At 49.7% G+C, this 70,986-nt stretch overlaps 1 protein-coding gene across 2 annotated transcripts; it reads left to right on the top strand.

The window, feature by feature from the left end:
* Positions 1-42,880: 42,880 nt before the first annotated feature.
* Positions 42,881-69,778, top strand: HNF4A (hepatocyte nuclear factor 4 alpha). 2 transcript variants are annotated; one of them, XM_047771048.1, is made up of 10 exons: positions 42,881-43,161; positions 46,914-47,088; positions 47,848-47,942; positions 53,477-53,583; positions 54,286-54,441; positions 56,696-56,783; positions 57,653-57,808; positions 61,319-61,555; positions 65,474-65,626; positions 66,593-69,778. In XM_047771048.1, exons 1-10 carry the CDS (start codon positions 43,047-43,049, stop codon positions 66,733-66,735), a joined length of 1,425 nt encoding a protein of 474 aa, XP_047627004.1. In that variant the 5' UTR covers positions 42,881-43,046; the 3' UTR covers positions 66,736-69,778. The 2 variants fall into 2 exon arrangements, with proteins under 2 accessions (XP_047627004.1, XP_047627005.1); XM_047771049.1 differs by having other exon boundaries at positions 43,039-43,161; positions 65,474-65,596.
* Positions 69,779-70,986: the final 1,208 nt, after the last annotated feature.

Below are 70,986 nucleotides of genomic sequence, written 5' to 3'. Positions count from 1 at the left end.
AGCAATAGGACACTAGTAAAATCACTTATGGGCCATTCATACAATATGTAGCCCCTCAAAAGAACGAGGCAGATACGCTGGTATAGAGCCCTAGAAACCAAGGGGGGGAAAGGAAGTGGCAGGAGAGTGCGTTTAATATGTTTCCATGTATTTCTATGCATTGACATGTGTGTATGTCTTAGTCTGCTTGGGCTGCCATAACAAAATACCATATCTGGGTGGCTTCACCAAGAGAAAAAACTTTCCCCAGTTCTGGAGGCTGGAAGCCTGAGCTCAGGGTGTCAGTATAGTTGGGTTCTGGTGAGGGCTCCCTTCCTTGTTTGTGAACCACCTTGTCACTGTGTCTTCATGTGGCACAGAGAGAGGGAGCTCTCATGACTCTTCTTAGAAGGACACTGATCCTATTGGATCAGGACCCCACCCTTATGACCTAATTTAATCATTCAATTTTAATCACTGCCATAAAGGCCTTATCCTCAAATACAGTCACACTGGGGGTTAGATCTTCAACATACAAATTTTGGGAGGATGCAGTTTAGTCCATAATAGCGCATAGGTACATAATTTCTGGGAATATTAATTATGAATATTAATATTTAAACAAATTAAGAATATTAATATTAAACAAATATTTAAACAAATATTGAAAAGTTCAATATTGAGCGATGTGGAGACTAAGGTAGGAGGAAGGCTTATTTTTCACTATATGCTGTTTTTACAGTTTTCATTTTAAGCACATGAATGTATTACTTGCTTCATTTATAAAACTAAAGCAAACAAAAGCAAGAGGAAAGATCACATCACATGGTTAAAGTTAAAAAGATTGACAACAGCCAATAGTGACAAGGATGTCAAGTAAATAGGAGTTCTCCTACGCTTCGGGCAGGGATGCAAAATGGTAGGACCACTTTGGACAATGGTTTTGGAGGGCTTTTTGTTTTTTATGTTTGCCTTTTTAGGGCCATACCTGCGGCTTATGGAGGTTCCCAGGCTAGGGGTCAAATCAGAGTTGTAGCCACCAGGCTATGCCACAGCCACAGCAATGCCAGATCTGAGCCCACAATGGCAACCTACACCACAGCTCACAGCAATGCTGGATCCTTTACCCACTGAGCGAGGCCAGGGATTGAACCTACATCCTCATGGATACCGGTTTGATTCCTTTCTGCTGAGCCACGCTGGGAAGTTCTAGAGTTTCTTATAAACTAAACGTATACATACCATATCAACCAGCAATTCCTTTCCTAGAGATTTACCCAAGAGAAATGAAAACACAGGTCTATACAAAGACTTCTCCATGAATGTACATAACTGCTTAATTCATAACTGTCCCAAACTGGAGACAACCCCACCATCCATTACCAGGTGAAAGGATGCACAAATTGCAATATAGCCAATTCAGTGGAATACTACTCAGCAAGAAAAAAGGACATGAGCATAAGTGAATCTCACGAATGTGTGGAGTAAAAAAGCCAAACACAAGAGTAAATGCCATCTGATCCTATTTCTAGGACATTCTAGAAGAAACAAATCTAATCTAGAGTGGCAGGAAGCATATCAGCAGTTGTTGGGAGTGGGAGAGGTCAGGGGAGGCGGTGGGATCAATCACAGAGGAGTAAAGGAAACATCTGTGGGTGATGGAAGGTTTCTGTACCTAAGTTAAGGTTATAGTTACATGGGTGTATACATTCCTCGAAACTCATAAAACTAGGCACCTAAAAAAGGATACATTTTATTATATGTAGATTATACCTCAATAAAGTTGATTTTTAAAGTCGAAAGAGGGAGAGGTTGAGTATATGGGAGAACGCACACATGGTCACGTGCAGCTGCTGAATAATGGGAAGAGGCAGGGTGCAGACCCGAGTGGAGGGAAGGAGGTGAGCAGAGTGCAAACACAAGTGAATTTCTGTGGGGAGTTGAGGCTGGTCCAGGTTTAAGGTCCTTCTTCGTCCATGAAGAAGGTCAAGTCCCATCCTTGTTGAGAATGAGATGGAAAAGGTTTGAGGAGAGAAAAGACCTGAAATAGAGGTAGAAAATAGACAAGCAAGGAGAAGAGGAACAGGGCAGAAGCTCCAGGCAGTGTAAAGCCATACGTCGTGAATCTCTGGTGGCCCCAGAGATTCACCTAAATAATTTGGTTTCTCTCACAGTGATCGGCTGCTGGCATGTAGGCATGAAGAAAGCAAGGTACTTAGATGTATCCAGGCTTGGGTTTTTGTCAAGTGGTTAGAAGGAAAGGAACTGAAAGAGAAGCAAGGGAGAAACTAAGATGATGGACCATGGGCTTCAAACGGGACAGGAGAAAAAGACGACAGGAAGGTACAACGGGTAGGGAGGAAATAGAAGAAAGGACCAGAGACAAGCCCAGTGTCCACCAACAGGGGACAAGCCCTTGAGGTGGCTGAGCAAGAACACTGGAAAAAGAGACTGAATAGAGAGGAACAGATCAAGGGGCTATTTCAGAAGTGGAGCAACACAGAGGTAGTTTTTACTATGGAAATGCAATAGTGGACCCCAAACCATGAAGCAAGATGGTGGTAGAGCTGAAGTTTTCTGACTTTTCCGAGTCCCACATTTTACTGCTCCTCATCTGAGTCACCCCAATATGACAAAAGACCTTGAGCTCAGAATCCCAAATCAGGCGGTGAGACCCAACACTGGGGTAAAAGAAATGGGATTATTCCCCAAAAGGCCAGATGGCAGTCTCGTATGCAAGGCTTCTAAGATGCAGGATGGTTCTGCATCCTGAGGCCAGAAGGCAGAGTTCAGCAGTAGACTCCGCTGGGTGATGAAGGAGACCAATAGACCAGTGGAGGGAGCAGGCAGAGTGCCTTTGACCTTCAAGCCTGGAATCAGACCTGTGTTTCTCCATTCCTCGCAGTGCTCACTCTCTGTAATTGTATCTTTGCAATAGTATCTTTGAAGAACATCTTTTTTTTTTTTTGGTCTTTTTGCTATTTCTTGGGCCACTCCTGCGGCATATGGAGGTTCCCAGGCTAGGGGTCTAATCGGAGCTGTAGCCACCGCCCTACGCCAGAGCCACAGCAACGCCAGATCCGAGCCGCGTCTGCAACCTACACCACAGCTCACGGCAATGCCGGATCCTTAACCCACTGAGCAAGGCCAGGGACCGAACCCGCAACCTCATGGTTCCTAGTTGGGTTCGTTAACCACTGCGCCACGACGGGAACTCCTGAAGAACATCTTTAACGTTAACTGATTAATGCCCATCTCCTTTATTCGTCCGCAAGTGTGCAGAGGTAATGTCTACTTTGGTCATGTCTCTATCACTGGAGCCTAGCCTGGTATACAGTAGGTGCTCAATAAATACAGTTAGATGAAAGGAAGAACGTGGGTTGTAATTCTAAGCTGAGAGACTCCAGGCAAACAACTTCTGTGTCTCAATTTCTTCATCCTAAGCTTTAATTTCTTTTCTTTAAGGGCCGCACCTGCGGCATATGGAGGTTCTCAGGCTACTATGGGTTGAATCAGAGCTGCAGGTGCCGGCCTACACCACAGCCACAGCAACCCAGACCCAAGCCATAGCTGTGACCTACACCACAGCTCACGACCAGATCCTTAACCCACTGATCGAGGCCAGGGATGAAACTGCATTCTCACGGATACTAGTCGGGTTCTTAACCTGCTGAGCCACAATGGGAACTCCTCAAGCTTCAATTTAAAAGTGGCAATGCCTGTATGCAACTCCCAGCATCCAGTAGGCGCTCCATAAATACTGCCCCCCAGCTTCCTCCTTTTCCCCTCTGCCCCTCCCTCCTGTCTCATGCCACACCATTGTTTGGAGCCATAAAACCCAACCCATGTTGGACTCTCACCTCTCCATCCCCTCCTGGCCAGTCTTTTCCCTCGAGTTGGGGGTCAGGGGGCTAGTATACCCTACATCTGGCTCCAGGAGCCCCCAACCCCAGAGTGTAGGACTGGGGCCTGAGTGGACCTCTGGTCTGGCCAGGTTGTCATTGCCATGGAGACAGTGACAGTCCCCAGCCGCAGGTTCCCTAAGTGACTGGTTACTCTTTAACGTATCCACCCACCTTGGGTGATTAGAAGAATCAATAAGATAACCAGGCGGTGGCAGCTGGCTGCACTCACTGCCTTCCTGGTGGACTGGCTCCCGCTGCCTTTGCGTGTGGGGCCCCGGCTCCTCCATGCCCCCGGGTCTCCGGCTGGGCGGGCTCGGCCATGGTCAGTGTGAACGTGCCCCTCGGGGCTCCGGTGGAGAGTCCCTATGGTGAGTGGGGTCTGCAACTGGGGCTTGGCGGGAAGACTGGACATGGTGAGACCACCATCAAGTTTGAGAGAATATGGGACGCCCCTCTATGTGTTTCCTAGGGGCCCCCAAGACCATCTAGGGGCATCTCCAGAATGGTAGGAAGCCCAGGGAAGGCATGTGACGGGCTTCACTAAACTCCTAAATGGGGGCACGGAGGATCCGGTTTGGGAAGTGCTAGCAGGGGCCGCCGCCCAGAGTAGGGGCTGGGCTCACTTGCTGGCCCAGGGTGCATCCCAGGGGTCCTTCTGAAAGTCTACAAAAGGTGGGGCTGGAAGCCTCACCCCCACTTCGCTGTGGGGAAGCCCGCAGAGAAGCCTGCTGGGCCTCAGGGGCAGAGCTGGCTCCTGGTCTAGGTGGGATGGGAGCTGAGGGGCGAGGGGGCCGGCCTCTCTCACAGGGCCGTCAGCTGAGGATAATTCCGCAAGGGGAAGCCATACAAAGCAACGCCCAGTGTGGGGCGTTGGAAAATGAGAAGGATCTTTGCTATGTGAAACTTAGATGCTGGGGAAGGAAAGAGTGTGTTACTGATGGGGAAGGGCTGGGGCTCTGCTTCTGGGGTAATTCCCAGGCAGGAAGTAACCCCGACATCCTGCAGTGGAGGATGGGTAAATAAAGCACATGCCTCTTTAGGTAGGAATGCTATCCCATTGTTGAAGGAAAAAACCATGCAGAGCTGTGTGCCGAGAGGGAAGGACCTCCAAGTGCATTCTGTGAAAAAAGGAAGCTGAAGAGTGTATAGCATATTGCATTTCTGATAACAGAACAGATATATGCATATGTATGTACACACATGTTTGTATTTGCATAGAAAATTAGTGGAAGGACATGAAGAGACTGGTCACAGAGTTTTGTTTCTGAGGAGGGAGGTTCAAGAGAATGTGTTTTTTTTTTGTTTTTTTGCATATTTTGGATTTTCAAAACTTAGGTGCATTTTTTAAACGGATTTAAATCACACGCATGCGCAGAGCGTGGCCTCTGGAATCCAGTGTTTCTTGGCTCTTGTTCTGTGACTTTAGAGAAATTACTCATCACTTCCGTGCCTTGCTTGCCTTCTCCCTGAGGTGGACATAGGGTGTCTTAGGTGCTTCTTGCATGACTACAGGAAAGCCGGGTGTAAACCCTCTGTGCCACTCACATTGTTGGAACTCCATAAATATGACTTAATATCATCATTAGCTGAGGACAGATGGCCTCAATGAACCAGGGACCGGTCTCCTGACTAGTCCAGGAAAGCTTCTTTCTCTGACCCATCATCTAGCAGCAGTATGTGATTCCGTGGGAATATCAGAACCAATAACAGCCTGGGGACCTATCCACACACCAGCTGTGTGACCTTGGGCAACTCACTTCCCGTCTTCAAATCTATTTCCTCATCTGTAAAGTGGAGAGAACAACAGGACCTATCTCACAGGGGGCGGTGGTTGGAGGAGATAGCATGGCTAGAGGGCTGGGCATGACTGAGCTGCTACATCCAAGGTTAAAACACAACTGTGAGACCTGGCTGACCCGGTGGCCGGGGGAAGACTCATCTCCCAAAAAGTCAGGCGGGGATGGATGAGTGGATGGATGAGTGGATGGATGGACAGGTGGGTGGGTGATGGATGTTCAGTGCCTATAAATTCATGTAATTCTGAAAACAGTTGTTTCGGATAAAAAACATGATTCACTCCAAGGGTAGAAGAGAAAACTAAAGATTGCTTTGAAAAAAATCACCTGGGAGTTCCCGTGGTGGCGCAGTGGTTAACGAATCCGACTAGGAACCATGAGGTTGCGGGTTCGGTCCCTGCCCTTGCTCAGTGGGTTAAGGGTCCGGCGTTGCCGTGAGCTGTGGTGTAGGTTGCAGATGTGGCTCGGATCTGGCGTTGCTGTGGCTCTGGCGTAGGCCAGTGGCTACAGCTCCGATTGGACCCCTAGCCTGGGAACCTCCATATGCCGCGGGAGCGGCCCAAAGAAATAGCAAAAAAAAAAAAAAAAAAAAGACAAAAAAATGAAAAAAATCACCTGACTTTAAGCTGATATAGTCCACTGGTCCTGACCCTTGGGTAGGCAGAGGAAGGAGCGCTCTCGCGGCCAGATGTGCAGGATGCATCACCAACAACAAAAGAACACTGATATCCTGGGACAGCCTGGCATTGTGTTTGTGTGTGTGTGTGTGTGATACTGGGCAAAAGACCAGGCTTTTTAAATAAACCTGGGTTAGTATTCTGAATCTGCCTTTTTTTCTTTCTTTCTTAAAGCTCTGTGGCTTACTCTTCTCTGAGTCTCATCTGTAAATTAAACTAGGGAAGTCTGCTGGGAGGCTCTGGGAAAGATGCGCTTTCTGATTAGAAAAAAATAATAAGGGCTTTGAGTAAAATCCCTTTTTCTGGGATTTTCAATTGAAATTGGGATAATAAACTATAAAGGTTGCAATTGCAGAGGTACGTTGCTGGGTGAGAAACGCGGTTCATAGCAGAGCCTTAGGAGAGGCGATGGAGGCCAGGGTTGTGGTTAGGATGGCATGAGTTAATACACAAGTGCTTGGAATGGCACCTGACACAGAGTAAGCACAAAAAAAATCGCAACTGCGGTCTCAGGTTTTGCACCCGGTAGGATGGTCTTTAATGAGCTGATCTTTGGTGTGGTGGTAACGGTGAACTCGGCCCTTCCCTGGACTTGCAGGGCATCCATGGCACACTGGACTCTGCTTTGTAGTTCTCATCACTGCTCTGATCAAACTGTCATGTACGTTGTCACGTCTCTCTTCCCCACTAGACTCTAAACTCCATGAGGCCACAGACTTCAATGCCTTGTTCAGCCCTGCATGTCTCACACAGTGACTCACCCAGAATAAGTGCTCAGTGCTCACAGAATAAGTGCACAGAATTCACTGTTGGATGAATGAATTGAGGCAGGTTTTAAGGAAGAGCCCTGGAGTTCCCGTCATGGCACAGAGGAAACGAATTTGACTAGGAACCAGGAGGTTGAGGGTTCGATCCCTGGCCCCGCTCAGTGAGTTAAGGGTCCAGCATTGCCATGAGCGGTGGTGTAGGTCGAAGATGCAGCTTGGATCTGGCGTTGCTGTGGCTCTGGCATAGGCCGGCAGCTATAGCTCCGATTAGACCCCTAGCCTGGGAACCTCCACATGCCGGGGTGAGGCCCTAAAAAGACAAAATAAAAAAGGAAGAAAGAGCCCTATGACACTGGTCAGCCTTGTCAGCCAGGTCCATGCTCTTCCCTTCCCCCTTCTCTGCCATCCTCATTGTGTTGGCTTTTGGTTGTTGATTTGTCCCATTACAGACCCAAGGTGGCTGTCACAGCATCAGGCATCATGTTTGCACTTAAGTGTATGAAGCTGGAATGGGTTTTCCTGGAAGCACTTGATTCTCTAAAAGAAAAATTTCCCAGAAACCTCCCAGCAAGCTTCCTTAATTCAAGAAAAGCTAGGAAGTGTCTAGTGGAAAGAAATGGGAAAGCCAGCACTTTCCCAAGGATGGTCTTTTCTTAGGGTCTGGCACAATGCTGCTGCAAATCAAATTCGGGTTCTCTTCTGAAAGGTTCCTCAACTTTGACACTATTGATATTTTGGCTTGGATAATTCTTTGCAGTAAGGAGATTGTCCTGCACAACGTGGGATGTTGAGCAGCTTTCCTGGCTTCGACTGAATAGATGCTAGTAGCATACCTCCTGTCAGTTGTGCCCACCGAAAAGGTCTCCTGCCATGTCATAAGGAAGCGGGAATAGCTGTTGGGCAGGATCTGCCACCACTGAGTATACTGTGGCTCTTGTGTTGTTGTATTTGCTCTGGGTTCTAGCATTTGGTTCAGCAGCAATGAGATGGTGCCTTTAGCCACTGTGAGGATAAGATGCTATAGTGTGTGTATCTCTGTGCTAACGTAATTCTTGGCTTTGTTATTTTCCTGCCCTTGTTTTGCCTTTAGCAAGCTTCCATTGATTCTTTATTTTGGCCCTTAGGGAATTTGTTACTTGTATAAGCATCTCAAATCTCCTTGAGGGTGAGGTCTATGTTTGTCTGGTTCTTTTTGTTAGACTCTAGGTTACCACAGGGCCTAGTCCCATGTAGAATTTGATGGAAGTTTATTTAATGAATGAATGAATAAGAAGATGGATGGATGGGATGGATGGAGAAATGTGAATGGATATGGTAAGTGGATGAATGAGTAACTGGAAAGATGCCTGCTTTGACGGATGGATGGATGGACGGATGAAAGAGGTGATGTGTGAGTGGATGGATAAAAAGACAGATGTATGGATGGATGGATGGAGATGGGCTGGGCTGGGACAGCAGTACCTGTAAGGGACAGGGGGTGACTTGGCCACTGGTCAACAATCCTCCTTCAGGGCAATATAACTGCTTCTGAGTGTCAGTTAAGCCTGATTTTTCCTGGGGACATAGGCCTAGTTCCTTTGACTAATGGCATCAGCCTCAAGCCAGATTGGAGGCTGTTGTCAGAGGCAGTTTTGTTAAGTGGCTTTCCCACTTAGAGCTGTGCAATGCCGGGCACTTTGCGCAGATCTCTGATCAGTTTCTTCATCTATCAAATGAACTGTTGTGAGGATTCCATGAGCTCAAGAAGGAGAAAAGGTATCATAAACTATAAAGTGCTTTGTCTCCCTAAAGGGCTGATGAGCCCAAAGTTGGGTGAAGCCCCAGATGCTGGTCATCTACGGGACTATGTCACACACCAGGCATGGCTGTTCCCTCTTTCCATTCCCCAAAATACAGTCTCCCTCACCCTCTCCCCACGGTCCACGTCATCTTCTCATCCCACCTCGGCTTGATTTCAGGCCCTATGGTTTAACAGTGTGTAAATCCGGCTGCCTAAGAGAAACTTTCTTCAGCTGACATCTTTGGGGGCTCCACTCCAGACCTGGTGTATCAGAATCTCCTGGGATGATTCCAAGAATCTTTACTTGGTTAAGTTCCTTCAGTGATTGGGGCAGCTGGAGGTCAGAAACCATTGCCTTATTTTTGTCCCATTTTATAAAGGGAGGTTATGGATACCCTGAAGCCTTCTGCATTCATTAATCATTGTTTGCCTGTCCATTTCTTCAACAAGTGACCACTGGGGGCTCATGGCATGCAAGGCATTCTCCTGGGCACTAGGGGATGCAGGAAAATCAAGTACAGCTTCAGGTCTTGGAGAGCATCTGGTCTGGTGGGGTGGTAGACAGACAAAACAGTAACAATCAAAGACAGAATGCCGTGACATGGGTGGATAGGACACTATGGGAGCACAAAGGGACTTTGTGAAGGAGAATGGGTCAGGGACCTCTTGACCCTGGAGGAGTAAACTCATATCTAAGCTGAAACCTGAAGGCTTAGCAGGAGTCAGCCAGGAGTCAGGGTGGAGGGGGGCTGCAGCAGCTGCACAGGTCCAGAGTCTGGCCATAAACTGCACTAACTTTTAACATTTGCAATTAATTCCATCCTTTACTAAATGTACCTCGGAACTTTTCTGATTATTTCATAGATGATTTATCTTGTTCCTAAAAAGATTATGAGATGCTTAAGTGCAGGAACTATGCTTTCCATTTTTTTCTGACTCATATGCCTCTAGCATAAAGGTGGACCTCTGAAGAGAAAAGAAATTTATTTCCATATAAGCTGCTCCTATATAGTGGGCAGGATGCTGGCTACTGTATAGGTTTTCTCTCTTTTAATCTATGCAATAATGCATCAAGCTGGAAAGTATTATTCCCACGTCTTAAACAGGGAAACTGAGATTCAGAATTGTTAAGTAAGTTTCCCTACATCACCCAACAAGGGATTAAGATCTAGTCTGTCTGGCATCAAATCTTCATTCTTTTAGCTACACTGTCAGCTCTTACAAATAGCATCTGAGGCTGTAAAACATGCTGGTGAGCAGCTCAGACTCTGGAATCAGACTGTAGGCTCAAGTTGCCACCTACTGGACATGTGGCTTTGGGTGAATTAATTTTCTGTGTCTCAGTTTCTTCATCTGTCAAATGGGGTGATTAATAATAGCATTTATGTTGTTTTGTTTTTTGCTTTTTAGGCTGCACCTGTGGCATATGGAAGTTACCAGGCTAGGGGCTAAATCAGAGCTACAGCTGCAGGCCTATGCCACAGCCACAGCAACGTGGCATCTGAGCCACGTCAGCCAACTACACCACAGCTCACGGCAATACCAGATCCATAACCCACTGAGCGAGGTCAGGGATTGAACCCACAACGTCAGGGTTACTAGTCTGAGCCACTATGGGAACTCCCAATAGCATCTACTTTGTAGAGTTGTGAGAATTAAATGAGGTTAGTGTCTGTGAAGTGTTGTGTGTCTAGCACTAGAAAGTGCTATGGAAATTTTAAGCACTGCTGTTGTTATTATACCTACTATGTGAGAGAGGCTGAATGCTTCCTATGTGCTAGGTGTTTTTCAGCTATTGTGGAACAAACAGAAATGAATATGTAACTGGTTCCAGGCTCTAACTGCTTGGCTGGACAAAGCTTAGTTCCAAGCCTTCAGATGCCCTCTTGATGCCTGAGGTCTGTTCTTAGAGGCCTGGCTTGTCTGGAGCAAATGGAGGCATGGAAAGAGGGGGACCAGACCTGCCTTGGCCACAGCCCTGAGAAATGGCTCTGGCCCCAGGCAGCTGCTCGTGACCTCAGTCAAGTTCCTCTCCTACTGGCTTCCTGCCTCTTCTTCTGAGAAATAAAGGCCAATGCCTGGCTCGGTGCTCATCCTCAATATTCACTGGAGCCCTAGGAGTCAGGAAAGATGCCTGAGGGTTCACTCTGAGGCCAGTGGTGGGGGGGGTGAGGGGTGATATTCAAACAGACCAGGCTCCTAGCCTCCCCAACCCCACAACTCTGGTTCAACCAGAGAAGTTCCATTTTGACTTTTGATCAAAACGTTTAATGAAAGAACTCCATGGTTCAGAAATGTTTAGAGAACCAGAGAACCAGATTAGTGCGTTTCAAACTGCAATCTTGACCCATGACCAGGTCAAGCAATTTATCAGGTTGTATCAGTTAGGGCGATACTACCTGTTGGAACAAACCAACCAACCTAAAATGTAAGTTAGAACTTGACTTACCTCTGTCCATGGTCACCCAGACACCCCAGAAGCGGCCCTGGCCCAGAGTGATATTTATCGTTTCTATTCACATTCTACTGGTCAGAACTAGTCACGTGGCCTGGGCCAAATGCAAAGGACTCTGGATTACGTGGTCCCGAGAGGGGCAGCTGTTTCCCAGGAATAGTTCTAAACCATGGAAGGAGGAATGAATTTGTTGGTACACAGTTAACTACCTCTGCCACGGGCCATGCTCACACATCCTCAGATATGTATAACATATGTAAGTATACAATGTTTTACACTAAATATTCTAATTAAAAGCACAGAGAAATACAGATAGTGATAAAACAAATATGGCAGAAAGCCACCAGTTGGTGAATCTAGATAAAGGATACTTCGGGAGTTCCTGTCATGGCTCAGTGGTTAACGAATCTGACTAGGAACCATGAGGTTGCGAGTTCAATCCCTGGCCTTGCTCAGTAGGTTAAGGATCTGGCGTTGCCGGGAGCTGTGGTGTAGGCCACAGACACGGCTTGGATCTGGCGTTGTTGTAGCTGTGGTGCAGGCCAGTGGCTACAGCTCTGACTAGACCCCTAGCCTGGGAACGTCCACACGCTGAGGGTGCAGCCCTGGAAAAGACAGAAAGACAAAGAAAAAAAAAAAGATACTTTGGTGCTCACTGGATTATTCTTTGCAGCTTTCGTGGGCTTGAAATTTTTTAAGGTAAAATGTTGGGGGACACAAAATTGTTAAAATTTTCTACCTTATGGATAGAATATAATACATATAGCATATAACTTAAGGGTTTTAAATTATAACTTTATTACAGGAGTTGGCAACCTTTTTCTATGAAAGGCCAGAGAGTAAATATTTTAGGCTTTGCAGGCCAGATGGGATCTGTAGCAATTACTCAGCTCTGCTTTTGTAGCACAAAAGCAGCCACAGACAATAAATATATGAATGTTTCAATAAAACTTTATTTATAAATATGGGCAGTGAGCCAGATTTGGCTCAGGGGGTATAATTTGCTGACTCTTGCATATTGAGAAATACATTGAATATATTTTTTAAAGGCTTTGAAGCACATATTTTTGGTTTTAAGATATATATGATTCCTAGAGTACAATTCAACAGTCCTCACTAGAAATCATAGATCTGCAGGGCCCAAGATATTAGAGACCCCAGATCTGCTAATGTACCCTCACTGTGCTGGGCAAAGTAATTTCAGCACATTTGCTGTTCATGTAATCAACTAATTTCTTTCACTTCTTGCCTTTTCTTTGAATCATAAATCACAAATAGACTAGTAAAATTTTACAAAGACAAGCACTGTTTTTTGTTGCTGTTTTTTTGTTTCTTTTTTGTCTTTTTGCCTTTTCTAGGGCCGCTCCTGCGGCATATGGAGGTTCCCAGGCTAGGGGTTGAATCAGAGCTGTAGCTGCCGGCCTATGCCAGAGCCACAGCAACTTGGGTTCCGAGCCACGTCTTCGACCTACAACGCTGGATCCTTAACCCACTGAGCAAGGCCAGGGATCGAACCCGCAACCTCATGGTTCCTAGTCGGATTCGTTAACCACTGAGCCATGACGGGAACTCCAGACAAGCACGTTTTTACGTGAAGTAAAACAGAATAGAAAACATCCTGGTACATCTCATGTAGTCAGAGTAAATTTTTCATGTGAAAGTTTTGTTCATTCTATATGCTTATGGATGTGTGTGAGGTTGTGATGATACCAACAATTTAGAGATCACGTACTAGGGCTGTACACATATTAACACCTTATCTTCACAATGACCCTGTGAGGTAGGGGGGCTCTTATTTATACGCTTTTATAGATGAGGAAATGGAGGCACAGAGAAATTGAGTCACTCAGTGAAAGTAACAAACGCATTAAGAGGTGATGAAGATTCCAACCCAGGCAGGCTCCGGAGTCTATGTTTTGACTACAACTTTTATTGCCACCGTATATAAAGTATGTGACATGAAATGTATTACTTACTGAGGGTCATGGTCAAAAGGGTTTAAAAGCCACTGGACAGAATGTTCCCAAAGGTTCTTTATAGACCTAAAAATAGATTACTTTTCCTTAAGTATCCCCACAGGGAACAAGGACTGATTTTGGGTAGTCCATGGAAAAACACTTTTAAATCTTATTGAATGTGTTTTACTGCGGGTTAGAAAAAAATTATAACTAGCATATTCAAGCACTAATATAAAATATCCTTAAAAATTAATGTATGTCTTCAAAAGAAAGAAAATTAGCAAGTAAATAATTACAAAAAATTAAGATACAGGTGGTGGGCAAATATGATAAAGATCACAAAGAGGAATGCAAATGCCTGGGGCTCTAGAGTCAAATACTGAACTTGGCATCAGAAGACAGAGATTTGGGTCCTGACATATTCATTCTCCAACTCTGGTTTATTTTATCTCTTATATAGTACTTATGATGGGCCAGGCACTGTTCTAAATACTTCACAAAAATTACTTCCTTTTGGGAGTTCCCGTAGTGGCTCAGTGGTTAATGAACCCGACTGGTAACCATGAGGTTGTGGGTTCTATCCCTGGCCTTGCTCCGTGGGTTAAGGATCCCACCTTGCTGTGGCTGTGGTGTAGGCCAGCAGCTGTAGCTCCAACGGGACCCCTGGCCTGGGAACCTCCATATGCTGTGGGTGGAGCCCTGAAAAGACAAAAGACAAAAGACAAAAAAAATAAAAAGTTAAAAAAATTACTTCCTTTTAAAGCAACAAAAATGTCCACAGACAGAGGGACTGGATAAAGACGTGTGGTGCACATGTTCAACGGAATACTACTCAGCCACAAAAGAGAATGAAATAATGTCATTTGCAGCAACATGGATGGACCTAGAGATTATCATACTAAGTGAAATAAGGCAGTAACAGAAAGACAAATATCATACGATATCACTTATATGTAGAATCTTAACAAATGATACAAATGAACTTACTCACAAAACAAAGTCTACAGACACAGAAAACCACGAGGTTGTGGGTTTGATCCCTGGCCTTGCTCAGTGGGTTAAGGATCCGGCATTGCCGTGAGCTGTGGTGTAGGTCACAGACGCGCCTCGGATTCTGAGTTGCTGTTGCTCTGTCGTAGGCCGGTGGCTACAGCTCCAATTAGACCCCTAGCCTCGGAACTTCCATATGCCTCAGGAGTGGCCCTAGAAAAGGCAAAAAGACTAAAAAACAAAACAAACAAAAAAATTACTTCCTTTAATCCTTACAACTGCCCACTGAGTAGGTGTTGTCATCATATACATTTCTCAGAAGAGGTAACGAAGAGGTTAAATAACCTACACACAGACCCGGGCATTGTATTAGTAAGGACAATACTAGCTGGCATAATAAACAAACTCCAAATGTAAGATAGACGAGTTTATCTCCTTCACAGAGGGACCCTGGCTCCTTCCGTCTTGGCTGGAAGTTGGGTTTTATTTTAACCACCCCACTGTGATAGGTGGCTTTTCCTTTATCGCTTTGGGCTCCAGGTCCTCCTCAGAAAATACTGTGAATAATTCTTGGTCTGATCACCTCTCCAGATCAAGGGAATGGGTACAATGCTTTTCTATAAATGCAACCAATTCCAGTGGATTTCAAGTGACAGCAGCATTGTCATGTTGGCTAACACCTACCTACCTTGTAAGGATACTGTAAAGGTGGAGATACCGCATGGAGAGGCCTTGGTTCATGCACGGACTCCATCAGCTGTGAACGGGGGTAATAATACTGTGGTTAAGCAAATGAAACGATGAATATCAGCTTATCTCCAAATTAGAAAATAGTTCATAGCATCTTTCCTATTAGCAAATTAACCCATTACACCTAAGACTGAAAAAAATCAAGAAGTAGCGGTATAAGCACGCTATTTAGAAATATAGAGGAAAACACTGGGAGGGGGAAAAATGCAGCTACAATAGCTGCTAGTGGTTGCCGCTGAGTAATGGGAATCAGGTTCAGGAAAGAGTGGGTGGGCAACTGCCACTATTTATTATCTGCTTTGTAGAAGTATTTGATTTTTTTCAATTGTGTACTTACATAGCTTCGACAAAAATTTTTTTCCAAAGCTCTTAAAAAGGAAAAGGGAATAACTAAACACCATTTAATTAAATAAACACCGTTTCAACACTCTCAACTGTACTTGAAAATGAGAGTCCTGGGATAGAAAGCAACAGAGAGAAAAGGCAGAGTTATAAGTTAGAGGAGAAGTTCAGGACACAATTGCACTTAAAATCCCTGCCCCAGGGCCTTTGTACTTGCTGTTCCTTCTGCCAGGAACACCCTTCCTCCAGATGTTCCAGTAACTGATTTCTTCTCTTCGTTTGGTTCTGCTCAGATGTTCCCCACTCAGAAGGGCCTTCCTTGACCACCCAATCTAAGACTGCCCCTCCTCCAGCCAGGGCTATCCATCCTATTATCCTCTCCAGCTCTGGAATTGTGAATTCACTGATCTGTTTATCATCTGTCTCTTCCACTACAATGTGAGTTCCATCAGAGCAGAGAATCTGGCCGTCTTGCTCACAGAATGGTGTTTGGCACACAGTAGGCGCTCCATAAATATTTGTGGAATGAGCAAATACAGAGGGGACAGCTGAGTCAGTCCACTGAGGGGCAGGATGGGCCAATGATGTGGGGAGGAAGCTGTAGCCTCTGCCTGGGCCCTGCCCTGGGTAAACAGACCTCCCTCTACACAGACAGCCACTGTTTGACAACTGTCTGCCACGGGACTGGCCAGGCCTGGGCCGTCACATGGCCAAGGCCCTTGGATTCCCTGGGACAAGCAGCAGAGGCAGCCACACCTCAGAGAGCACTTGTGAAGGAACAGGTCGAAAAGTTATCCAAACAGGCATGAGGAAAGGAGGAGGAGGTGGTGAGACACAGAGAGAGCAGTTGGCCCTTCCCTGGCCAGAGCCCGGAGGGGCTGGAGGAAGGCCCTGGCGCACATAGTGGGCAGCTTTGCCGGCCAGGCCTGGTCTCCAGAACCCAACTCTGGTCCTGGTCTGGTGCTGGCTTGTAGAGGGACCTCAGGCATTTGCCACTTCTGGGCCTCAGTTTCCTCTCCTCTCAGTCAAGAGACTGTGGGTTCATCAGTGGTTTTCAAACTTAAAAAAAAAAAAAAATGGCAGTGGCATTCTTTCTTCAAACCAGATCTTACTGAAAGTCGGTTCTCAGGAGGGACACAACAGGCACACCTGGGTTGAAGAAAGGGGGGTGGGTACAGGATGCTGCCCACCCCACAGCCCCTGGCCCTTCAAAGTAGCCCCAGGGTGAAAACCACCAGGCTCCTGGGTTCTGAGGTTCTTCAGCAAAAGTCTTAGAATTAAACTTAGACCCAGGTTCAAGCCTCACAGGGGGATCTTAGGCAATCACTCCCCCTTTCTGAGCCTTGGTTTCCCATCTCTAAATCTGGCATCATAAATAGTACTTCCTTCATGGCGTCAAATTTTCAGCAAAGAACCTGGCACCTAGTAAATTCTCAATAAGAATAGTGAAAAATCAACATTGGTTATTAGAGGAAGTAGCAAAAATGACCCAAAGAGCCAGTTCTTTGTCTTTGCTGTGAGTTGGGAAAATATTTAACCACTTTGAACCTCAGTTTCCTCCTCTAAAGGAAACAGTTTCTTTCCTTAGTTTCCTCTAAAACACAGCCAAGAGTTTAAAGGAGATCAGAGGTTGAGACCCAGACCACTCAGTTTTGCTTTTAAATTAAATTTAATTGGAGTTCCCACTGTGGCTCAGTGGGTTAAGAACCTGACTAGTATCTATGAAGATGCAGGTTCAATCCTTGGCCTTACTCAGTGGGTTAAAGGATCCGGCATTGCCACAAGCTGTGGTAGAGGTTGTGGATGTGGGAAGGATCTGGCACTGCTGTGGCTGGGGCCAGCAGCAGTGGCTCCAATTTGACCCCTAGCCTGGGAACCTCCATATGCTGTGGGTGCAGTCCTAAAAAAAAAAAAAAAAAAAAAAAAGACACACACACAAACCACTTCAATTGACTGTTAACCTTTAAAAATCCCAATTTCCAGCCTCTTTCAAAAAGTCAGAAGTTCTAGCAACACTGACCCCTCCCATACCCATGAGACAAAAGGTCACTGGAGTTAATTTAGACTGGGCATGCTTTCTCTAACTTGCCACAGTCTCCACCATTCCTTAGTGTTCTACACTAATGTTAGATTAATAGATATAGACCATATGTTTGCTGTGTTAATTTCCTTATAGGAAACAGTGAAATTTGCTTACACTTTCTCTGTTTTACATATCTGTATTATCTATTTGGGCATTGAGGACACTTGAGTTTAGGACCCCTGATTGCTAAAACCAAGGGAAAGCTCATTATTTGTGCACACGATTTCCTATTTCATAGATTTACTTTTTTTTTTTCTTTTTACTGCCACACCTGCAGCATATGGAAGTTCCTGGGCTAGGGGTCAAATTGGAGTTGCCACTGCAGGCCTATGCCACAACCACAGCAATGCCAGATCTGAGCTGCATCTGTGACCTATGCCTCTGCTTGTAGCAACACAGGGTCCTTCACCCACTGAGCGAGGCCAGGGATCAAACCCGCAACCTCATGGACACTGTATCAGGTTCTTATCCCACTGAACCACAACGGGAACTCCTAGATTTGTTTTTAAATGTGACTACTATGACATTTTAAATGGCACATGTGGTTCACATTCTATTTCTGTTGGACACTGCAGCTCTAGCCCCTTGGATTCTATAGCAATGATCAAGTTCGCTGCTAACTCATCCTGCCTCTGTTTCCCATTTGGACTAGACCAGTTCTAGCCAAACATCTTGGGCTGGTGTCCCGACCTGGGTCTCCTCTCCAGCTCACAGTTATCTCTGGTGTCCCCACCCTTGTTGCCTGCCTGTCAGGAGGCCCAGGCTCTAGAACTCAAGACCTGTCTTCTAGAATTCTACACTGGGAAATCTCACCTCCCAGCCCTCATCTGGCAGCCATTGTGTTTTCCTTATCAGACGTTCACATAAAACAATAGTCAATTTGAAAGTTAATTACACACTCATTCTTCTGTCTCCAGCCTGTGAATTTACCTCCCAATCCTATGATTTGGGGGGTGGAGTTGGGGTGGGGAGAGGATTAATTTTTTTTTTCCCCTTCTCAGGGCAAGTCATAATTTTTCTAGAGATAAGGTAGACTGAGTTTGGGGAAGTGACACAGGTCCTTCTACAGTGAAGGTGCTGACTTTTTTGGAGGAGATTAATATCCACCCATCGCTCCTCTGAGAGGAGAGGATTCTGAAGGACTTCAGGAGCCAAGAGGAAAGGGAATCTTGTAGTGTTGAAGGGAGGGAGGCCTTATCTGGTAGTGGCTGGGAATTTGTGCTGCAGAGTCAGAAAGACTTGGGTTAGAGCTCCGCAAGCTGTGTGACCTTGGACAGGTGACTTTACCTCTCTGACCCTCAGTCTCCTCATCTATAAACTGAGGGTAAGAACAATTTTATTCTAGCACAGACTTTGGACATATGTATTCCATAAATGCTGGCAAGCATCATATCTTTCAAAAAAGGGCCTACATCGGCAGGTGGAGTCAATTGAATTCTTTTTCATTTCACTGCTGGGCATTTTTGTAATTATTCTACCATGCGCCTGCTGCAGTTAAGTCATTAAAAATTAACTGAGGGAAGACGAATAAAATTGAGTGGAAATGTCATCCTAGGTCTGGGCTCCAGAGAGGGGGTTTTTGAGCTGGAAACAGGTAAGAGGTCTTGGAGTCGAAACTTCACACACCCATTTAATAAACATCTTAATTAACTGAGGCCCCGAGAGGAAAGATGATTTGGCCAAAGTCATCCAGCAAGTGAGTGGCAGAGCCAGGACTAGAATGCTGACAGTGAGGACTGGAAGGCAACTTGGAGGTGACTAGGTCAGCCTTTCCCAAGGCAAGGCCACTCAGACAAGAAGGATTCTATTCTGCAATGTCTGAAAAATGCTGGACTGGGAGTTCCTGTTTTGGCTCAGTGGGTTAAGAACCCAACTAGTGCCCATGAGGATGTGGGTTTGATCCCTGGCCTCGCCCAGTGGGTTAAGGATTGCTACAAGCTGTGGCATAGGTCACAGATGCAGCTCGGATCCAGTGTTGCTGCGGCTGTGGCCTAGGCCTGCAACTAACTGCAGCTCCAATTCAACCCTGAGCCTGGGAACGTCCATATGCTGCAGGCACTGCCATCAAAAGAAAAGAAGGAAGGAAGAAGGAAGGGGGAGGGAGGAAGGGAGGAAGAAAAAAGAAAGAAAAGAAAAGAAAAATGCTGGACTAAAGAAAGGTGTATAAATTTCATTATCAGAGAACTCCTCAGAGCTCCTAACACAGGACGATGCCTTGGGCACTCCAAGAGAGGCCTCCCATGTGTTCATACTGGGGCATCGCAGAGCCCCCTGAAAGCATGAACACCCATTAAAGCACTCCCTGCCCCTAAACAAAGAAATCCTACAGCTTCTTACAATCCTAGATTTAAGAAAAAAAAAATTGTATAGATTTTTTTTTTTTTTTTACTTTTTGTCTTCTTAGGGCCTCACGCATGGCATATGGAACTTCCCAGGCTAGGGCTCAAATCAGAGCTGTAGCTGCCTGTCTACACCACAGCTACAGCAATGCAGGATTCAGACTGCGCCTGTGACCTACACCTTAGCTCATGGCAATGCCAGATCCTTAACCCACTAAGCAAGGCCAGGGATCGAACCTGCATCCTCATGGATCCTAGTCAGGTTTGTTATCACTGAGCCATGATGGGAACTCCCTATAGATTTTTTGTTTTGTTTTGTTTTGTTTTGTTTTAGGGCTGCACCTGCGGCACATGGAGGTTCCCAGGCTAGGGGTATAATTGGAGCTGTTGCCACCGGCCTATGCCACAGCCACACCGGATCTGAGCCTGTCTGCGACCTACACCACAGCTCACGGCAACGCCAGATCCTTAACCCACTGAATGAGGCCAGGGATCAAGCCCGCATCCTCATGGTTTCTAGTCGATTAGTTTCTGCTGTGTCACAACGGGAACTCCCTTAGATGTTTTAAATAGCATGATTTTTAAAATTGTGTTACTGATTGTCTTGCTGGTATTTAGAAAGACAGTTAATTTTTTTTCACCATCTCCTTTAAAAATATTAATGCAGAGTTCCCGTCGTGGCGCAGTGGTTAACGAATCCGACTAGGAACCATGAGGTTGCGGGTTCGGTCCCTGGCCTTGCTCAGTGGGTTAACGATCCGGCGTTGCCGTGAGCTGTGGTGTAGGTTGCAGACGCGGCTCGGATCCCGAGTTGCTGTGGCTCTGGCATAGGCTGGCAGCTACAGCTCCGATTAGACCCCTAGCCTGGGAAACTCCATATGCCGCGGGAGCGGCCCAAGAAAAGGCAAAAAGACAAAAAAATATATATATTAATGCAATATTGCAAATGAACTATAGTTCATTAAAAAAAGTTAAAATGTATCATGTTTCCTAATATTACAGCAAAGCAGAGAGACTAATACCCTGAACACTGATGTATCCAACATTTGGTTTTGTCAAATCCTACATGCAGGACCATATTTTCACTAGGTTCATTTTTTTGTTTGTTTTAATGAGAAATGAAACATTCCACTTAGACTTGAACCCCCACTTATACTCCTTCCTGATGCCATTGCTCTGTCACCCTTCTCAGAGGTGACCCCCCCATAAATATTTGCTGTTGCTCTTTGCTAGCCATGTTTTTATACTTTTATTCTACATAAACTAGATATAATATGATTTTGCATGTCTGGAAAACTTATTCAAATGTCATATGTATCCTTCAGCAACTTCCTATTATTTTTGGGACAAGCCACACTAGGGCACTCATTTAAAAAGCTGTCAATGGGAGTTCCTGTCGTGGCTCAGTGGTTAAGAATCTGACTAGGAAGCATGAGGTTTCAGGTTTGATCCCTGGCCTTGCTCAGTGGGTTAAGGATCCGGCATTGCCGTGAGCTGTGGTGTAGGTCTCGGACTCGGCTCAGATCTGGTGTTGCTGTGGCTGTAGTGTAGGCTGGTGGCTACAGCTTCGATTGGACCCCTAGCCTGGGAACCTCCATATGCCGAGGGAGCGGCCCAAGAAATGGCAAAAAGACAATAAAATAAAATAAAAAGCTGTCAATGAACATCCCAAGGATATTTATTCCAGTTTTGGCCAATGGAGGTGTTTCTGATTTTTCACTATTTTAAACACTGCTACAAAGAACATTCACATACCTGTGGGTGAGAGCGTCTCTGGGATAATGTGCAGGACTGGAATTTCTGGATCTCAGACGATGGGCGTCTTCGCTTTGATGAGTTATTGGTACATGGCTCTATCTTGCCCACCAACTACCACTTCATCAGGAGCGTCTAGTTCTGGTTGCTCCACATTTTCATCTGCATTTGACTCTGAAAGATGATGAATGGAAAATGAGAATTTGCATTTCCCCACATTGCTAGAGAGAGATGAGTTCCTTTTTCCATTTGAATTTCCTCTGCGAGTATGCGTGTTCATACTCTTTGCCCATTCTGCTACTGCATTATTTATCTTTTCTTAACAATTTGAGGGAATTATTTATTCTTGATACAGATCCTTTTCTCATTTTATTAGTGGAATATACCTTTAATCAGTCTGGGGTTTGCCTTTTTAGTCTCTTTAGAATATCTTTTGTTGTATAGAAGTTTACAATTGTGAGGTAGTCAAATTATAAATAAGGTCATTACATTTAGTAAACTTTTCCTTTCTGCTTTATGATTTTTGCTTCTTTTAGGGCCCTGAAAGCATAAAGATATTAGGCTAAATGTTTTCTATAATTTTTAAAGTTTTATTCCTCATGCATAGGTCTTTATTCCACAGGAATTGATTTTTGTGGAATAAAAGAGAGATGCCATTACATTTTTCTTCATATGGATTACCAACTGGCCCAAACAATTTACTGACTAGGACATCCTTTCTTGACTGATATGTAATACCATCACTTTTGTCTCCTCTTTTTTTTTTTTTTTTTTTTGCTTTTTAGAGCCACCCCTGCAGCATATGGAGGTTCCCAAGCTAGGGGTCAAATGGGAGCTACAGCTGATGGCCTACGCCAGGGCCACAGCAACACAGGATCTGAGCTGCGTCTGCGACCTACACCATAGCCTACAGCAACGCTGGATCCTTTACCCACTGAGCAAGGCCAGGGATCTAACCCACAACCTCATGGTTACTTGTCAGATTCCTTTCCACTGTGCCACAATGGGAACTCCTTGTCTCCTCCCATTTTCAAACACATGTAGATCTTTTTCTAGGCTCCCTACACTGTTCTACTTATCTCTAGTAGCTACATTGAAACAATGAAAAGAAAATAGGAAAGGGAATCATTTAATTTTTTTTTTCCAGGGCTGCACCCGTGCATATGGAAGATCCCAGGCTAGGGGTTGAATCGGAGCTGTAGCTGCCAGGCTACACCACAGCCACAGCAACGCCGGGTCCCTGACCCATTGAGCGAAGCCAGGGATGGAACCCACATCCTCATGGATACTAGCTGGGTTTGTAACCCACAGAGCCACCACGGGAACTCCTATGACATTTAATTTTTTGTGTGTTTTTTTTTTTTGGTCTTTTTTGCTATTTCTTGGGCCGCTCCCGCGACATATGGAGGTTCCCAGGCTAGGGGTCCAATCGAAGCTGTAGCCACCGGCCTATGCCAGAGCCACAGCAACGCGGGATCCGAGCCGCATCTGTGACCTACACCACAGCTCATGGCAACGCCGGATCCTTAACCCACTGAGCAAGGCCAGGGATCGAACCCGCAACCTCATGGTTCCTAGTCGGATTCGTTAACCACTGCGCCACGACGGGAACTCCATATTTAATTTTTTAAAAGTCTAAAAGGATTTCCTGCTGTGGTACAGTGGGTTAAGGATCCAGCATTGTCTCTGTGGCGGCTCAGGTTGCTGTTGAGGCTCACGTTGATGCAGCTGTGGTGTAGGTGGCAGCTGAGGCTTAAATGCCATCCCATCCTGGGAACTTCCATATGCTGTGGGTGTGGCCAAAAAGAAAACAAAAAAGGAAATAGTTAAAATTATTTAATAATAGTTTATTCAACCTACTATAGCTGAAATACTATTTCAGTATCAATAAAAATAATTCATGAGCTATTTTTCTTCTTTTATATACTAGGTCTTCAAAATACAATGTGGATTTTACACTTACAGCACATCTCAGTTTGAACTAGCCATGTTTCAAATGCTCAATTGCCACCCGCGGCTAGTGATTAGAACACTAGACAGTGAAATTATAATTTTCTGTATTAGAGAGCATGTCCTCCTATTATAATTTTTTAAAAAATGTTCTCTTTGCTCATTTACATACATTTTAAGATGAGACTGAACAGGACAGGACGAGTTTGGAAGCCAATGGCCAATTTGTCTCCACTGAATTTCACTAAAGGAAACTCTGTATTTCAATTGCTTGCAATTTTCCAAGTACTGTGCTAAGTGGCTTTGTGCTGTTGATCTTCTAATTGAAATTACATTGAATGTATTGGCTAATTTGGGAAGAACTATCATCTCTGCATAATGAATCTGACAACCTAAGACAGCAAAATAGCCAGTTATTTTTACCAGCAAAACCAGGTTTATTTGGGAGCACCAAAGAAATGCAATTTAGGACAAGCAACGACGGTGAACCTCATGCAAGTTTGAGAAAGCAAAGGAGAGAAAACTCTTTTATAGAGGAGAGCGGGAAGCTGGGATGAGCTGCTATAAACAGTCCATCAGAGGAAACTGGGAGTTTGAAGCACAGTGATGTTTCATTAGCTGAGTTATTGGCTGAGCTGTTGCCAAGCAAGTAGAAAATCCTTCTTCCTCCTGCTGCCAATAGTAAGATAGCGTCGCTTCCTTCCAGAGATGTAAGGTATAGGTCTTCCTGTTGGAATATGTACTGACATCCAGTAACACATGCATGACAGCTCCCCCTTCTGGGCTTCTGACTTCATTTTAATGAAGTTTCCCTGGATTAATTTTCAGAAAGCCTTCTTTCTGAACATGGTACATTTATATAGGTCTTCATTTATATAGGTTGGCTTATGTTTTTTCAAAATAAGGTTAGCCAATTTTAATACATAAAGGTCTTTTGTTAGATTATCCTAGCAGGAGTTCCCGTCATGGTTCAGTGGTTAACGAATCTGACTAGGAACCATGAGGTTGTGGGTTCGATCCCCGGCCTTGCTCAGTGGGTTAAGGATCCGGCGTTGCCGTGAGCTGTGGTGTAGGTCACAGATGCGGCTCGGATCCCGCGTTGCTGTGGCTGTGGCGTAGGCTGGCAGCCACAGCTCCGATTAGATCCCTAGCCTGGGAACTTCCATATGCCACGGGAGCAGCCCTAAAACAAAAAGGCAAAAAGACAAGAAAAAAAAAATTATCCTAGCAATAACTGCTGTTGCTATCATAAGTAATTGGGGGGGGGGCAATGCCTCACCTGCAGCATAAAGTTCCCAGGCTAGGGGTCTAATTGGAGCTGCAGCTGCCAGCCTACGCCACAGCCACAGCAATGTGGGATCTGAGCTGCTTCTGTGACCTATACCACAGCTCACCCCAATGCCAGATCCTTAACCCACCGAGCGAGGCCTGAGATGGAACTCATATCCCCATGGATACTACTTGGGTTTGTAACCTGCTGAGCTACAACGGGAACTCCCTTAATTTCTTAACTTATTGTATTGCTTGGGTCTCTAGTAAAATATCAAACAGAAGCAGTATTAATGGGTATTTTAAATAGGGTTTAGTCTGCCTATGAGTAGCTGAGATGTAAAATAGCAGTAGTTTATACAAGATAGATTATTTCTCAGTTTTATAAAGGTCCAGGGGTAGGCAACCTAAGGTTAGGATGGTGGCTCTTCTCCAAGGCAGTGCTTAAGAACCCAGGTTCCTTCTACCTCTGTGAGGGCCTCATCCTCATGGTTCAAGGTGGCTGCCAGAGCTCCAACCACACAGCCATGTTACTAGCAGAAAGATGGAGCAAGCGACAAAGAAGAAAAAGGAGTGAAAGTCAAGTTTCCTCTTCTAGCTTTTCTTTCAAGAAAAGTTTCTGGAAGCTGCCACGTTACATTTCTGATTATACTTCATTGGCTAGGACATAGTCACGTGGTCTCACTTAGCTTTTTTTTTTTTTTAAATGGCCACACCTGCAGCATATGGACGTTCCCAGGCCAGGGATTGAATCTGAGCTTCGGCAATGCTGGATCCTTACCCCACTGCGCCACAGCAGGAACGCCTAGCCTCACTTAGCTTTGTGGGAAGCTTGAAATAAGTGTTTTGAGGGGGCATCCATGTGCTCAAGTGAAAATTGGAGGTTCTATTACAAAGGAAGACAGGAAGACTACATAATACAGGACAAACTGCAGCCTCTGCCACAGTGGGCAACCTTGTTGCTACACTGCCCCTTCCTCTTCTCCAACAATCATCCCAGAATTCTTTTGGATCTTTCAGTTATTCTCTAAAGGGTATGGTGAGTGTTTCTATTAAACTTCGATTCAAACACAACTTTTCGTGTATGGTTCATGTATCCAGTGGGCTTCCTAGCGCCTTGGACTGGAGCACTATACCTTTTTTTTTTTTTTTTTTAGGGCTGCACCTGCAGCATATGGAAATTCCCAGGGTAAGAGTCGAATTGGAGCTGCATTTGCCAGGCTACACCCACAGCTACAGCAACACGGGATCTGAGCCACATCTGCAACCTACACCACAGCTCAAGGCAACACTGGATCCCCGACCCACTGAGCAAGGCCAGGGATCAAACTTACATCCTGATGGCTACTGATTGGGTTCATTACCGCTGGGCCACAACAGGAACTCCATTGTTTTGTTTTTTTCCCACAGCACTAGGTCTTCACTAATGGCACGTGGGGCTGGGTTAGAGGTTCAGGCAGCTGCTGCCAAGTAAAACCTCTAGAACTTCATCATGTCACCTGCTGCTGAGGCATTCTCCTGCCCATCCAACTGTCCAGGTGACTTATTTTTGGCCAACACCGAGGATTTTTCTTTCTTCTTCATTGAGTTCAAACATTTCTCCAAACCCACCTGATCTTGATCCTGCCATTAGTTTATTGTCAACCCCTGTGCAGGTACTCCATGCCAGGCAGAATTCTAAGCCTTTTCTCTGTATTGACAGAAATAACCCCACAGCAACCCAAAGACATACACGTCATTGTCATCCCTATTTTGCAAATGAGGAAGCAGTCACAGAACAGTTAAGGAACTCGACGAAGGTCACACAGCCAGTCCAGGGCAGAACCAGAATTTGAGCCCAGAAAGTCAGAATTGGTGCTCTCCAGCCTCCATACGGGGCTTCCTCTAAACATCTGATGATCTCAGTCAGCTTTGGGCGCCCAAAAGATTGACACACAGAACTGTCCTCCTCTTTTTTTTTTTCTTTCGTTGTTGTTGTTGCTATTTCTTGGGCTGCTCCCTCGGCATATGGAGGTTCCCAGGCTAGGGGTTGAATCGGAGCTGCAGCCACCGGCCTACGCCAGAGCCACAGCAACGCGGGATCCGAGCCGCGTCTGCAACCTACACCACAGCTCACGGCAACGCCGGATCCTTAACCCACTGAGCAAGGGCAGGGACCGAACCCGCAACCTCATGGTTCACTAGTCGGATTCGTTAACCACTGCGCCACGACGGGAACTCCCTCCTCCTCTTTTTTTTTAAGCAAAGAGAGAAGAGACCCAGGGCCCAGAGGCTTGAAAGGCAACAGTATTAATTCAGAACATAAAACAATTTATTTTATTCTGCTTATTTTCCCCTTGCTTTCTACTTGTGACACTGGTGTTTGATTTGGAGGTAATAACGTTCCTTTTACATTAAATCTAAGTAAAAATAAGTGAGTTGGTGTCAGTAAAATGTTAAGTAATAGAACAGGTGGTTTTCAGATACGCTGAAAATCATCATGGTCATAGGAAAGTCAGTGAAACCTTGAAAAGACCACACTCAGTCATGTCAGGAAAGGCAACACTGCAATTAAAAAAAAAAAAAAAAGCCTCAAGTCTTAATGGCTTAACTCAGTGGTTATTTATCCCTCACTTACCCTACTAACATGAGTCGGCTTGTCCCTGTCCTTGTCCTCATGACTGCAGATTTCCATTTGCTTCCATACCAACCACGGCACTGACTCTTAAAGCTTCTGCCCAGGTGTGATGCTGATTGTTTCTGATCACATTTCATTGGCTGAGACCAGTCACATGGTCACATTTAACTTCAAAGGCAGCAAGAAAGTGTAATCTTGCCAGGTGCTGAAAAGAGGGAGAAGGAAAAGTCAGCCCACAGGTAGATTATGAGTCAAGGAGCCTGAAAGATGGGTCTGGAAAGCTCTGTCTGACCACTAAAGCCAACCCTCCCAAGCGGCCTTTGGCTCCTGTTCTCAGAAAGGCACTCTGGTCCACCAGGGGAAGACAGCCTGGCAACACCATTAGGTTGATTCTCCTCGCAGGCGGTGACTCAGGATTCCTTTGGTTGAGGTGCCTTCATTTCATAAGAGGTTTTAGCTGGACCCTGTGGTTCAGCTTTTGTTTCTTCCCTGAAGGTAGATGTGGCAGTTTGGGCTTTGGCTGAGCGAGGATTTGGTTCTGCCACTACTCTGAAAACATATCCAGCGAAGGGTAATCAGAAAGGAAAGGAATTCAAGGATAGGGTCCAGGTTGGTAGGGAGTCTTACACAGTGTTTGGTTATCAGGCTATCAGGGAGACTTCCTGGAGGCGTTTTCCTGAGGGCTTCCTGAATCAGAAGCACCTGAAAGTTCATTAAACATGTACTGGGTTAGCTGTTGACCCTGGAACCTGGAGGTGGGTGGGACCTGAGGCATCGGAATTTTTGTTAGATGAGTCCTATGGTCATTGAAATTTGAGAACCGCTGATTTTTGGGCAGAAAATTTCCATAATGCTAGAGGCCTAACATGGTGGTTTTTAATGGGGAGTGACTTTGAGACCCTCCCCCGGGGGGGGGGGCATTTGGAAATACCTGGAGATAATGTGGGTTGTCATACCTTGGGGGTCAGGAACAGGTGCTAGTGGGTGGATTCCAGAGTTGCTGCCAAGCATCCTATAATACATAGGACATCCCCTTCCATTACAAGGAATTATCCAGCCTCAAATGTCAATAGTGCCAAGGTCGAGAAATTCTGGTCAACAATTAAGAGTCTACAAACATAGGAACAAATGTGATTTTTAATCTCTTCTTTTTATTTTACTTCTCTGTAAGCATGGAATCCTTTTCATTGAATACATACTATGTACTAAGCACTTCATGTACATGATATCAGTTTCTCCCCCCAAATCTCTTCAGTCATTCATCCAACAAATATCTATTAAGCACTTGTTATATGTTTGCTTTTAAACCGTTCAAGATGTGGGATCTACCCTGGGAAACACAACAGACAAGGATCATCTCCTCCATGGGGGTGGAGGAGATAGAATGAGATATACAAATAAACTGAAATATGTGTAATTTCACACTGTGAGAAGTGGTAAGAAGAAAAAACAGGTACAGGGACAGAGAATAAAGGGGTGAAGGATGTGGAGAATCTATCTAAATACATAGAAGAGTCCTCCAAGACAATTAAGCGGAGATCCAAAAGATCTTTATTTGCTAGCCATGCAAAGAACCAAGGAACCATTTTCCAGGCAACCAGAAAAGAATGTGCAGAGGACCTGAGACAGGAAGAGGGGGTGGGGGAAGCCCAGAGTGGCTGGAGCCACTAGGATGGGAATGAGTGGAATAAAATAGGTTGGAAATGTAAGGCTATTGAAGCAATGTCATGCAGGCCTCACAGTCCATAGGAGTTCTGAATTTTATGAGTTTTAGTATAAATGCACAGAAAGCTGGAACAGTGTAAGGGAGGCACCTGATCCAATCTGTCTGTAGAAAATCATCCCTTGCCCCTGAGTGTAGAGTGAGTGGTAGAAGTTCCAGAGCAGCAGGATAAAAGACTGAAAATAATTTTGCAGACCTAGAGAGAGGATGGTGACGGGGTCGAGGCTGGCTGTGGTGGAGATGAAAAAGGTGAAAATTTGAGATACTGTTGGAAGTGGCAAGAACTGGATTTTCTGATTAGGTGGGAGGAATAGGAGGAAGTTCACAAAAATCCTAGGATTTTGGCTTGAATAACTGAGATGGGGGTGAGCTGATGGATTACAGACAACTAACGTAGATATTGTCCTACTTCAAAGCTAGTAAATGGACTCCAATTTCCAAGTGTGTTTAATTCCAAAGGTCATGCTCCCCATTCTCCTGGACCCACATACAAATTTTTATAGGGGAGGAGGATATTTAATGATCTATCAATAACTGCTAAGATATATAAATACCCCTGAATGCAAACATGGGCTTCCACATGCAGCCCGCACAAAGCCTGGCACTCTCCCTAGAGGTGCTTGCACGTTGCGACGGAAGGTTGGGAACAAAAATTTCCTAGATGATGTTAATTGCCGCGCGGTACCCGCTTTAGGGAGCCTGTTTTTAGATATTGCGTTCTGATTGGCGTCGTAACCATGTGCTGGTGTGTGATTGGAGGAAAGTTAGCTCGTCCATGACTAAACCCAGCGAGTTGTGATTGGTGATCATGTCAATTGCCTTCCGCGGAGTTTAGAGAATCATAGGTTGTCTGGGCCTCTGATTGGTGGGATTACAATACGACCTCTGTGATTGGTGAAGCCCGCGTAGTTATTTAAAAGTTTCTATACGCCAGTTCCTGTGTTGACCACTAGGAGGAGCCCAGGACACGCAAAGCGCTGCGTTGGGGCGCCTCGGAGCCGCTACCTCCAGCAGGGCCACCCGCTGTGCGCACCGCGGGTTCGGACCTGAGCCCTGGGTCCCACCAGGGACAAGGGTGGTGGGGTAGGGGCGGGGGGACGGTGACAGAGCTCCCAGCTCCGGCCGAGGTGGCTACGCTTCTCTTCACAGCCCGTTTGGCCCCTTCCTCCGGCTTTCAGCCCCGCAAAGGAACTTTGGCTGACGGAGGGAGTGGGGCTGCGAGTTCCTGAAAGTTTATGAAGGCCCAGATCGAACCGTAAAATTACGGAATCTGTCAAGTGAGACTCCGCAGCGACCCCCGGCTGAGCCCTCTGCTCGCCTCTGAGCCCTGTGTCAAGTTTTACAGCCTCCACTCCCTTTAAGAGCCTCAAAGGACTTTTCCAAAGTAGCATTTCACTGGAGCTTAGACCTGTCCCACGAAGGTAAAGGCTACCAGCTGGTGATCACCTTATCCACAGATGGCCCCTTCCATCCGCAGTCGCTATCACATTGTGCTGTCATTGTCTTCACTGCACTTAACCACTATTTGAAATTCTTTTATTGATTTACTTCCTCACTGTCTATTTCCTCCGCACCTCCCCACCAAGATACAAGTTCTGTAAGGGAGACAATACAGTGGCCAGACCCAATGCAGAATGCCCAGTTACATTTGAATTAGAGATAAACAACAGGAATTTTTAAAAGAGTAAGTATGTACCATGTGTTATTTGGTACATACTTGTATTCAAAGAATTATTCGTTGTTTACCTGAAATTCGAAGTTGGTTGGGCATCCTGTGATTTTGTTTGGTAAAACTGCAACCCTGTCGAGCAGGGGGTCTTACCTATTCACTGCTGTATCTCCAGCACCCACAGCAGTGCACATGGAATGTGCTGGATAAATGTTGAATGACTGGATGGACAAATTTCTTCATTCATTCATCCAACTCAATATACTGAGTGCCAGCTGGGTCCTGGAACTTTAAGGGTAAAAGGAGTCACGGTCCAAGGGAGGAGGCAGACAAACAACCAGTAACCACCATTTGATTAAACTTTGATGATGCCAAACATGGGGGCTGTGGGAGCTCCAAGGGGGAGCCCTGATCTGCCTGATACAGCAGGAATGCCTGGAGGAAGATGACTAAGGTGGGACTTGGAGGATGAGGAGGTGAAGAGAGAGGTTTGACAGGTGCTCTAGACAGAAGCTTGTGCAAAGGCCAGAGACAAGGCAGGGGCTACTTACTGGATCCTGAAAGCTACAAGTGGCTGGGGTGGAGGGCAAATGTGCAGTCAGAAAGGGGTGGGAAGGAGGCTCACAGCTACTGGGCATCAGTACCTACCAGTCAGGCACAATCGTGACTGTGCCCATTGTATAGATGAGGAAACTGAGGCTGGGAGGAGTGAAATGTCTGGCCTAGGTTTACAGGCTGAGTGGGAAAGGCCTAGCTACGAACTCAGGTCTGGCAGACTCCGAAGCCTGAATCTTCCAGAAAAGCCCCCAGGTTAAGGATTATAACTCCAATTGGAGAATGAAGAAGCTGAGGCCCAGAAGGGTGATAGGGCTCTCCCTGTGAGGGTGGCTCAATCCAGTTTCGCAAGAGAACACTGAGGCTGTATGAGGGGTATGGTTTGTCCCAAGCCCTCTGGAGAGCTAGCAGGAGGGATGGAGCAGGACCTGGGAATTCAGGTCACTGTGTCTCTTATTTGGGTTGGGTCTCTAGGAGTCCCATACTGAGCCCTGTGGCTAATTCCTTGCATGGGTCCTGGGCTGGTCTCTAGTTTCCATGGAGACCGCCTCCCTCCATCTCTGAAATCTCATTGTGACCAGTATTAAGAGATTAACTCTGCCCGGCAGCCCTCACAGGGTCTCGGGTGCCAGAGTGGCTGCGGGAGCTCCCTCAAGGATGAAGAGGTATGCGACCCCATAGCACCGGGAGGAGGATGTCAGACTGGGGCCAGGGCTTCCCCCGGGACCCCCCAGGTATGACCCTGACTCCGCCTCTACCTGGAGAGGAGGATGAGGTGGCGGGAGAGAGACACAGGACCAGGGGGAGGAGTCCAGATCTTGGAGCCGTGTAGAGACGCTGTCACTCCAGGGCCTTGATGGGCAGACCCCATTTTGATCCAGGCAAGGTCCAGATTCCCTTAACAAGGCAAGGGGAGCCTCACAGAGTCTCCTAGGGGTGCACCAAGGTAACAAAAGGCCGGCTGCCTAATCTCCTTTCTTTTGCACTGGGGAAACTGAGGCCCAGGGTGGGTAAGTGTCTTGTCCAAAGTCAGTGCGTCAGTGAGCTGAAGCAGGTCAGGAATCCAGAGGGAGCCCTGAGGTTGCCTGAGCAGAAAGCATTTGGTTAAAATGTCACTGCCCTCTCTGCCATGAACCCCAAACCCCCTTCCTCACCTCCGGGAATGGGGTCCCCTCAGTCTCCCCTCCCCTGGGTCTGTCCCATCAGCCACGTTTGCCTTCCCTCCCCACCTCTCCCTCCCCTCCCCCACCACCTTCAGGGTCTGAGGCTGCCAGAATATTCCTGGCAGGCTCCACTGCACTGGAGGGCATGGCCACCAGGCCCTAACTGTCCCATCTAGGGGACATCCCCTTACTGGGTTACTATCTGGATGACTATGGATGTTTTTTTTGTTCCACGCTTCAGCCCCTCTGAGATTCAGGGCCCGGACTCAGTGGGGGTCCTGAAAGCCCAGCCCCAGCCCCCCTGCACCCCCATCCCTGCCAGGGCTGCAGTGAGAGATTTAGGCCAGGCTCCAAGGCTCTCTGGACCAGGCTTCCAGGAAGGCCACACCGGGGCAGGGGAACAAACACTGGCTCTGGAGCAAAGTAGCAATAGTTCAAACGCTCTTGACTCAGCAGTTTGAGCCTCAGTTTCCTCACCTGTCGGGGGTGGGGCCAAGAGCTTGCTCTCCATTGCTAGGGCAAGCCTGCTTTCAATCAATATGGAAAAAAATCTCCAGGTTAGGCGATTAAGTGGATAAGGCAAGATGCCGAATAGTTTAAGCTGTGGGGGATGATGCCGGATGATCTCGCATGCTGCCTGGTCTGCAGAGGAAAGTTAAGAGGAGTGGTCGGCTATGGTGAAGACGGGGGCAGACTGGTGGGCAGGAGGTGGTGGGGGGGGACGCAAGGCTCCTCAAGTGCACCTTCTATATGGTTTTGATTTTTGAATCATGTGACTGTAGAGCTGATTCAAAACTAAATTTAAGGAGTTCCCATCGTGGCTCAGTGGTTAACGAATCCAACTAGGAACCATGAGGTTGCAGGTTCGGTCCCTGCCCTTGCTCAGTGGATTAGTGATCCGGCGTTGCCGTGAGCTGTGGTGTAGGTCGCAGATGCGGCTCGGATCCCGCGTTGCTGTGGCTCTGGCGTAGGCCAGTGGCTACAGCTCCGATTCGGCCCCTAGCCTGGGAACCTCCATATGCCGCGGGAGCGGTCCAAGAAAAGGCAAAAAGACAAAAAAAACCCAAAAAAACAAAACAAAAAAACCCCAAAAAACTAAATTTAAGTTATTTAGCAGACTGGGTCAAATATCAAACCATAAGAATCATCGCTCATACTGCACTAGTCTGACAGGTAGGCAGGCAAGATGGAGACCCATGTACCAGGACTCGACACAGGAACAGAGGAAGCCTGACTCCAAGTCTCTGAATCCTTGACCTGGAGGAGTGTTTTATTTTCAGCCAATTTCATTTTGCCAATAGCAAAATAAGTCATTGAGACCAAGAGTCAGGAGCTCCCTACATGCCCACCAAGCACTGTCTGATCTGGCATTCTGACCTTATTATTATTTTGCTTTTTTTTAGGGCCACACCCACAGCGTATAGAGGTTCCCGGGCTAGGGGTCTAATCGGAACTACAGCTGTGGGCCTACACCACAGCTCATGGCAACACCAGATACTTAACCCACTGAGCGAGGCCAGGGATTGAACTCGCAACGTCATGGTTCCTAGTCAGATTCGTTTTCACTGTGCCACGACAGGAACTCCCATTCTGACCTTATGAGGAAATTATCACTGGTCCCATTCTACAGATGGGGAAATGGAGCCTCCATGAAGTTGCAACTAGGAAGGTGAAGAACTTAGATGTACACCTGAGTCTTTCCAGCCCTATATTTCAAGTCCTCCTACAATGGGTCTCAACCTTGGTTGCATATCAGGAGCACTTGGAAACTTTAAAAAAAAAAAATCCTTTGTTTTTATTTGCTATATTTACAGATATTTGTTTTATGAAATTCAGATCACATATAGACATAGATTTTGTACCTTTCTGTTTTGTTTTGGCTGAGCCCACAGCATACAGAATTGCCCACACCAGTCACTGAACTCTTGCCACAGCAGTAACCAGAGCCACAGCAGTGACAACACTGGGTCCTTAAGCACTGAGCCACCAGGGAACTCCCACGTGGGAACTTTAAAAAACACCCATAGGAGTTCCCATTGTGGCTCAGCAGGTTAAAGACCCGACGCTGTCTCTGTGAGGATGCAGGTTCAATTCCTGGCCTGGCTCACCGGGTTAAGGATCCAGCATTGGCCTGGCTCACCGGGTTAAGGATCCAGCATTGGCCTGGCTCACTGGGTTAAGGATCCTGCATTGCTGTATGCTGGGGTGTAGGTTGTAGACGTGGCTCAGATCTGGTGTGCTGTGGCATGGGCCCCAGCTGTAGCTCTGATTCAGCCCCTGGCCCGGGAACTTATATGCTACAGGCACAACCATGAAAAGAAAACAAAAACAAAGACAAAAAACCTCATAGCTAGCACTCACCCCACCCTAAGATTTGATCATTGGACTATGATAGGGCCTGGGCATTATTATTATTATTTTTTTTAAAGGTCACCATCAGGACTGAGTCTTTGCTTGATGCTAGACAACTTTTCAAATGGGAAAACAAGGCCCAGGAGGGAAATGACCTTGCCCAAGGTCACACAGTGGCTGGAAGCAGAGTTGGGACAGGGCTCATATGGATCCTTTGTGAAAATAAGTGAATGGTGCCCCCTACTGGGCAGGCAAATCTCCATGGGCAATTGGCTGGGTAAGTGGAAACATGGCTGGATTTCCATCTCCATTTGCCCCCTTAACAGGAGAACCTTTGTGCAGTGAACAACTTATACAACCGTACACGGGAGCCCTGGCCTGCCTGAGTCTCAGGATCCCAAACACTCCATCTCTAGTGACCTCTAGGCAGATTTCTGGTGCCCTTCATAACAAGAATATGGGGACGACCAAGGGTGATTCCTGGGCTGTGGGTTCATCCCTCACCCGAAGACCAGGGCCTGGGCAAGGCAAGGTGCCCTGTGATCCTTCAGACCCAGCAGGGGCTGAGCAGACCCCATCTAACTCCCAAAGTCACTTCTGTTGATGAAATCAGGAATGTAACCAGTAGGGGGGAACATACACAGGAGAACAGCAATGGCCTCACCCAGAAGTCACAAGTTACCTGGCAGAAGGCAGCCTGCAGGGAGGCCCAAGTCCTCCTGGCTTTCTTCCCGATCATTCTCTGGCCCAGACTCTCTAGCCTACCCTTAAGCCTTGCAGTCAGCAACTCCCATCATGCCCTGCTCTCCAGCCAGAGAGGTGGCCTCCATGCCCTTTCACCCTCACCCATCCTGCTCTCCGCTGCCAGATGTCCCCTCTGCCCAGGATGCTGCCTTCTCCAGGAGTCCCTCCCTGACCACTCCAGCCCAGAGATAGGTCTTCTTCCTCCCACCTTCCAGCCCTCCCAGGCCATACACACTGCCCACCTGGGCCTTGGGATGGAGCTTATGTTATCATCCTACTGGCCATTTTTCAGTGAGCACTTACTGTGTGCCAGCCCTGGAGGGGCAGGGGAGGACAGGATGGCCTGGAGTTAGGAGCACAGACTCTGGAACTAGAGGGTTCAGGTTGGAATCCCAGCTCTTGCTTCTTACAAGCTGTGTTATGACTCAACCCCTCCATGCCCCAGGTCTATAAGATCGTGATAAACACACTGCCCCTTATAAAAACTTGGTATGGTATGTAATTTACAACAGTATTGAATCACTGTGTTGTATGCCTGAAACTAATATAACTGATGAGTCAACTAAATAACTTAAATATCATAATTCCTGAAAAAAAGAAAAGAAAAAAACACTGCCTTACGTCACAGAGAGGTTGTGAGGACAAATGAGTCAACACATGGAAAGCCCTCAGAACAGCTTTATAAACACTGGCCAGGGTTATCACGGCATATATCCTACTCCATTTCATCCTCATGCCGACCCTCCGAGTTAGGTATGCTTACTCCCAATTTACAGGTAAGAAAACTGAGGCTCAGAGAGGTCAAGAGAGTCAGGGCAGGGCCCTGCATCTTTTTCTGTAGCCAGAGGCCTCCAGAGAGAGAACATGGCTGAGATGGGTTATAACTCTAGGCCTCTGGTTTGCAGCTCGTGGCTGCTTCTCAGAAGGCCCACAGGACACAGGGCTGGGTGAGACCCCTCTCTGCCCCCGACTCCCTGACTTGGGCCATCTGGCAGCTCTGAGGCATGGCTCTGCTTCCGGCCCTGGGAGGGAGGGTGAACAGCCGAGGAGGCCTTTTTGGTACCATCTTGTTCACTAACATCCAGAACACATCACTGAGTCCCAGAGACAACTCCTGTCTGCCCAGCCTAGCTGGAGACTCAGGACACCCGGTGACCTTCTGTCCCTGGACGAGTCATTGCCCCGCTCCGGCCTCCAGCTCCCCATCTGTGCAATGAGCAAGGGCACTGAGCTGGACCAGTGATTTTCTGGCTCTCCTTAGCAGCAGCCAGCTCCATTCTCAAAGGAAATGCTAAGGAACGGTGCCCTCTGGGTGAAGCAGTGCCTGTGCTTACACCCCTTTGGCTCCTGGGACCTCAGAACCTAGTCTGAAAGGCCCCAGGCCGCATCCTCCTAAAGGGCTCTCCTGGCTCTGACACTGCAGGATTCTAGGACCCCAAGCTCAAAGCTGCCGCTTTGCATCCCCGTTTGGAACACTCTCCCCCAGTGGCTTTTATCTCTCTTTGGCAACACAGCAAATTTGCTCAGGACCCAGAGCAGGGAAACAAGCAGACTGTTGACTCTGGAGAGCAGCGGAGGAGGCGCTGGCCGTGTGCGGGGAGGCCAACGGCCTCTTGCATAACACGGCGGCCTCTTGCCCACCCAGGCCTTTGCTTTGCAGGGTTAGGGGTGAAGCAAACCGCAAACTCATGCCCAGTTAATTTTTTAAGGCAAAATCAACAGGTTCAGCAATGATTAGCAGGTAGGTAAGTTCGTCTTAATCATGCTGAGGAGAGGGAGGAAGGAAGCTTCCAGGGGCCCAAGGATGGGGCTTAGTTATCAGTTAACCACATAAATGTTTCCTTCCAAACCCACTGGCCTTCAGCCCCGAGCTTCCTCATCTTCCTCTCGGAAGTACTTCCATGGCATCCTGGGGAATGGCCATCAGTCACTTAGCGATCAGACATTCCCCCGCTGGGGTCTGTCGGAAGCACTGCCAGGACCCTTGAGGGCTGTGATGAAGCAAAGGGGACCTCACCAAGCTAGTGGTCTTCCGGTCAGGGCCAATGTCCCCCCACCTCCACCGCCCCGCTGCCTCGGCCTGGCTTGGAGCATGCATCTGCCATCCTCAGGGCCCAGTCAGGGGCCCTGGGTCTCTCTCCCAGGTGCAGCCTACAGCGGCCACTCCCCTGGGGGTCTCAGTATCTCTATCTGCCAAATGGATGGGTTGGTTGAGACACCCTTATCCCGGCCTTGAAGTCCTATGAGGTCATGATCGGATTAAGCCACCGTGGCCTGGCTTGCACCCAGGATAAGGAGGGTGGAATGAGCCATGTTTTAGGAGCTCCAGGGGGCGAGAAGATGCCCAGGACAGGGCAGGGGCCTACCTGGCGTCTGCTGTCGGCACCAGCCAGTATCAGATCCCAGCTCCATGAAGAGGGCTGTCCTCTCAGGTGGGGCCGCAGGGATGGCCTGATGGACCCCGGTGGGCCCAGGACCCCTCCCCCTAGACTTTGAGAGCTGCCAAAGGAAGCGGCCAGGCCACACCAGCCCTGGGCCTGCTGGCTGCCTGGACTGGAGTTTGGTCAGTGGTTGGGGACCTATATTGTGAGAAAGTTAGGACTTTGTCCACAAACTGGAATTTGAAATTTCAAAGGGGCGAAACTGAAGGGCCCTACCCCAGTGTGGAGATGGCTCTTGGCTTCTTTCCCCCACGACTTTTGTTCTCTGTCTTGATAAGTCCCAGGTTCCCTGCACCTGCTCCCTTGGTGGTGGGTGTGGGAGGAGAGACAGGCGATAGTGGGGAGGTGAAGACTCAAGGCGGCTGGGGGCAGCCGGTGTCTGGAGGATGCCTCTGAACTTGCACATGCCTGGGGACAGGCTCCTTGGCTTCTCAGACGCCTGAACTCCCCTGCAGTAAGGTGATGACAGAACCAGCAGACGCCAGCGCTCTAGAATTTCGGGGTTCTTTCCGGGGTTCCAGGAGGGAGGCAGCATGGGAGGGGGTGAAGCCCTCAAGCTCTGGAGTCAGACCCAAGTTCAAATGACAGCCGCCCTCCCCCGCCACGACATCTGTATGGCCTTAGGCAAGTCACTTCACCTCTCTGAGCCTCATTTTTCTCAGGTACAAAGCAGGACAGATAAACTGAGAAGAGCGGAAGGTTCTCAGCAGCAGGTCTGGCACAGAGTCCCTCCAGAAACATTAGCCATTATTGTAATTTAGAAGAAAAATCACCTGGAGTTCCCACCATGGCTCAGCAGTAACAAACCCAACTAGTATCCATGAGGACATGGGTTCAATCCCTGGCCTTGATGAGTGGGTTAAGAATCCAGCATTGCTGTGGCTGCGGTGTAGGCTGGCAACTACAGCTCTGATCCAACCCCTAGCCTAGAAACTTCCATGTGCCTCGGGTACGGCCCTAAAAAGACAAAAAGAAGAAGAAAGATCACCTGGTCCAGAGCCCCAGCTTCTTTAACTACCGTCCACGCCAGAGGCTTGAGCACCCAGCCCATAGGTGGGTCTGCGGCCGCCCCTGCCCGACCCCTGGCTACCCCGGGCAGTGCTATCAAAACACCCCTCCCTCCCTTCTCGAGGCCCCTGCTTCTCCATCTACAACAGGAATGAGTGGGACCTGCAGGTGAGCTTGAGGCCTCTCCATTAGCCCCTTGGAGCTGGAGCAGGTTGAACTGGGGTCTGACAGCCCTGGGAGGGAGGGGCAGGGCAGAGATGAAGAAGGGCTGCAGGGTGAATGGCCCAGAGGCCAGGGTTTGCTCAGGGCTGGACGAGCTGTCCCTGGAGTTCTCCTGTGTGGGGATCCTGCTTCCAACTGATTCTGAGGCCAAGGTCAAGGAGTCAACCACTGAGGACAGCAGCCACTGCTGTGGCACTGTGTGCCTACACTCGGTCACTTAATGCCCACACTGTCCCCATAGAAAAGGCATCAACCCACATGATGCCAAAATGAAGGCTGGGGGAGCTGGAACCTGGGGTCACACAGTTTGGCGGTGTCTGACTTTTGACCCAGGTCTTTCCGATTTCAAGGTCTGTGGTTTATTTTTTAAGGGTGGGGCAGTGTTGGGGCAGGTGAGGAGAAGGGCTAAAAGCTTTGTAATATTATCTCATTTCCTCTTCACAAGAAACTTCGAGTTAGGCCCATTTTCTGGAAGGAGAAACTGAGGCTTTGAAGTAACATGCCTGACACCACAGAGCCAGCGGACCTTAGAAGCGGCCGGTCATTTACATGAGGGATGTGTAATTAAAGATACTGTTTGGGGTCAGCTAAGAGCTGGGTGAGTTGTGTATGTAATAGACGATGCGAGTTCTAGTTCATAGGTGGGTAGATTTACTTATGGGGTAGATTGTGATTGGTGGGACATGGATGGGGTATGAAATAAGTTTCTGGAACATGCCTCACAGGCAGTGGGGTCATGTGGGTTGTGCATTTGGTAAAGCACGTATGTCACAATTTGTGTACGGAGTAGCTTATTGTGTGCCGTTCTTACGTGTAACAGGCATGCAGGTGGCATGGCATGGCTGACCCTAGTTGATCACTGACCTTATTTAATTCATCTAAGATGCCAACTATAGAGACTGAAAAATTATTTCTGTTGCTGACTAAACTTTGACATACCAACAATCCTACTTTTCTTTTCTTTTCCTTTATTTTTGGATTTTTTGGGGGTTTTTTTTGTTTGTTCGTTTTTCTTTTTAGGGCCACACTTGTGGCCTATGGAAGTTCCCAGGCTAGGGGTCGAATCCGAACTGTAGCTGCTGGCCTATGCTGCAGCCACATCAACACAGGATCCGTGCTGCATCTGCGACCAACACCACAGCTCATGGCTTAATGCACTGAGCAAGGTCAGGGATTGAACCTGCATCCTCATGGGTACTAGTCAGGTTCATTACTGCTGAGCCACAACGGGAACTCTCCCACTTTTCAAAATACAGAGCTGTGCCCCTTGACTCAATGAGACTCTGTGTGTGTAGGCTTGTGTGTGGCTGGTCACAGGTGTCAGACAGGTGGCAGCACCCAGAACCAGCACTGGGGGCCTGTCCCAGGGCTGCCCCTCCTTCTCCTCCATGTTTACCCCTTAGTCGGGTCTCCCGCCAAACTCAGCCTTACTCCAAGGCTGCTGGAGCCGGGCTCAGATGTCCCTGGCAAAGCGCCGGAGGGAACCTCCAGGAGTTGAAGTTTCTCCATCAGACCCATGTGAAGGAGTTCCCACTGTGACTCAGCAGGCTGAGAACCGAACATTGTGTCTGTGAGGATGCGGGTTTGATCCCTGGCCCTGCTCAGTGGGTTAAGGATCTGACATTGCCATGAGCTGCGGCGGTAGGTCACAGATGCAGCTCAGATCTGGTGTTGCTGTGGCTGTGGTGTAGGCTGGCGGCGGCAGCTCCGATTCGACCCCTAGCCTGGGAGCTTCCATTTGCTGCAGGTGTGACTATAAAAAGGAAAAAAAAAAAAAAAAGACCGTTGTAGAATCTTCCTCCCTCTCTCTCTCAGGGTCTTGCCTTTTTTTTTTTTTTTTTTGGTCTTTTGTCCTTTTAGGGCTGCACTGCACTCGCAGCATATGGAGCTTCCCAGGCTAGGGGTCCAATCAGAGCTGTAGCTGCTGGCCTACGCCAGAGCCACAGCAACATGGGATCCAAGCTGCATCTGCGACCTACACCACAGCTCGTGGCAATGCCAGATCCTTAACCAACTGAGCAAGGCCAGGGATCAAACCCAAAACCTCATGGTTCCTAGTCGGATTCGTTTCCACTGCGCCATGACGGGAACTCCTTAGGGTCTTGTCCTGATTAGCAAACAACTGGCCCAGGATCTTCACTCCAATTTACAGATGGGAAAGTTGAGGCCCTTAGAGAGATGTGAGTTAAACAATGTCATCCGAATAGTGATAGAGGTAGTTCCTAAACCCAGGTTTCCTGAAGCCAAATTCAGTCTCTCTTCTTCTCCAGAACAACTTCTCCCCCCAACTCCCCTCCCCAGATATCTCAGCTCCAGGAGGAAGGTGGAGGGAGGAGAACAGATCGGCATGGGGCAGAGAAAGGGCTACTGATAGTTGGGAGAATATGCAGAGGCCGCCTCCACACCCCCAAACACTGGCTGCCTCTCCCACCAATTTGCCCACTTCTTCCTTCACCCACTCATTTCCTCATTCACTCATTCATTCACACTTGCAGTAATTCACCTGCTCATCAATTCCCGTCCTTGCATATTAATTTGCTCAGTCTTCAACTCACTCACCCTCTCACTCGCTAATTCACCCATTCTTGTAACCAAATCCCCCTGCCTGGCCCTTCCGGCCAGCAGAAGACAGGCTCCCAGGTCTCTGGAGTCCCAGGTCCTTCCACTGTGGCCTGCACTTTCCACGTCTACCTTGTGACCTTACTTCCCCAGCGAGATCGGGGCGTGGAGGAGAAGGGGGATGGATGCTTACGAGGCACCACCTGCTGTTTTCCTAGTGCCATCTCATTTAATACTCAGGCCACCCTTTGAAGTTGATTGTGCATTTTCTACAAGAGGAAACTGAGGCTCAGAGAGGAGAATCATTTACCCAAAGTCACGATTAGCAGGTGCTAGGCGCCTGAATGTTAATCCAGCTCTGTGGGGCTGGAAGCCTTGTCTCGGCCTGTTCTGGGGGGTGGGGGTGGGGGAGGAGAACAGGAGGAGGTGACAGGGAGATGGAGTCTGTCTGGGCCTGAGCAGCTGGGCGCTGTGGGGGCTGGTGGAGGCCAGAGAAGAGTCATGGGGAGCAGGGGAGGAGAAGCGGTCAGGAGTCTGGCCCTCTCAGTCCTTCCTGTTCCCAGGTGAGGCAGGAAACTGGAAGGAAGCTCCCAGAATGAGATCTAGAAGATTGGTATCTGGGGCCTGGATTTACATGTTTGATTTCTGAGCCAGGAGGCAGCTTTATCCCTGCAAGAGCATTGAGGGCAGACGTCAAAGATTTGGGAGGTTACTGAATTAGGGCATCGTGGAGGTGGGCTGTCAGGGTCCGAGGGTATATGTTAGTCAGCCTGACGTGGGGTGACGGTGACATGGAGGGTGGCTGAGTCAGGGTCAAATGAGCACTGGTGACTTAGTGCCCATCTTACAGAATTGATAACACAATATTGGGCCCCATCCATTGTAATAGCACCCCCGGGTGTCAGCCAGAAACCAACAAACAGCCCAATCCCTGCAGCCCCGCCCAGCCCGTCCACCAGTGGGGGAGCCGATTAACCATTAACCCCCACCCCTCCCCGCAGAGCCTCCACCCCTTCGGAGAGGCTAGGCCAGGACTCCCGGCAGATCCTCCCAGAGGACGGTTTGAAACCCAGGAAGGCGGAGGGGGCACCTGGGAGGAGGCAGTGGGAGGGCGGAGGGCGGGGGCCGGGGCTCGGCCCAGAGCCTCCGGGGTGGACATCCTGGGCAGGGCAAGTGGCCGAGGTGTGGAGAGGGGAGGATGCGCCTCTCCAAAACCCTGGTCGACATGGACATGGCCGACTACAGTGCTGCGCTGGACCCAGCCTACACCACCCTGGAATTTGAGAATGTGCAGGTGTTGACCATGGGCAATGGTAGGTGGGGGCGGCCGTGTCCAGGTGCGCCCGCTGGGGGCAGGTCTGCCCAGGGATGGGAGCGAGTCTGTAGCGCTCAGTTTGGGGCTGGGAGGAGAATGACAGACGAGCCCGGTGGTCCCATAGCTGAGCCCAGGTGTTGCCAGGAAAAGCAAATATGCCCAGATAGGGTGACCCTGTTACCAAAGCTCTTCCCGCTCAGCCTGTGGGGGTGGGAAAGTGATGGTGAGCTTCCTCTTGGCATCCTGCTCCAGGCATTGGCCCAACCTGGCCCCTTCCTGAACCCCTTAGGCCCAGGTGCTGAGAAATGGCAAGGTATGTCCTGTCCCCAGAGATGGTGGATGGAGCACAACTGTGTTTCAGGGTGTCTTTGGGACTTTTTGGGAGAGAAGCCCCACTTAGAGAGGTTCTGCTAAATGAGACAGATCAGCAGTTGTGTGTGTGTGTGTGTGTGTGTGTGTGTGTGTGTGTGTGTGATCATGACCTCCTCTGGGCTTGCATGTATGAGTTTCCACATATGCATGTGGGTGGGCAGTGGACTATATTGCAAATGTGTGTCTATGGGAATCCATTTGCACATCTGTGTTCCCCTGTGTGTACGTATGTGTGTGTGTTCTGCATTCGTTTTTATTCTCATTTGTTCACTGAGCAGGTCTGTGTTTGTTGATGTCTCTGAGGACGCCTGTGTTTGTTGCTTAGGTCCAGGAGCGGTGACGAGTGTGTGTACAACTGTCTGTGCATGTTTGCACACCTATGCTGTGGATGTGGGTTGTCTTGGGTGCCCCAGGCTTCCTGGACGTGTGTCCCATTTGGGCATCCTGTCATCTTGTGCCTCTGTTTGTACTGCTTGTGTACGCATGTGCATCAGCACTCTCCAGCGCACACATGACTGTATAGACCTGATGGGCAGGACGGCCATTGGACAACGCAATTCACATCAGCAACATGTCCATTTGACTCAGAGCAGATTGTGTCGCCTGTGTGTCTCTCCCCGGGTTTATACGTCTGCTCCCCTATCACCGAGGGCACATCTGAGAGCGGGGTCAGGGCGGGGGGGGAGGTCTCCACAAGGAGATGGAGGGAGGGAGGAGGCCTGGGAAGCCAGGACACCAGGACTTAACTGGTCGCAGGCCAGCCTCAGAGGAGAGGGGGCAGCTGGCCGAGGTCAGCCTCCCACCTGCCTTCCTTCCATGGCCCCGTGGCTTCAGCCGAGGGCTACAGAACTCGGGTCAGCTCAGCTCAGCCAGAAAGAGGCGTCTGCCCTGCCCTTGGTCAGTCTCACCAGCTGCTCACCTACCCCGGCCATCCGCTCACTGTGTGACCTTGGGTATGTTGCCTCTCCTCTCCTGAATCCTCTACAAAATGGGCTAAGTCACTGGAGGCCCGCTGGCCGGCCGGCTCTGAGGAGTGTCCGCGGATCACGTGAGGGCAGTGAGGGGAAAAGATGCAGGAAATGGTAAATAAGACGCCGCTGCACGAGGCAGGGTGTGTGTGAACCCAGAGGGACAAGGTGTGCTGCTATACCAGGCCACCGCCCAGCCCTGGACTGCTCCCTGGGCCCGGCCCCATCACCCTTCAGAGCATGCGCCTCTAGCTCCTGGGAGCTGTGTGTTCCCGAGGCAGAGGGCAAGCTCCTTACTGGGTGTGCTGAAGACAGGAGAGCCTCCAGCTCTGGAGCCAGAAAGATCTGGGTTCATATTCTGGCATAGATCCTTCCTACCAGTGTGAATTTGCCAAGCTATTCTCTGAGCCTCAGTTTTCCCCTCTGTAAAATGGGAATAAATCACAGCACCTGCCTCCCTGGGCTAACCAGAGGATTCAATAGATAAGGCACCCATGTGCTTAGCACGGATAACTGGTCCTGGCCCCACGTGAGTCTTCTCAGGAACTCTGAGCATCTGTAGGAAGATCTACATTCCCCACTGGACTGAGGGTTGAAGTGGACTGAGAGTTGGGCTTATGTTCTGCAGACATCCTGGGCTGGTAGCTCAAAGCCTCCAGGGATAGCCCCCCACCTGTCTCCCTCCCCCGACTCAGAAGCAGCAGGGGGTCCTTGTTTATGAGACACCCCAACAGACACCACAACGAGGGAGGACAGCACTGGCCTGTACCCCTGGACCACAAATCTAGCTCCTCTACTTAACAGTCATGTGATGGCTCTGGGCCAGTCCTGTCCTCTCCGAGACTTGACATTGTCCCCTGGAGAATGGGGGCCATCAGCTAACCTGGGGGTGGGATGACATACTTGGCAGCACCCAGCCTATCCTGCCCAGGATACGGGAGCCCCTTCCCCCAGCCTCTGCCTTAGTTGTGGGGTCAAGCCCTCCCGGGGTTTGGAGGAGGCAAGGCTCAGGGAGAAAGGGCACCAGCACAGTTTAACAATTACCCCCATCTCCAGGAATAATTCACCAAGTGGAGGGGGCCGCGCTCCTGGGCACCCTCGGGAGGCTAGGAGAGGTTCAGCCAAGCCACTGCAGAAATGAGATGTGGCGGGGTGGCTGCTTGGGCATGGAGGCTGGACGTCATCTGCTCCCGGCGTTGTCTTCAGCAGGAAAGTTTACATTTCACAAATGCCGATACGTGCCAAGCGCTTCCCATAGACTGATTCACTGAATCTTCATAACAGCCCTAGGGATTATTTCGTTTCCCATTTTATAACTGGGGAAATGAAGATGTGGAGAGGTAAACTAACATGGCCAAGGCCACACGGCTAAGAAGAGGGCGAGCTGGGATTTCGCCCTGGCAAAAGGGCTACGGAGTTTGGGCTCTGACCTACAGCCCTGTTCCCCTCTCCACTTCTCAGCTAGATGTTCCCTAGGAATTCAAGGTCGGATGCGGAGTTTCTATGACATTGCGTGTGTGTTTTTGACTTTGTGTGGTTTGTGTACGCGGACATTTTTCCGGAAAGATGGTTCATAGTGTTTGTCATCTTCCTTGGCAGAAGATTCACTTACAAAAAAGAGGGTTTGGCTGCTGAAAATTCTTTAAGAATTGAAAAATAAATTGGACCGGTCAAACTGCCCTCTTTTATAGTTAGGGAAACTGAGGCCCAGGGGAAATTGAAACAAGGAAAAGGAACTTGCCCAAGGTGACAGGAGAGTTAGTGGCAGCACTAGCAGCCAGGACCCCAGCCACCTGCCTCTTCTCCCCCTCCTCACATTTATGTGGATGCAGCAGCTTTTGCAGGGATGCCCAGATCCTTGACATGATCCTCCCAGGAGGACAAAGAAGCCATTGTCCTTGATGTATGTCTTTCTGTTCCCTGGGGGAGTTTGCAGGCCCCTGGGTGCCAAGCTGAGACCCACCCAGTCCTGGTCACCCAGAGAGGCTCTGGGCAGATGCTGGGGGAACACAGCCCCCTCCCCACAGCCCCCTCTGCCCTGTCAATCGGGGTCTATAAGGGTTGGATGCATCCTAGGAGCCAGCCAGGTGTTTGTCACTTCCCAGAGAAAGCTGGGGCTAGAGGTCTCTGCCATGGAGAAGAGCAGACCCTCATAACAACGCTGCAAAGTCAATGTCACAACCATCCATAAGTTACAGATGCAAAACGGAGGTTCCAAAATGCTCTGGGGCCCGCCCGAGGTCTTTGAGGGAGTAGGAGCAGCATGTGGGTCTAGCTGAGGCTGAAGCCCTGGGGAGACCCCCACGATGCGGCATATTGGTTTCTGAATTTAAACCACCAAGAGAGCAAGGCCTCCAGGAGGTGACGTGCTGCTCCTCCTGCGTCCTCACTCTTTTCTTTTCTGGTACAGACACATCCCCATCAGAAGGTGCCAACCTCAATGCGCCCAACAGCCTGGGTGTCAGCGCCTTGTGTGCCATCTGTGGGGACCGGGCCACAGGCAAACACTACGGGGCCTCGAGCTGTGATGGCTGCAAGGGCTTCTTTCGGAGGAGTGTGAGGAAGAACCACATGTACTCCTGCAGGTGAGGACCCTCGATTTCTCCAGCTGGGAAATGGGCATATTTGGGCTGATGTCCCCCAGGGTCTGATCCCAGGTCTTCCCACCTCTCTCAAGACCCTTGAGCTCTCTCTTCGAGAGCATCTCTCATTCTAGGTGACACGATAATAAAATAATAGCAGCTGTCAGTTATGAGCACTTACTATGAACGATACTCTGCCAAGGCCCATTTGGGTGTGATCCCATTTTCACCAGTCAACACCCCTCTACCCTGGTTACCACTGTTCTTCTCATCTTATAGATGAGGAAGTCGTGGCTTGGAGGGGACTAGGAATGTGCCCAAGGTCACCCAGCTTGAATCAATGGCAGGGCCTGGGTGGACTCCCCATCCCTAACCACTGTGGGTCCTGCCTCTACTTCTCAGCCCCCTCCAGAAAGCAGCTTATGTGGACCGAGTATTGATTCTGATCCATAACCAGGAGCTCACTCTGGGCGGTCATGGGATGTAGTGGAAACAGCAGTGCCCTGGACTTGCAGCTGAGTGATCTGAGGCCATTGTCACCTCTCTGAGCCTGTTTCTCTGTTTAGTGGGGCAGGGTTGAACTCCTGGCGTGCACAGGGCCTTTCCAGCTCCTGGTTGGTTAGCGTAAGAACTCCTGGGATGATGGGTTTGGGCAAGGAGGCAGGGGGGCAGGGGGCTCAAGGAGCCAGCCAGGATTCTAGCTCAGTCCCGGGAGAGGGAGGGAGGTCCCTTCTCCAACCAACCATCCAAAGCCCTCCCCAGATTTAGTCGGCAGTGCGTGGTGGACAAAGACAAGAGGAACCAGTGCCGCTACTGCAGGCTCAAGAAGTGCTTCCGGGCTGGCATGAAGAAGGAAGGTGAGCCTCGGCCCTCCCCCGTCCACCCCGCTGCCCCACCTGCGCCCGCAAACTCCTGACAGCCATTTACAACAGCGACTACAATTTTATGACTTGGTGACAGGCCCCAGGACACTGGCTAATGGCTGAGAGGAGGGAGGGCCTGAAAGTCTGACCATAGGGAGGGGCTGGGCTTGGTCTTGAGAAAGATTCCAAGAGATAAGCTCCCACTTTCAGCTAGCTACTCAGGTTCCCAGCGCCACCACCCCTGCCTGCCGTCACCGCCACGAGGCAAGCGAGCTGGGGGTTTTTTCTTAACGCACTATTTCCACCATCAGGAGGAGTGTGGAGAACAGGGTTATAAATATCCATGGACCCACCACCCAGAATCAGCAAAAATGTGAATGGGGGCAGGGTGCGGGCGCTGTTCCTGAGCCTCCTGTCCCGGGAACAGGCACCCCAGTTCCTCAGTCTTTGTTCTTGGGTATCAGGTGATCCAGGGTTCTCACATTTCAGGGAATGGGAACAAGGTACCAGACTCTCCCTGGGTGCAGTGGGGACAGTGGGGCACATCATTTATTCGGGTCTCTCCCGGCCTCCTGCCACCAGCAGACACTGATTACCTGGCTGGGCTTTCCATTCTCACGACAACTCTGTGTGGCTGGCACATTTTCAACTCCCCCACCCCCCTTTTCATGGACGAGGGAACTGAGGCCCAGGATGGCTCAGCAACTTTCCCAAGGCCCCACAGCTGCTCAAAACAAGCTCCCAGGTTTGAACCCAGAGCTCTGGATTCGAATTCACTGCTGTTTGGACAATACCTCGGTGTGGTCTCCAAGGCCCTCCAGACCCCAAGAACATTTAAAAGTTTTTCAGCCCAAGCTCAGGAAGTAAACGTCTTTTAACTGTTTCTCTGAGTAACCTGAGCGCGCTTTCAAATCTCTTTGTCTCCTCTGCTCCACTCTGCTTTCCCAGCCCTGAGACTGGCCTCCAGACCTTCACTTCCAGCCTGCTGCCGTGGCACACCAGCCAAAACCCTTGGTCTAGTTCTGTACAAACACACACACACCCCACCCCACCCCACAGCAGGATCCTGAGACCTAGCCTTCCCTGGGACAATTAGAAAGGAGGGGAACTTGGCTTTGGCCGTGTCCCCTCCCCGACTCTACCTCTGAGCCCCTGTTTTCTCTGCCTCCCTCTCTGGGTTATATCTTGTGGGTTTTGAGTTCATGAGCCCTGTTGGGAAAGCCGGGCCTGTGGTCCTGATGCAGGGGTGGGTGGTCCCCAAGCCCCCTCCTGCCCACAGCGCCATGACTCTCTCACTCAGACCGCAGCAGTTCTCAAGGTCACAGAGGGCCTTTCTTGAAGGGCAAGTGCCCGCCTTCTCTCCCCTACCCTGTTTTCAGTGGGATTGAGCCACTCTCACCTTGAAGTTGAGAACGACCTTGTGGAATGAGAAATGTCATAAATGGGAATGTGATGTACGTGTGTGAACAGCCGGAGGCAAGAAAAAGACTAAGAGCCACAGTCTAGGGGCCACACAGTCTAGGGTTCTAAGAACCACTGATTCTCTTACCATGATGGCATCAGATTTTAGCTTTGAGAGAATGAATCTTTGTGTTCAAATTCCAGGCCCTGTGACAGGCAGGCTGGAGAAAGTTTGGCAACTCACCTGAGCAGATGGCTACCTTCCCAGGTTGTAGGTGGCCTGGTCCTGCATCTGGTTGGTCTTTCTAGATGTCTCTTGTTAAACAGCCAGAGTCCCTTTCACGGGGGTCACTTCAGGGAAGTTTCTGCCTCATCTGGGCTCGTGTTCACATCTATAAAATAACAGTGGTGGATAACGATCCCTTCCAGCTCTGTCAGTCTAGCTATACGCTCACTGGTCCACCTGCACGAGTACACACCGCCTACCAGTCAAGTGTATTTGTTCCCTGGTCCTCCCACTGAGCTGCCATAGAGGCATCAGTCCCAGATCCTGGCCCCTGGAAGGCCCCCCATGCCCACCCCTAGCCATTCTGCCTTAACTTAGCCTTGAAAATAGCCGATTGCTTCCTCTCTCAGAGAAAGTAGAATTACACTAGGAGGACAGGCGAATTGGCCGATGGCCAGTGACTGTGGGCTAGTAAAGGTGGATGCTTATTTATAGGCTCGGGTTAACTGGGAGATCATGACACATGCAGTTGCTTGGCTGCTTTGAGAACAGGCTGGGGCAGCGAAGTGTTCCATCGTTACTATGGTCAGGCGCTGGGAAGGAAGGGCATTCCTAGCTCTACCTAAGATTCAGAGACCCAACACCCGTCCTCGGCCTTGGGGAGGTTTTCAAGGCCAAGAGAGAAAGTCTCGATGGAAGCCCCAGTGATCGGAAATGTGGAGACCAGTTTTATTTCTCTCCCTCAATGGCCTCTGCAAGATCTGGGGATTAAAACTCAGCTGTCCCTGAGGATGGGGAACCATGGGCTGCAAACATAGCATTTACAGACCAGTTGGATGCACACAAGGTCATCGACCCTCCCCAACCCCCCGTTTTGCAGATGGGGTCGTTGAGGCCAGAGAGGTGATGGAATTGGGTCGGGGGGGTGGGTGTGACAGTCAGGACTAGAGCTCAGGCTCCCCAGAGCTGAACAGACACCAAAGTCCCTGGATGAAAAATAGGAGAGATGGCCTTGGGGGTACCTTCTTGGTATAGATTCCTGAAACTTCCTCTCAACCATAGGAAAAGGCTCAAGGTCTTCTAAGTTTGGTCAGAGGATATTCCAGAGTGGTCAGAAGTGGGTTTCCTCAAAGAACAGAGACCCCCATGGTGGGGAGAGAAACCCAGGGGTCAGAGGGCCCAGCAGCAGGCCACACATTCTTTCCTGTACACCTACCTGGGCCTCCGCTGGCTGACTCAGGACAAATGTCCAGCCCCCGGGATCCGAAACCCAGCCCAGGAAGCAGGGCCAGACATGCAGGAGGTACAAGTTGGTGGCACACCAGGGGCCGTCTGATGGGCCCTTCCTGGGAACCCCGGCCCAGCCCCCCAAGGCCCCCCACTCAGGGGTTCTCTCGGAAGACAGGCTCGTCCTCCTCTCCGCCTCTGCCTGGGCCGGTTAATATTCAATAGAAGTTACATTAGGTCCCCGACCCTGCTAATACTGAGCAAACATTTGGAAAACATCATTCCGTGACTGAGCTCGCGCCGGGCACTGATAAGGCCTGCCTAACCTTGAGAAGCCCAATCCCCAGCTGCTGACTGCAGCCCTTTTCTTAGGCCAGCCGCCACTTGGCGCCCTGTGGGTGCGGGCTGGCAGCTGTGGGAGGGGTGTCGTGGGTGGGGCGGGGCTCTGCAAGGGAGCTGAGCTGGGAGCCGGCTCTGTCCGGGCACTGGGTCTGCAGAGAGGAGATTTCCCACCTTGGGACCTCTGTTATAGCCCACCAACCCCGAGGTACCCTTTACACTGACTTTCATTCTCATTGCAACAATGTGTGAATTCGAGAGAGAGTTCCTTAGCGGGGATGTCAGTTTCCACTGAGAAAAAGGACGTAAGACTTGCCTAAGAATCAGAGGCTGTCTCATCCAGCACCTTCTTTCAGCCGCTCATCTGATATTTATTGAGCACCCACTGTGCACTGGGCTCCATTCTAGTCACTGGAACTACAGTAATGGACAAGAGAGATGATGTTCTGGCTTTCTGGAGCTTTCCTTAGCGAGATGGAGAGTGAAGAAAGGAACAGAGGGAGTTCCCGTCGTGGCGCAGTGGTTAACGAATCCGACTAGGAACCATGAGGTTGCGGGTTCGGTCCCTGCCCTTGCTCAGTGGGTTAACGATCCGGCGTTGCCGTGAGCTGTGGTGTAGGTTGCAGACGCGGCTCGGATCCCGCGTCTGTGGCTCTGGCGTAGGCCGGTGGCTACAGCTCCGATTCAACCCCTAGCCTGGGAACCTCCATATGCCGTGGGAGCGGCCCAAGAAATAGCAACAACAACAACAAAAAAAAAAGACAAAAAAAAAGAAAGAAAGGAACAGAGAATCAGGACCAAGAAGCAAAGTCAAGCAGGAGAAAGCCTGCGGGGAGGATGGTGCTGCGCACAGGGTGGTCAGAGAGGGTGTCTCTGAGAAGGTGACACTGGCGCGCAGACACGAGTAAAGACAGAAGTAGCAGCTTAGCTCAGGGGAGTGGAGGGGATTCCAGGCAGCAGGAACAGCAGCGGCGAAGTCTCTGAGGCAGAGTGGTGGAGTCCCAGAGTCCCAGGAACAGCAGGGAAGCAGGTTTGATGGGCAGAGAGAGTAGAAGTGAGAGGGGAGAGTCCACCGCGAGGAGGTGTGATTTCACCCCACACGAGACAGGGAGGCCCCGGTTTTGAGCAGAGGAGGGGTGAGACCTGAGGTGGGTTTTACCGGATCCCTTTGTCTTCTGCGAGGTGGGCAGCCCGCAGGAGCAAGGCCAGAAACAAAGGGACCAGTGAGGAGGGTCTGAACTACTCCAGGGCCCAGCCCGAGTGGGAGCCGCAGAGGGACTTTGCTTGGACAGCATTTGGGGTGTGAGCCTCGGGGGAGGGTGAAAGAAAGAGATGAACAGCAGGACTCCCAGGCTGGGAGGAAGAATAAACCTGCCTGTTCTGAGGTGGGAAAGACTCAGAGGAGCAGGTTTGGAAGGGAAAAGCTTATAGAGGCCCAGAGGCAGGATGTGACCGGCGCCAGCATGCAGACAGAAAGGAAGCCCGGTCTCCTCCCACCTCGTCCTCCCTCCTCCCAGATTCAGCGAAGCGTCACTCCACAATGAGGCCTCCCAGGCTCCAAGGGACAGGGTCAGGGCAGCAGAGGAACCATCTTGCATCTTAGACCAGGGCTGACTGGGAGGGGGACATGCAGCAGGCGGGGCCCTGGTGGACAGATGACCTGTATCTCTGAGTTCCTGGGAAGGAGCCCGGGGGTGGGGCAGGAGAGAGCCAGAGCCTTCCTGAGCCATCTCTGAGATTACTCTAGAACATGTGCACTTCCTGCGGTGGCTGAGACCACCAGGGCGGGTGGTGCCTCCAGATTCCCCCCCTCAGCCCCCCGTCAAGGGCTTCTGCTTCCAAACTTGGGAATCCTTGCCCATCTCCAGGTCACCTGGAGCAATTCGTTCTGCCTGTTTTACACGTTCATCTGGAAGGAAACGGACCCTTTTCCAAAACAGAGCCTGAAAGCCTGTTACTTAGCTCCTCTCTTCAATGCTCAAGACCCCCCCCCCTTAAGCCCTCTGCCAAGTCATCACTACCTTGCATGCCTCCCATGATGGGTGGATCATTCCCACAGTCACCCCAATGCATGGGTGGGGACAGTTGTGACCCTTGGCGAGTTCTTCCATCTCCCCTCATTCCCACATGCTGATCAGAGCTCTGTCCCCTGAACACCCCCATCCCCCAACTCCCACCCTCAATTGTGCTTCCTTTGTTCCAGGACAGCCCTGCAGTACTTTTCTCTGGGTTTAACTCTCCCTGTGCTCCTCAGCCACCCCCCATCTCCTGTCTCAAAGACCCCCTCTTCCCCACCTGCCCTCCACCCCCCTCACCTCTCTCTGCCTCCTCCCAGCCGTCCAGAACGAACGGGACCGGATCAGCACTCGCAGGTCAAGCTACGAGGATAGCAGCCTGCCCTCCATCAACGCGCTCCTGCAGGCTGAGGTCCTGTCCCAGCAGGTACCGGGGGACCCTCCACCCACCTGGGGATCTCTGGCTCCAAAAGAGAATCTCAGCTCCATCCCTGTCCTGCCCTGCCAAGCTCTGGAGCAACAGATGGAAGGACCCTTGGATATCATGCAGGGGAAACCTGAGTCCAGGGTCATGCAGCCAGTTTAGTGGCAAAGATTCGAACCCACATCTGGTGCTGGGGGGGGGGGGTCGGGTCCTGCGGGGCCTGCACCTTGGAAGCCAAGCAGTTTTTGCTCTCACTGAGGGCCTGAGATCACTTAGTCTTGAGAGAGCAGACGAGTGGACAAGTGGACAGAGCAGCAAACCGGGCCTCAGCCAATCCCTTGCTGTGTGACCTTGGGCAAGTCACAGGACCTCTCTGGAGAGGGCTTTCTTCACTTATCCAATGAGGATTTTTGCCCTGCTTCCCTTCTAGGGCTGAGGGGTCCGTTAGGGTTCTAAGGAGTTGGTGGAGGAGGACGAAGGGGGCAGGTGGCAGGTAGGGGCCCAGAGACAGCCCTCCTCTCCGAACTCCCCCTCGGCGTCCTCCCTCTCGGGTTTCCCTGAGCCTCCTTCAGAGCTGAGAAGGCACCCATAGTCCAGCACCTCTTTGCCAGAGAGGGAAACTGCCTGGGGCGGGGGCTCGGTGCAGGGCACCAACTACATAGAGAGGGCCCGGTCGTCCCCAGCATTTTCCTCCATCTGCCCCAGATCACCTCCCCTGTCTCTGGAATCAACGGGGACATCCGGGCGAAGAAGATCGCCAGCATCGCAGATGTGTGCGAGTCCATGAAGGAGCAGCTGCTGGTGCTCGTCGAGTGGGCCAAGTACATCCCAGCTTTCTGTGAGCTCCCCCTGGACGACCAGGTGAGGATGGACGTGGACTGTGGGCCGTGCAGGCCCTGGGCAGGTGGGTGCTGCCGGCCCACCGGGATACAGCCTTGGACTGATTTGAGTGTACTTACACACACACACACAAAGTGCTCATATGTGCCCGGAGCTGTTTAAATCACTTTACAAACATTAGTTCATTTAATCCTTCCAACAACACTAAGGGGTGAATACTATTATGATGACCCTCTCATGGGGAGGAAACTGGGGAATGGAGAGATTAAGTAACTCGCTCAAGGTCATGCAGCCAGCATTGGAACAGGCAGGCAAGCTTCAAAGTCCAGGCAAGTCGCCCCTTCGCTGCTGCCCCAGTCAGCTCTCCAGGGGAGGATGTTGGCAGGGGCTCAGGGACAGGGATCTGGAGATTTGGGCTTGAGCCCTGGCTCTAAGGTACATGTTCTATGGGATCTTGGACAAATGACTTCCTCTCTCTGAGCCTCTGTTTTCTCATCTGTAAAGTGGGACCTGTAATATCCGCTTCGGAAAGTTGTTGGGAGGATTGAGGTCAATACCACTTGAAAAGCATAAAGCATGTACTGGGGCACCTGCAGGGTCCCGGGCCACAGGGGGCTCCCTAGATGTCACCTTGTATCCCACCAAGATGGTTTAGCCCAGCCTTGTATTTCCCAAAGTATGTTCTTTGGGAGTTCCTGCTATGTGTGGCTCAGTCAGTTAAGGACCTGACATAGTGTCCATGAGGATGCAGGTTCGATCCCTGGCCTCGCTCAGTGGGTTAAGGATCTGGCGTTGCCCTGAGCTGTGGCAGAGGTCATAGAGGTGGCTCAGATCTGGCGCAGCTGTGGCTATGACGTAGGCCGGCAGCTGCAGCTCCAATTTGACTCCTAGCCTGGGAACTTCCATATGCAGCAGGTGCAGCCCATAAAAGAAAAAAAAAAAAAGTACATTCTTTGGAATACCAAAGACATCCCAGGGGAAAGGGGCCGGGGGGGGGGGGGGGGTGCTGAGAGGTGTGAGCTGAGGACAAGGGAATTTCTGAGATACTGCAAATGGTAGCTCCTGCCCAGGGCACTCCAGGCCTCTGTAGACATTTTCCTTGTTTGGGAAAGAGGAGCAGGACTGGGTCCCTTTCTCAGCTGTGAGGGAAGCTGGGGCCCCCAGGGACAGTGTTGCAGACACCAGTTCCTGGTGCATCTGCTTCTCTGCTTTGCACAGTTGTACAAAAGATCAGCTACACGTCTGTCTATTAAAGTTTTGAGAACCTCGCAGGCAAGGAAGTCAGCTGTTGACCTTTGGGAGCCCAGGGCTCCTCAAAGCGCTCTGATGCCCAGGCTCTCCTGGAACAATACGCGTAGGCCATGATGGGACATGCTGTGAGAACACTGGTTTGGCTGGCCCTCACCCCGACACGGGCTAGGTCACACATCCTCTCACACGGACTCCTCTCTGCTTTGGGAAGGATGACAGGACAGGGATCTTGGCCGAGCTGCCCCTGCCTTCTCCCCTGTTCCTTATGTTCTGGCCCTGGTCCCCTCTGTTGGAGAGTCTGCATTAATATTTAATCCCTCCTGTGCCTTCCCAGAGGCTCGGCAGGGCAAGAAGATCCCCCCAAGCTGAGCAATTGTTAACCTCGATTTCCCACCCAAACCTCCCTGGCCGGGGCTCAGAGCATTCTCAGAGAGCAGTGATGGGTGGACAGTAACACAGGACAATCATTAACATCCTCACCCCCACCCCCCAGAACAGGTGCCATGTTAGGGGGCTGGACCCAGGGCCAGAAGGCTTCCCAGCTCCCCACTCGTGGTGCATAAGGAGCTCACCTTGTCCAATATGAATGAAGCACAAGTGGGGGGAGGGGGTTGCCCTCCAATGAATGCCCCGTGTCTGTCAACACCGCCCCACGAACCACCTTCCAAGTTGTTTGCGTCTTCATTCGTTTTGGACACCACCCCATTGAAACCTAGGAGGCTGGGTAGCATTGGATACGGGGACTGAGGCTTGGTAAGAAAGAGTGATTTGCCCAAGGTCACGCAGCAAGGCAGTCAAAGAGCTGGGCGTTTGAATCCAGGTCTTCTGTCTCTCGATCAGAAAGGCACTGGGGTGAGTGACAGAAGTCTGCATGGTGCCTGCAAGGGTTCGATAATCAGCATCCTTTGGTTTTACAGTTCAGGCAGGTAAAGGCAAGAAGCTGACTTGCCCAAGGTCACTGAGTTGGCCAGGAGAGGCCTTCCCAGGGATGCCAACCCCAGACGCCATTCCTTCTCTCTTTCAGGTGGCCCTGCTCAGAGCCCACGCCGGTGAGCACCTGCTGCTGGGAGCCACCAAGCGCTCTATGGTGTTTAAGGATGTTCTGCTTCTAGGTGAGGATGCTGTCTGCCCAGCCAGGGTTCCACAGAGGGCATGCCCAATGCGGAGCACACCCAGGCATGGGACATTAACACAGCTGTGCAGGGGCAAGGGCGACAGATCAAGAATGGGTCTGTCCTCAGTATTCTTAACTGAACACCCCACTTAGATGCAAGGAAATATGAACGCAAGGAATTAAATCCCCCAGCATTAAATTAGAGCACAGTCGAGGTCAGATCTGTAATAACCTATGCATTCTGATGCGCTTGTTGGAGTCAGAGAAAAAGGCAGCCAGGAATGGCACAAACCCCCAAGCCTATGTCACCGAGCCCTTCAAAGCATGTTCGTTCACTATTTTACATGCTTATATAGGACACATCATGGGCCCTAGTCTGAGTACTTTACAAATATTACCTCCTTTAATACGACAGCCCTATGAGAAGTCTATAATTCATCCCCATCTTACAGATGGAAGAAAAATGGAGGCACAGAAAGTAATTTATCCAATTACATCTGACTGGTCAGTGGTAGAAGCAGGATTCTACCCAGGCAGTCTAGTTTCAGAATCTTAGCCCTTATCCTCAGTACTTTTATGCCTCTCCAGTGGCCTTGAATGTCAACAGTCTCGTGGGTCTGTTGCCACACTGGAGAATGGAGCTTGGGTGATGCAAAAGGGGTCCCAGGAAGCCAGACTCCCCATCCAGTCCAGGGATTTCAAGCAATTCATTCCTTTCATCTGGGCCTCATCTTCCTCATCTGTAAAATGGGTGTGACAGTCCCTACAGTCCTCCCATGGGCACTAGTTCATTGCTGCAAAGGGCAGGGCCAGTCCAAAGCTAGAGGAAGGGGTCCACCCATGCCCTCACCTTCCCAACCCATCCAGGCAATGACTACATCATCCCTCGGCACTGCCCGGAGCTGGCAGAAATGAACCGGGTGTCTGTGCGCATCCTGGATGAGCTGGTGCTGCCCTTTCAGGAGCTGCAGGTCGATGACAATGAGTACGCCTGCCTCAAAGCCATCATCTTCTTTGACCCAGGTACTACCCCCACCTGCCACCTCCCCCTGATGCTCCAGATGCCCTATCAAACTCCTCCTACTGGGGTACATACCCCAGGTTTACCACCTCATCTCTTTAGTACAACAACCAGGAGAGGCCATTCTTATTAGCTCCATTTAACAGATGAGGAACATTAAGGCTGATATGACTTGACAGGGCGCATTTACTCCAGAGGCTTGGTTTTTTTCTTTCCCACCTTATCCTCCTTTCTTTTCCTCTCCACTTTCTGCTCCTTACTTTCTACCCCCTTCTTTTTTCTCCTTTTGTCTTTTTAGGGCTGCACCTGTGGCATATGGAGGTTCCCAGGCTAGGGGTCCAAGCGGAGCTACAGCTGTTGACCTGCACCACAGCCACAGCAACACAGTATCCAAGCCACCTCTCACAGCAATGTCAGATCCTTAACCCACTGAGTGAGGCCAGGGATCGAAGCCGCAACCTCACGGTTAATAGTTGGGTTCTTTAACCACTGAGCCACGAGGGGAACTCCTCTCAAAAATTTTTAAATCAAAATAATATCTAGGAGTTCCCATCGTGGCTCAGTGGTTAACGAATCCGACTAGGAACCATGAGGTTGCGGGTTCGGTCCCTGCCCTTGCTCAGTGGGTTAACGATCCGGCGTTGCCGTGAGCTGTGGTGTAGGTTGCAGACGCGGCTCGGATCCAGCGTTGCTGTGGCTCTGGTGTAGGCCGGTGGCTACGGCTCCGATTCGACCCCTAGCCTGGGAACCTCCATATGCCGCGGGAGCGGCCCAAGAAATAGCAACAACAACAACAACAAAAAAGACAACAAAAAAAAAAATCTACACGAAGTTCCCTGACGGCACAGTGGATTAAGTATTCCTCATTGCCACAGCTATGGTGCAGGTCACAGCTGTGGTGAGGGTTTGATCCCTCGCCTGGGAACTTCCAAATGCCGCAGGTGCAGCCAAAAAGAAACAAAACAAAACCAAACCAAAAAACCAAAAAAAAACCAAAAAACCCGACGCATACTTGAAATCGAAATACTCCCCACCCCACTTTTCCTGTCCAGAATCTCCTCCTCAAAGGAAACAATTTCCGATTCCCTTTTTTTCTTTTTTGTCTTTTTAGGGCCACACCTGTGGCACATGGAAGTTCCCAGGCGAGGGGTCAAATCAGAGCTGCACCTGCTGGCCTATACTACAGCCACAGCAGCGCCAGATCCAAGCTGCATCCGAGACCTACACCACAGCTCATGGCAATGCCAAATCCCTCACCCACTGAGCAGGGCCAGGGATTGAACCCTCATCCTCATGGATGCTAGTTGGGTTCATTACTGCAGAGCCGCAGTGGGAGCTCCACAATTTCCGCTTACTTTTCCTGTTCCTCTGGCAGTGACCTCTCCAGCTCTAAATAAAATGCCAAGCCTTCTAGTTCTTGATTTATCTGTTTCAGAACATAGTTGTTCCTCCTATGATGGTTGAGGACCGCACTTTTCTTTATCACACTCCCATCTTTTCTCCCCCATCCCCCTAATATATTTTTCTTGCTATTTCAGTATCTCTACTGATTGCCTTTATAATGTCATGGCTTATGCTTTTATTTTTTGTCCTATCAACTGTAGGCAGTATCTCCTAACCCTGCATTAGCAGGATGAAAATATTGCTTCCCCACTCTCCCCATTCCATCTACTGACTTTCCACCTGCATTTTTGTTTGTTTTTTTGGTTGTTGTTGTTGTGCCCATGGCACATGGAAGTTCCTGGGCCAGGGATTGAACCTGCACCACAGCAGTGATAATGCCAGATCCTCAACCCACTAGGCCACCAGGGAACCCCTCCACCTGCATTTTCACACAAGCTCATTGTAGTTCTGCCTTCGTGCAAAGCCTGATTTCACTTCATAATGTCAAGACATCTGGGCTCCAAAAGCCTGCTTGCTTGCTTCTCTCCTTCCATGTTAGAGAGGACCTACTGCCTGCCAGGCACTGTCCTTAGTGCCAGGCCCTCCCTGCTTGGAGGGGGCCTCTAGTAATAACAGTGATGGAGAGCAAATGAGCACCGTCGATGGAGCACTCACCATTCTCAGTGCTCCATGTAGGTTATCTCACTTGTTACTTGCAACACGGTACCTGTGAGGTAGGAATTGTTATTACCCCCATTTCATAGATAAGAAAACTGAGTCCCAGGGAGATTGGTGAACTTGCCCAAGGTCACACAATCAGGAAATGGCACAGCTTGGATGTGAACTTCCGACCATCCAGCTCTCCAGCTCATGTTCCTACCTACCACACGCTCTTCCTCACTTCTTGAGGGGCTAAGATCTCTAGTTCTAGTCTCCTCAAGAGCCTGGCCCAGGCTGTTTTCCCCCAGTGCTCCACACGGGGCTGGTCAGATAGCAACGGCTCAGTACAACGTGCAGGATTCCTGATGCCTGGTCAAAGTCAGCAACCTGCCCTGGAGGGGGCAGGCGACTTCAGACAGAGCCAGGCATGTTGGTGGCGCTCAATAGATGTTTCCTAACTGAACGAAAGAATGCACAAACATGGCGCAGGAGAGAGAGCCCTGGGCTGGAAATGTGGGTAAAATTCTCTTTCTGCTATTTATTTCATCCATAAAAGAGGAGTTAAATGTGTGACCTCCTTCATGGAGGTTAATTACTGGGTGACCACTTGAATCACCTTCTAGGTTAAGGCTCTAGAATGTATCCACTGACTATTTTTTCATTCGCTCATCCTTCTATCCAGGTACCCATCCCTTCATCTAGTTATCTATTCAGCAAATACTGACAACACATGGTGCTAGACGGTGGGTTTAAAAGGACAGAAGGGACGTGTGCCTGCCTGTAGACAGCTCAGAGTCTAGCAGAAGAGACAATTACATCCTCTGTGGTCAGCAGTGATGGAAGAGCCGCAGAAATCTGGGGACAAGATGGACACTTAGAGTTCAGACTTGGGAGGGTGGAACAGAGGAGGCTTCCTGGAGGAAGCATCAATTATGCTGAGACCCCAAGATGACACAGGCAAGGGAGCAGGGGAGAGGGGAGACTATTCTTATGCAGCAGAAGCAGCACGTGCTGAGGTCTGGACGGTGGGACTTGAACGGAGAGTCAGGAACCCTTAATTCCACATCATGGCGCAGGCGACAAGCGGCTGTGTGACCTGGAGCTTGCTCCCTGCCTCGGTTTCCCCCTAGGTTTCCCCCTCTGTAAAATGAGGAGGTTGCCAGGTTCCCTTTTGGGTGTGTTCCTGCAGTCCTGCCCTCCACCCTGCCCTCCCCTCTCCCAGGTCTGCGTCTTAAAAAATGTGACAGAAAACTCTTTTTTGCCTGAGTCCAGGAAGCTACAATTTTCCCTAGTGTACCCTGCTTCTTGAGGATCCAGAATCCTCATCCTGGCACTGCTGAGGACTCCCTCTGTGACCTTGGGCCATGAGGTCTCCCCATCAGGGCCCCAGGAGTAAGGGGACACCTGGGTCCCACCTCCCCAGATGCTCCAGCTGCGCCCCACCCCTTGCGTGATCCCTTCTGTTGCAGACGCCAAGGGGTTGAGCGACCCGGGCAAGATCAAGAGGCTGCGTTCCCAGGTGCAGGTGAGCCTGGAGGATTACATCAACGACCGCCAGTACGACTCGCGCGGCCGCTTCGGCGAGCTGCTGCTGCTGCTGCCCACCCTACAGAGCATCACCTGGCAGATGATCGAGCAGATCCAGTTCATCAAGCTCTTTGGCATGGCCAAGATTGACAACCTGCTGCAGGAGATGCTGCTGGGAGGTGGGTGTCGGGCCCAGGGGGCCCTGAGAGGTGGGTGGGGTGGGCAGGCTCTCGTCAAGGGATAAGCCTCAAGCGGACCTGGGTTCACCTCTCAGCTCCATCACTTCTTCGCTCTGTAGCTTTGGGCAAACGCTGTTACCTGTCTGAGCCTCAGTTTCCTCATCAGGAAAATGGGGACAATGGTCTGTTTATTCAGTCACTGAGAAGCTAGCCTGTTCCAGTCACTGTTCTAAATGCTGGAAGTTCAGCAGAGAACAAGGTTGTGTCTTCATGGAGGTTGCATATGAGTGTGTGTATGAGTGTATGTGTGTGTGTGTGTGTGCACGAGTGCACGTGTGCATGTGCCACTGTGTTTAAACGCTTGTGGAAACAGATGATAATCAAGTAGATAATAAAGAAGGCAGCTGCAGACTTTGAAATAACCTGGTAATATGATTAGAGTATAACTGAAAAGGGGCCTCTTTAGATAGGCTGGCCAAGGAAGACCTCTCTGAAGTGATGACTTTTATGCTGAGGACCTGATGGAAGGAAAGACACATTTAAAACCCAAGAGAGGGAGTTCCCTTCGTGGCTCAGTGGTTAACGAATCCGACTAGGAACCATGAGGTTGCGGGTTCGATCCCTGGCCTCACTCAGTGGGTTAAGGATCCCGCGTTGCTATGAGCTGTGGTGTAGGTTGCAGGTGTGGCTCGGATCCCACGTTGCTGTGACTCTGGCGTAGGCCGGCGGATACAGCTCCGATTCGACCCCTAGCCTGGGAACCTCCATATGCCGCAGGTGTGGCCCTGGAAAAGACAAAAAAGACAAAAACAAAAACAAAAAAAAGAGAAACATTCTGAGCAGGGAGCAGGGGTAACTAGTGCAAAAGGCCCTGAAGCAGGGGAGGTTTGTGTGTTCAAGAACTATGAGGAGGAGGGAGTGGGATGGACAGAGAGTTTGGGGTTCATAGATGCAAACCGTTGCATTTAGAGTGGATAAGCAAGGAGGTCCTGCTGTACAGCACAGGGAACTCTATCCAGTCTCCTGGGATAGACCATGATGGAAGATAACATAAGAAAGGGGATGTGTATATTTGTATGACTGGGTCATTTTACTGTGCAGCAGAAACTGACACAACATTTAAGTCAATTATCCTTTAATAAAAAAGAAAAAGAAAAGAAAGATAAGGTTGCGAGATGGGAGGAGCTGCATGAGATGAAGATGGAGATGGGGCAGAAACCACATCATAAACATAGTCTTGGAGGCTAAGGTCAGAAGTTCGCATTTAATTTTCACTGCAACTATTGTAAGAAGAGTGAAAATCAGACTAATGTTTTAAACTATCCTGATTGTTTAAATCGACTAGAAAGTGAATTTCAGGAGGGCAGAGACAGGAGACCCTGAGAAACGTTACCATCTCCAAGCAGGGGAAGGACAGGAGGCCTGGACTGAGATAAATCTGAACATCTCTTTGGAGGATGAACCCACAGGATTTGCAGATTGATCAGATTGGGCAGTGAGGGGGAGGGGAAGAGGTCAGAATGAAACCTACATTTTTGCTTTGAGGAACAGGATGGTAGGAGAGTAATTTACTGAGATGGAGAAGATTGAGAGAAAAACAGTCTAAGCCTGGGGGTGGCTGCGGGGAGATAAGGGATGAACCAAGAGATCCATTTTCGACTTTAGTTAGGCTCAAGAGGACTGTTAGATATCCAAGCTGAGTTATCCAGGAGGCAGTTGGATGTTTGAGTCTGTTGCTCAAATAAGCCCAAAGTTGAGGATGAGGCAACTTCGTGGTGTCCCAAAACTGAGGTGCCACAAAAGGAGATGGAGGGAGACCAGCCAGGGAGACAGGAGCAAAGCCGGGGAAAGTCCCAGAGTCCAAGAAAAGAGTGTGTTTTAGTGGGGACAGAGCATTTCATGGTGTTAAATTCCACAGGGGAGGGAAGGAGCCGTCCACTGGACTGGCGACCTGGAGGCTCTTGGCAACTGAATTATGAGCAGTGTCAGAAGATCGTGGGAAAGGAAACCAGACTGGGGGTGTTCCAGGGTGAGCGAGTTGGGAAATGGGGACAAGAGTAGGCTGCCCTTTGGAAATGTTTTGCTAAGAAGGAGAGCCGGGAGAGAGTTGAGCATGACTGCAAGGGAGCGATTATAATGATGGGCCCGGGGACCTTGGCTGGACTAAACAGAAAGTAACAATGGTAACAGATTGTGAAAGGTGAGGGTCAGGGAACTGACAGCCTCCATGGGCAGGGCTGAAGGAAGTGAGCGGGAAGGGGCGGAGGCAGGATGGAACTGAGGATGCTGGAACTCAAGATTCTGGAGGTGATGCAGTTTCTGGTGGTGGTATGGCCAAGGGCAAGGCTTCTCAATCTCAGCGGGTATGTGGGACTGGTTGATTCTTGGCTGAGGGGGCTGTTCTGTACCTTGTGTAGCCACATGCCTGGCCTCTACCGTGAGATGCCAGCAGCCCTCCTTCAGTGGTGACAAATATTCAGATATTGTTGAAGGTTCTCTGCGGGGCCCAAATCACCCCCAGCTGAAACCCACTGTCATCTGGTAACTTATTTCATTCTCACTTTGACCCTGTGAATATGGGGTCGTAATGAAGCAGGTGTCACTGAGATCAGGCTCAGGAAAGAGCTTGTGCTCTGTTGCCAGATAAACTTGGGTAAGATAAATAGTCTTTTGGGGCCCTGTAATCTCATTTGTAGAATGGGTTAATAATGATACCCCACACTCAGGATTGTTGTATTAAATTATGTCAAACATGAAAAGTGCCATAAAACAATACCTGGTATATAATAGGTGCTCAATAAGTGATAGTTATCATTGAAACAGGTGTACTTCAGAGACCCCTTACAAGCCCTAAAATTCTATCATTGCATATTAGTAACTATAGCTTATTATCAAACCATACCCTAGATATATGGTATCATCATTCACTGACACATTTTTTGAAGCAGTTACTGTGTTCCAGACACTTTGCTAGGACCTCAAAGAGAGATGAAAAATACACCTGCAATTGTAATGCTCACAGACAGAGGGGTTGTTCCAAAAGCTGGGTTACAGATAAATAACTATGAGCATTCCAAGGAAGGAGTGGTTTACTTGCTACTGGAATGGGAAGATTCAGGAGAGGCTTCCCAAAGGAGGAAATATGTGAGCTGGAATTTGGACTTGTAGACACTGGGGTAGAGAAGGTATATTCAGTGGAAGCACCACAGGAGCAAAAGCACAGAGCTAGGGAGTTCCTACTGCGGTGCAGCAGAAACGAACCCGACTGGTAGTAACCATGAGGTTGTGGGTTCAATCCCTGGCCTTGCTCAGTGGGTTAAGGATCTGGTGTTGGCCTGAGCTATGATGTAGGTCGCAGATGCAGCTTGGATCCTGCATTGCTGTGGCTGTGGTGTAGGCCACTGGCTACAGATCCGATTCAACCCCAAGCCTGGGAAACTTCTACGCTGTGGGTGTGCCCTAAAAAGCAAAAAAGAAAAAAAAGCACAGAGCTAGGAAAGTACAGAGGACATAGAGATGCTATAAGTAGGTCAGTTGGGCTAAAGGTATGGGGGATGAGGCTGAAAGGTGAGTTGGGACAGGATGGTTGAAGGACTTACATACCAAGGAAATTTGGGAGCCATTGTATTAACATGCAATCAACACACTACTTATTGCAATATTTAAATGATCTCACAGCTTCCTTATATGCTCCTTGTTTCTTTCAAATCACTTTTGTTCTCTTGGTTTGTTGGTCCTCTCAGTATCTTCAGGGAGCCCGTGGATGGGAATTCACTAACCCAGAAACTAGAACCCAACAGGCCCCATTGGTGTTGGATGGGTAGGCTTCTTGGCCAGACTTGAGGAAGATGGTGCCTCAAGGCCTGTGGCCCTTATCGCAGACTCTCCATCCTCACTGAGTACCTCCTCTGCCTGCAGGGTCCTCCAGTGATGCACCTCATGCCCACCACCCCCTGCACCCTCACCTGATGCAGGAACACATGGGCACCAATGTCATTGTTGCCAACACAATGCCTGCTCACCTCAGCAACGGACAGATGTGTGAGTGGCCCCGGCCCAGAGGGCAGGCAGGTGGGCAACTTCGGCTCTACCCAGGAAGGGGTGAGGTTGGGGCCTACGTGGGAATCTGGAGACAGCTGGGTCTAGAAGATGGGAAATGGGTTAAAACAGTTCTCTGGGCTCCGGGGTAGGGAAGGAGGAGTGAGTCTGTCCACTTGCTAAGGCTGTTGATACAGTGAGGCGATTGACAACCTGGACCGAGGGAGGCGGCCCACTTGGGGGAGGAGGTCCACTGGGGTGAGAACTCCATCAGGGGATGTCCTCTAGGTCAAATTCTTCCATGAAACTGGGAAAGGCTATTAGACAACTGGGTGAGGCTCTCACTGGCTAAGGACCCCCACTGGGCTAGACGCCCTCTGAGGGGAAATCGCCCAAGAGTATGTTTGTCACGGGCCAAAGTTCTTCGTCGCTTGTCACTGGGACGTGGTGGTGCACTCCAATGAGATGGCATGTCATTGAGACTGTGCTTTGAGAAGGGTGGCCATTTAATAAAGGTGGCCAAGTATGTCTTGGTCAAATTTACTTTCTGAACTTGTAGTTGGAGTGGGGCCATTAGTTTCTGACACTCATCTACCTAAATATCAAAGAAATGGTATTTTTTGAGCCAGTTAGCCAGACCCTTGGGTCTCATCTACTGCTGCTCTTTTTCTCCAAGAAAGGGTGTTCCTGTCATACGACCCTGGGCCCTGGTTTGGGAGAAGCAGCTGCAAAGTCTCCACGTCAAGTGGTGGAGAAGATGGGTGTTGTAGGGACCTGGGCCCAGTCACAGGCTTCCAGATCTCAGGGAACTCAGACTTTGTGACCTGGGACTCAGAAGGGTTAGGCTGTAGGAGACCTTAGAGATATCTTGTCTAATTCTCTGTACAAGAGGAAGGAAACAAAGTCTCAGAGAGGGGGAGAACTTTCCCAGGACTCTTCGTTTACTCCTCAAAAGGCTGGAATTCTGAGCAGCCCTTGTCTGTCTCTCTATCCCTCCAGCCACCCCTGAGACTCCACAGCCCTCGCCGCCAGGTGGCTCGGGGTCTGAGCCCTACAAGCTCCTGCCAGGAGCCATCGCCACCATCGTCAAGCCCCCCTCTGCAATCCCACAGCCGACCATCACCAAGCAGGAAGTCATCTAGCAAGTCACCAGGGGGCCGGGGGCTCTGATGACCCCCCAGCCCCCTCAGACAGCCCCTGAGGGTCACTTGGTCACAGTGAAGAAAGCTGTGACAACAGGGCCAGTCCCAGAGTGGTAGTGGAAAGGGTGAGGCCCTAGAACTCAGGCCATGGGCCACCCGCCAATGCCACCCTTCACCACCTGCTTGGGATGATGGGGCTGTGACTTGGGGAGCCCCCTGCTGGAAAGTGCTCTGCTGCCTTGGACAACTTTTCTCCTGCCAAAGCCACTGCCTTCCCCGTTCTTCACCCCAATTTCTTCACCCCCAAAGGACTGCTGCCTGGAGACAACAGGGGACCTTGATTAAACATGGCTCCCTCCCACTCAGACTGGGACTTTGCCCCACGTTCTGCCCTTGTGTCAGACACAGAGCACGTCTAGGCTGGGTCAGACGGCAGCACCTCACCCATCCCTATGCTGCTGCCCCAGCCGCCAAGGCTCCTCTCCTCTTGCCACCATCACCCTCCCCAGCCCTGTTCATTTCTCCAAAGCCTCCTCTCCAGAGGTTGAGAAAGACTTGCAGACAACTCCCCAGCCATCCTGGGAGCACTGTTAAAGCACTGACGGGGGCTAGGCAGAGTGCAGGAGGTTGTTGAGAAAGAAGATGCAGTTTCTCCTCTAACCCATCTTCGGGGACTTGGATGGATTCTCTGAGTCAGAGAGATGATCCCTACAGGCTGCCAACAGGGAGAGAACAGTCCAAGGTGGACAGTTGCCACTGGGACCCAGAGGGCTGGGGGTGGTCCAAGAAGGCATCCAGAAAGGGGCAGGCTAGGTGCCAGGCCTTTGGGGAAGGGCTGGATTCCTGCTGATGCAGCAGGTGAGACAGGATGTTCTAAGGAGGAGCAAACAGCCTGGGCCAGGCCTGGGGGGTCAGAAGGAGGGTGTGGAGGGAGGTGATGAAAGATGGGGCTGCCTGGAGCAGAGTGGGCATGCTGGACCGCCTTGAATGCCAGATGGAGGCATGGCGACCTGGGTTCCCAGGCTGAGTAGCTGGGGAGGGATGTACAGTGAGCTGAGCTTTCAGAAGCTGAAGACAGCCGTCCTACATAGGTTGGAAGTTTGGGAGGGAGTGGGGAGATCAGATGGGGCCTAATGAGGTCATCCAGGTGAGAGAGATGAAGCTGGGGATAGAGGAGGCAGATGGGGGACTCTCAGAGTGATACCTGGGAGCAACTATCCCACAGGGCCTGTCTCCTGCTTCCTCCTGGCACTGTCTCCAGGCCCTTGATGTGCACCATCTCCTCTCATCCTCCCTACTACCCAGAGATCATTACCGAAGGTGGAATGGAGATCTTAGAGGTTAAATCATTTTTATGGAACTCAGACAGCTAGTAAGTGACCAAGTCAAGAGAGGTGCCAGGTCTGCCTGGATCAGGAGCTCTACACCTGGCCGAACATGTCCCTTGAAAAGGCCCTTCTGCCCTCACTGTGATTAAGTTAAGGGACTTCCTGCCTTAGAAGCCAAAGCCTCGTTCTTTCCAGGACCCCTGCCCACACTCGGAACTAAGATTGGCCTGAGGCTGCACTAGAATCCAGTTGGGGTCCAGAATCCTGTTTGCTGATAAACAAGGAGAATTCATGGCTCCTGTACCCCTTTTCTCTCTTCACTCCCTACATCTGGGGAAGGGGCATTTAGTGGTCCATTGGGAGATTGACCAATGTGACCTGGTATTTTGGAAATGGGATGGCTAGGGCGGGGATAGGAGCGAGGTAAGAAGGACTGGGTTTGAGACCTGTGCTGGGGACCATCACTCAGGGTCCCTTCTGGAACCATTAAACCCCAGGATGGAACAGCTAGCACCTCATCCATGCAGAATTTTGGAGGCCTGGGGAAAATTCTGGAAAATGCCACTGTCCAGTGGGAATTAAAGAGATGTGTCCCAGAACTGGACCTGTGCTTAGGTGGGAGACTAAACAGTCAGACTGACTACCTACCCACCCCCTCAAGCTGACCCTTCTGAATGGATGGGGGGGCCACACCCCAGTGCCCTCAAATCCCACCATTAATGCTCGTTTCTCTTTGTGAAGGTGGTGTGAAGGGTACTGGGTCCTAGAGCAATTGCTGCCTCTCCACCAAGCTAAGGCCCCAGTTGCAGGAGAGAATGTCCCCCTGGGCAAGGTAACCTGGCCAACCTCAGCCACCCCTCACTCCTGGGGCACTTCCCCAGAAATCCCAGCCAGGGCACTCAGACTGGCTGGGGGCAAGGCAGAGAAGCTGGAATCACCCTGGTCCTTGTCATTCCCACTCTTTGCTTGCCCCTGCCTCCAACCCTGCTAGAATGTCTCCCAGGCCTCTGTCTGTCGTGGGAATAAAGCTGAGATAAGAATTTCCCATAGAGGGGAGTGGGATAGCAGTGGTTTTGAAGGCAGCGATCTTCTGAGCCAGGGAGCCAGTTCTCAGGCCCAAATCAACCTCCCTGGAGGAAAAATCCTTTCTACTTTCACAATTTTATTGCAATGCAGGGAACACAAAACAAAGAGAATTTATTGAGGACACGACACCACATTGGAGAAAAAAATTTTTTTCCACTACCCGAGTCGTGGTCCTGAAACATAAGATCTAGTAGACAAAAAGAGGGTTGGGAAGGCAAGCACAGACCCTGTAATTCCTTCACTGAGACCACCCCTTCCCTAGGCAGCTCTCAGCAGCTTCCAGAATCTACACAGCTCTCCCAAGAGTGGATAAAGGGGAGCAGAGCGTCGGAAATGGGTGCTCCTTGATTTCTTGTGATGACCAAACCAATTATGATCACCAGATTGCTCTGTGATTTGCCCTGATTGTCATGGATTCTGATATTCACATCAAGCAATTCTGGAAGTGGGCTGCATCCCACCAGACTGATCAGCATCTTCCTGTGGGTGTGAATGCCATTGGGTTCTGTGCATCCCCTGAGCCCGTCACTGCCGCCCAATGGGGCAAGGAAGCAAAAAACATTTCTTACTCTTATGTGTTTTAACAAAAGTTTATAAAACAAAATAAATGGCGCGTATGTTTTCTAAGATCTTGGATGGGTGTCTTTTATTTCCCCCTTCAGGTGTTAGAAATAATGAGAATAATCGGGTAGTTCTTTATAATAGGCAAGATGCTTTCACAGCCATTAATGGTTCGTTAACCTTCACATCAAGGGATGAAGGGTAAATGTTATTACCTCCCTCTTTACAGATGAGGAAACTGAGGCTCAGGGGAAGCAATTTTCCTTGAAAGGTGGGAATCAAATCTGGTCTCTTGATTCCAACTACTTAGTAGATAGAGTGTGGGAGGGATAAGAGATGATGGAAAGATCTAGAAGAATGGCAAGAGGTTCCAAGGGTCTGTCTTTACCATCAGGGTCCAAGATGAAACCCTATTCTGGGTCACTTCCAGGGAAGTGGGTCAACCTGCCAGCAACAGGGGACAAGTAAGCATAGGGAAATGTCACAGAAGCGAGCAGTGGTTTTTAAAAGAATAAAAGCAGGGATGCACTTGAGAATCTCCAGCCAGGTTGGTAATTCCTTGGTCCTTTCCCTTGATAACCTAGGAGGACAGCCTTGTGCCTTGGCCACCAGAGACCACAGCCTTGCTTTCACTTAGGGGTGTGTTGGAGATGGCTTGTGAGACACAGTTTTTAGCTGCTCTTTCCAACTCTGTGTTCAGCGATGCCACATTGATAGCAGCTGTGGGAGCATTTACACCACAAGAAGTGGCAAACACTGCAACTCAAGACTTCTCCTGATGGACCAGTTGTTAAAAATTCACCAGCACACCACAGCATTCAGTGATATGTGGATGGGGCTTGCTGATGACTGGATGGTGGATGCCTAGGTGTGGTGATACTCGAAGATGAGGGTAAAGCAGAGTGACCTTTTTCACTTCCCAAAGGGAAGTGACAGAAGTTCTGGCCTGGGAGTCACACAGCTCAGTGATTGATGTAACCTGTCAGGTCATTCCACCTCTCTGAGCCTCATCTGTAAAACAGAAATGATACCTTCCTCCGGGGGTGTTGTCAGGATTGAACTGAATGAGATCATAGCAGCTATGAGAACTGCCGTGCATATGAGGTGTACAGAGTGCCCAACTGGGGGGCTCCCTGAGTATGGCCCCGTCTACTGAGAAGCTAACCATTAAATTCTCCATCCTCAAAAGCACACCCTAGCTGCCTGCCTGATCCCTGGGCCACCCCCATCGTCCCTCATGCCTTCCCTCCACTCCTGTGCACCAGGAAATAATCTG

The sequence above is a fragment of the Phacochoerus africanus genome, chromosome 3 (genome assembly GCF_016906955.1).
Source record: "Phacochoerus africanus isolate WHEZ1 chromosome 3, ROS_Pafr_v1, whole genome shotgun sequence".
In the NCBI taxonomy this organism is placed as follows: Eukaryota; Metazoa; Chordata; class Mammalia; order Artiodactyla; family Suidae; genus Phacochoerus; species Phacochoerus africanus.
The sequence above is the reverse complement of the archived record's forward strand: the minus strand, read 5'-3'. Positions and strand labels throughout refer to the sequence as shown.

What these genes read in the sequence shown, in the direction of transcription:
- HNF4A (XM_047771048.1), top strand. Translation starts at nt 43,047, where the DNA reads ATGCGCCTCTCCAAAACCCTGGTCGACATGGACATGGCCGACTACAGT. An exon ending in GGCTGGCATGAAGAAGGAAG is followed by an intron (nt 47,943 to 53,476) that starts GTGAGCCTCGGC and finishes GCCTCCTCCCAG; the next exon opens with CCGTCCAGAACGAACGGGAC. An exon ending in AGCTCCCCCTGGACGACCAG is followed by an intron (nt 54,442 to 56,695) that starts GTGAGGATGGAC and finishes TCTCTCTTTCAG; the next exon opens with GTGGCCCTGCTCAGAGCCCA.